The 61,047-nt window shown below is 45.2% G+C and overlaps 1 protein-coding gene across 1 annotated transcript; it reads left to right on the top strand.

Moving 5' to 3' along the window:
• The first annotated feature begins 16,529 nt into the window (after window positions 1-16,529).
• On the top strand, window positions 16,530-17,791 carry LOC137358340 (neuropeptides capa receptor-like). The gene is made up of 2 exons (XM_068024283.1): window positions 16,530-16,593; window positions 16,896-17,791. The coding sequence occupies exons 1-2, from the start codon at window positions 16,530-16,532 to the stop codon at window positions 17,789-17,791; spliced, it is 960 nt and encodes a 319-aa protein (XP_067880384.1).
• Window positions 17,792-61,047: the final 43,256 nt, after the last annotated feature.

Consider the following 61,047-nt stretch of genomic DNA (forward strand, 5'->3'; position numbering starts at 1 on the left):
TTTGAAACTTTGGAATTTTCGACCCCAGTGAGTTGTGAATACTCAGTGACTATACATATATATATATATATATATATATTAAATTCGAGAATGAGATCGAAAGATACTCAGTCGCTGACTATGTTCAACATGGAGATGGATTGTGTTTTGGGGTACTAAGGGAATTAAGGAATATGGGATAGACCGGGTCATAGTCCTAGAGTCATAGAGTGATACAGCACTGAAACAGGCCCTTTGGCTCACCAAGCCGGGAAGGTGATGTTGCGGAACAAAATCAGCTATGATTTTCCTGAATGGTAATGTAAACTCGAATGGTTGAATGGCCCAGCCCTTCTCTTATTTCTTGTCTTTGTATGTTGTTAAAGAAGGAAAAAAGAGGTAGGGAAGAGACAGTGGTGTAGTGGTAATGTCACTGAACTGGTAATGCAGAGGTCCAGGTTGATGTCCTGTGTGACAGAAACCACACCTGCCAAATGGAAACGTATTAATTTCGTCAGACGGAATACGACTTGAACCCTTTTGATAGGCTTTGCACAGAACTTGCTTTTAAAAAAGAGCACAGAGTTGGACAGCTGAAACATGGCCGCATATTTGCATTCTGAGACAGTTGTGAGAATGGTTGTGTTCATTGATTCAATTAACAAAATTCGTCCGGACAACCATATCAACCTTCTTTGTCTGTGTAAGAGACAACGTTCCACACTCCACTTTGTGTGACTGTAGAACTTTACAAATCAACAACTCTCACATACAAGCAAAGAGCTGGTCACATGACTTACTTGCTGGCCAGACTCGGAAATGTTTGCATTGTGCCTCAACTAAAGATTTAGGCAGACTGCAATTTGAAGCCAAAAGAGAAGGAAGGTCTCTCCACACCTCTCTCTCTCTGTCTCTCAAGAAAAGTCCAACGGAACCACAGAAGCAGCTTAAACCTTAAGACAGAGGATCGCTTTAGCCTTCTGATAACAGAGAAGCAAGTTTGAAAGTGTCCACTGGGCCCCAGCGAGAACTGTAAGACCTCAACTCTAACCAAGGACTTTACATGCAACCCAAAAGACAGTAACTGAATTCTATTTATTGCTCACCCCACTGGGGTGGCACAGTGGCGCAGTGGTTAGCACCACAGCCTCACAGCTTCGGCAACCCGGGTTCAATTCTGGATACTGTCAGCACGGAGTTTGCAAATTCTCCCTGTGACTGCGTGGGTTTTCGCCGGGTGCTCTGGTTTCCTCCCACAGCCAAAGACTTGTAGGTTGATAGGTAGATTGGCCATTGTAAATTGCTCCTCGTCTAGGCAGGTGGTGTGGGGATGCGGTAGAAATATGTAATTAATGTAGGATTAGTATGAAAGGGTGGTTGATGGTCGGCACAGACCTGGTGGGCCGAAGGGCCAGTTTCAGTGCTGTATTTCTAAATAAAGTAAATCTTCCCTTTAATTATTTCTCTCCCTATGCATCTATTTATGTGTGTTTATCTTGTATGCATGCCAGCGTGGTCGCGTTGCACAGTTTTGTAATTTTGAACCGAGTTAGAGTGATAAGGTTAATAAATTTATATATTTCTTATTTAAACCTGAGAAAACCTGTTTGGTTGGTTCATTCACAATTACAATTAGAGAGCAGTGAGCAAGGACTCACTGAGGTGTTATGCTAAAAACACTGTGTTTTCAGAGTTAAACTCTTTCACGGCCCAACCAGGAAAGGGGTCATTGGGGAGCCAGAGGCCCCCCTCACCTGGTCGTAATACCTGAGAATACGGGTTCAAATCTCAACATGACAACTGGTGGAATTTAAATTTAATTAATTAACAAAACTCAGAAATTGAAAGCTCCTCTCAGTATTGACCATAAAACAATCAACGGTTGTTGTAGAAACACATCTGGTTCACTGACATCCTTTAGGAACTGCAGTCTGTTGTTCTTAACTGGTCTGGCCTCTATGTGCCTCCATGCTATTAACTCCCCGCTGAAATGGCCCAGGCAGCTTCTCAGTTCAAGGGAAATTGGGAATGGGAAACAAATGTCTCATGAACAAATACAACAGAGAACGACGAATACAAAGAGAGAAAAGGTAAAAAAAGACTCATGTAGACAGCAATCAGAAGATAGCTAGAGACAGAGAGACGAAGGAGGGCACATGTAAACACAAAGGAAGGCGCAGACTGAAAGAAAAGGATGAGTATCTCGCTGCGAGAGGGATAGAAAGCTGCCAATAGAGCAAGACATAGAACGGGAGGAGGAGTAGCAAACACAATGCAAGTGAGAAATGGGGAGGAAGGGACAGGGGAATAGAGAGAAAAGGGCACAGAGCCATGAGCATGACAGCACCATAGACAGGAATCGAAACAGGTACTGAGACATGGGAATATTGAGAGAAAGAAAAACAAAGAGGGGAAAGCGTAGGGTTAGAGAGTCAGAGTGGAAAAGGGAATGGCAGAAAGCAAGACAGTCAAAGAGAGATGCAAAATAGAGGTATGCCGAGAATTGGAAGAGCAAGAGAAAAGACGGCGAGATAGTCAGTGTGAGAGCAGAAGTAAAGGTAAATGACAATGGGACAAACAGAGACATCTCAGCTCATCTGCTCTTGGAACTCTCATCCCTTTGTTACTCCAGATTGTTTTTTTTATTTTATTCGTTCGTACGATATGGACGTCGCTGGTTAGGCCAGAATTTATTTCCTATGCCTAATTGCCCTTGAGAAGGAGGTGGTGCACCACCTCCATTATCCACTGCAGTCCATGTGTTGTAGATCCACTAACAGTGCTATTAGGAAGGGAGTTCTAGGCTTTTCACCTAGTATCAGCAACAGAAAGGCGATATAGTTCATGTCAGGGGTGTATGTAGCTTAGAGGGGAACTTGCAGGTGGAGCTTCTCCCATGCATCTGCTGCCCTTATCCATCAAAGTGGTAGAGGTCAAGGTTTTGGGAGGCTCTGTCGAAGCAGCCTTGGTGATCTGCAGCAGTACATCTTGTAGATGGTACACACTGCTGCCACTGTGCGTCGGTGGTGGGGAGAGTGAATGTTGAATGTTGTGGATGGAGTGCCAACCAAGTGGGCAGCTTTGTCCTGGATCGTGTCGAGCTTCTTGAGTGTTGATGGCGCTGCACCCATACAGGCAAGTGGAGATAATTACATCACACTCCTGACTAATGCCTTGGCTATTCCAATTCACCCCTGGCTGGTCTTGCACATTCTGCTCTACATACCTATTGCGGTAATTCAAATCTCTGCTTCCCTCTTCAAATTTGCACCAAGTTCTGTTCACCCAACATCTCTGTGCTCACTAACCGACATTAAAGCTTGTTCCAGCAATGCCTAAGTTTTAACATTCTCACATGACCTCGCCCCTGTGATTATCCTTATCCCCTGTTCAGTTACTATATTACTGCAACTTGTTCAACTTGCAGCCTTTATTTTACAATTCCCCTTTCAAAGTGAATTTCTTAAAACCTACCTCTTCGACCAAGCTTTTGGTCACCTGACCTAATATCTTTGGTTGTGACCTTGTGCCGTACTTTGTTTTATCACGCTCCTGTGAAGCTTCTCGGGACGTTTGGTTACATTAAAGTCGCTTTTATAAATATAATTTGCTGTTGTTTAAGCTCTCCAGACAACAGTTGCTATTGGAAGATTTGTGCTGCTGGCACTTATTATCCCATGTTTTATCCAAGCAACAAATATTTTTCTCCTGGGTTGTGAGATCTAGACTTTTCCGCAGCAGTGACAATGGGCTAGACTTACCTTCTGGGAGAGCAGCAGAGAGGAGAGTAGACCTGCAGGAAGTACACGGAGCGAGGAGCAGATAAATGGATCCTGAGGATTGCGGTCTAGATCACTTACATTCCAGGAAAGCAGTGGAGAGGAGTGGACCAGCGGGAAGAACACAGAGCGAGGAGCAGATAAATAGATCCCGAGGATCGAGGCCTGGAGCATTTACCTACTGGGAAAGCAGCGGAGAGGAGTCCAGGCGTGCGCGGGTTTGAAAACAAAGTGAGCAGTGACGTCATAGGAAAGTTGCACCGTGATTGGTTGGTAACTAACTGCTGTTAGGGAATGACGCTAATTGGCTGAATTAGTACACCAGTGTGAGGGTGCGTGTATAAATAGATTAAAGATAAGGAAAAAGTGAGTAACCTTTTATGAGTAAGATTTATTTTAACTATTAAGCTGTATTGATTTTTAATAGGAGTTATCAGTGACTTCAAAATTAATGGAAAGGAATTTAGATTGTAGTGGGTAGTGCTTGGACTAGAACAAGACCCTTGCGTAATTTGTATGTTTTAATTAAAGGGAATAGCTAAGTAATCTAAAAGGAAGTCATGGCAGGAGAGCATGCACGTGTGATTTGCTCCTCCTGCACTATGTGGGAAATCAAGGACGCTTCCAGTGTCGCTGACGACCATCTGTGCAGGACGTGTATCCATCTGCAGCCACTGGCTACCCCAATTGCAGAGCTGGATCTGTGGCTGGATTCATTGTGGAGCATCCCTGAAGCTGAGATCATCATGGATAGCACGTTTGGCAAGGTAGTCACACCACAGACAAATACTGCAAAGGCAGAAAGGGAATGGTGACCCCCGCACCCCCCCCCCCCTTGCACAGGCAGAGTAGAGGGAGGGAGGTAGTGCAGGAGTCCCCTGTGGCCAGCCCCCGATCTAACAGATATACCGCTTTGGATATCATTGGGGGAGATGGATCAAGTAAAGCAGTAGGAGACAAGTTAATGGCACCAGGAGTGGCTCTGCTGCACAGAAGGGGTGCAAGAAGAGTGTCAGGACTATAGTGATGGGGGATTCAATCGTAAGCGGAGCAGACAAGCATTTCTACGGCCGCAAAACAGACTCCAGGTTAGAACAAAGAACAAAGAACAAAGATAATTACAGCACAGGAACAGGCCCTTCGGCCCTCCAAGCCTGCGCTGATTCAGAGCCTCTCTCTAAACATGTTGCCTATTTTCTAAGCTTCTGTATCTCTTTTCTTCCTGCCCATTCATGTATCTGTCTAGATACATCTTAAAAGACTCCATCGTGCCCGCATCTACCACCTCCGCTGGCAATGCGGTCCAGGTGCCCAACCACCCTCTGCATAAAGAACTTTCCACGCATATCCCCCCTAAACTTTTCCCCTTTCACTTTGAACTCGTGTCCTCTAGTAATTGAAACCCCCACTCTGGGAAAAAGCTTCTTGCTATCCACCCTGTCTATACCTCTCATGATTTTGTACACCTCAATCAGGTCCCCCCTCAACCTCCGTCTTTCTAATGAAAATAATCCTAATCTACTCAACCTCTCTTCATAGCTAGCGCCCTCCATACCAGGCAACATCCTGGTGAACCTCCTCTGCATCCTCTCCAAAGCATCCACATCCTTTTGATAATGTGGCGACCAGAACTGTATGCAGTATTCCAAATGTGGCCCAACCGAAGTCCTATACAACTGTAACATGACCTGTCAACTCTTGTACTCAATGCCCCGTCCGATGAAGGAAAGCATGCCGTATGCCTTCTTGACCACTCTATTGACCTGCGTTGCCACCTTCAGGGAACAATGGACCTGAACACCCAAATCTCTCTGGACATCAATTTTCCCCAGGACTTTTCCATTTACTGTATAGTTCACTCTTGAATTGGATCTTCCAAAATGCATCACCTCGCATTTGCCCTGATTGAACTCCATCTGCCATTTCTCTGCCCAACTCTCCAATCTATCTATATTCTGCTGTATTCTCTGACAGTCCCCTTCACTATCTGCTACTCCACCAATCTTAGTGTCGTCTGCAAATTTGCTAATCAGTCCACCTATACTTTCCTCCAAATCATTAATGTATATCACAAACAACAGTGGTCCCAGCACGGATCCCTGTGGAACACCACTGGTCACACGTCTCCATTTTGAGAAACTCCCTTCTACTGCTACTCTCTGTCTCCTGTTGCCCAGCCAGTTCTTTATCCATCTAGCTAGTACACCTTGGACCTCCCTGGTGCTCGGGACAAGGATATCTCTGAGCAGCTACAGGGTATTGTGAGGGGGGTGAGCAAGCAGCCAGTTGCCGTGGTACATATTGGTGCCAACAACATAGGTTAAAAAAAAAGAGATGAGGTCCTACAAGCTGAATATATGGAGTTAGGATGGTAATTAAAAAGTAGGACCTCAAAGGTATTAATCTCAGGGGTGCTACCAGTGCCACATGCTAGCGAGAGCAGAAATAGCAGGATGTATTAAATGAACACGTGGCTGGAGAATGGTGGAAGGGGGAGGGATTCAGATTCCTGGGACATTGGGTCCTGTTCTGGGGAAGGTTGGACCAGTACAACTGGACGGGTTGTATCTGGTAGGCCCAGGATCAATTTACCAATTTTCTCCGGGGGTGGGGTGGGGGGGAAGCTGTTTTCTAGTGCTGTCGGGGAGGGTTAAACTAAAATAGCAAGGGATGGGAATCTGAGCAGGGAGGCAGAAGAGGGGGAAACAAGGATAGAAATGAAAGACAGGAAGGTACGAAGCAAAAGTGGAAGTCAGAGAAAACAAGGGCGAGAAAAAAATGGGGTCACAGGGCGTAATAAAGCTAAGATGACTGACAATGTTAAAAAGACAAATCTGAAAGCATTGTGGCTTAATGCGTGGAATATTCGCAATAAGGTAGATGAATTAATAGCACACGTAGGTATAAACGGTTATGATATAGTTGCAATTACAAAGACATGGCTGCAGGGTAAGCTGGGATGGGAAGTGAACATCCAGGAGTATTCAATATTTAGGAAGGACAGACAAAAAGTGAAAGGAGGTGGGGTAGCATTGTTAGTAAAGGAGGCAATCAGTACAATACTGAGGAAGGATATTAGCTCAGAAAATCATGATGTGGAAGCTGTATAGGTGGAGCTAAGAAACACCAAGGGGCAGAACACGTTGGCGGGGGTTGTCTATAGGCCCCCAAACAGCAGTGGAGATGTAAGAGATGGCATTAAACAGGAAATTAGTGATACATGCAATAAGGGTACAATTGTAGTCTACATATAGATTGGGCAAACCATATTAGCAATATTACTGTGGAGGTGGATTTCCTGTAATGTGTACATGACGGTTTTTAGACCGATACGTTGAGGAACCAACTAGAGGACAGGCCATCCTAGACTGGGTATTGCGCAATGAGAAAGGATTACTTAACAATCCTGTTGTGAGGGGTCCCTTAGGGAGGAGCGACCATAACATGATAAAATTCTTCATTAAGATGGAGAGTGAAGTAATTGAATCCGAAACTAGAATCCAGAATCTAAATAAAGGAAAGTACGAAGGTATGAGGCACGAGGTGGCTTTGGTAGATTGGGGAACTTTACTAAAAGAATAAACGGTGGATAGGCAATGGATAACATTTAAAGAATCTGTCAATGAATTAGAACAGTTATTCATTCCTGTCTGGTGTAAAAATAAAACCGGGAAGGTGATCCAGCCGTGGCTTCCAAAATAAGTTATGGATAGTATAAAATCCAATGTCGAAGCATATAAAATTTCCAGAAAAAGCAGCAATTCTGAGGATTAGGAGCAGTTTAGAATTCAGCAAAGAAGGACAAAGAGGTCGATTTCGGGGAGGAAAATAGAGTATGAGAGTAAACTTGCGGGGAACATAAAAACTGACTGTAAAAGCTTCTATAAATTTGTGACAAGGAAAAGATTAGTGAAGGCAAATGACTTACAGTCAGAAACGGAGGTAATTATAATGGGTAACAAAAATGGCAGAACAATTAAACACATTCTTTAGTCTGTTTTCACAAAGGAGGGCATAAATAACCTTGCAGAAATTTTAGGGAACCAGGGGGTCTAATGAGAGAGAGAGGAACTGAAGGAAATAAGAATTAGAAAAAAAAGATATTGCTAGGGAAACTAATATGGTTCAAGGCTGACAAATCCCCAGGGCCTGATAATACACATCCCAGAGTACGAAAGGAAGTGGCCCTGGAAATAGTGGATGGTGGTCATCGTCCAAAATTTTATAGACTCTGGAACAGTTCCTACACATTGGGGGGGGGGGGGTGGCAAATGTAATCCCACTATTTTTTTAAAAAGGAGGGAGAGAAAAAAAGGGAATTTCTGACCAGTTAGCCTTACATCAGTAGTGGTGAAAATGCTAGAGTCTATTATAAAGGATGTGATGGCAGAACACCTGGAAAGAAGAAATGGGATTCGACAAAGTCAGCATGGGTTTACAAAAGAGAAATCATGCTTAACAAAACTACTGGAGATTTTTGAGGATGTAACTAGTAGAATAGATAAGGAAAACGAGTGCATCTGGTGTCTTTGGATTTTCAGAAGGCTTTTGATAAGGTCCCACATAAGAGGTTGCTGTGCAAAATTAAAGCACGTGGGAGTGGAGGTAATACACTAGCATGGATTGAGAATTGGTTGACAGACAGGAAACAGAGGGTAGGAACAAACGGTACTTTTTTCCAGGTGGCAGGCAGTGACTAGTGTGGTACCATGGGGATCAGTTCTTGAGCCCCAGTTATCCACAATATATATTAATTACTTGGGTGAAGGAACTAAATGTAACATTTCCAAGTTTGCAGACCGCACAAAGCTGGGGGGTGGGGCCGGGGCCGGGGCCGGTGGGTGGTCGGGGGTGGTGGGGGGGGGAGGTTATGTGAGCTGCAAGGAGGATGCAAAGAAGATCCAATGTAATTTGGACATGTTGAGTGAGTGGGCAAATGCATGGCAGATGCAGTACACCGTGGATAGATGTGAGGTTATCCACTTTGTAAAAACAGAAAGGCAGATTATTATCTGAATGGTGATAGATTGTGAAATGGGGATGTGCAACGAGACCTGGGTGTCATTATACACCAGTCACTGAAAGCAAGCATTCAGCTGCAGCAAGCAGTTAGGAAGGCAAATGGTATGTTGGCCTCCATTGCAAGAGAACTTCTGTTCAGGAGCAAGGATGTCTTAGTGCAGTTATACGGGGCCTTGGTGAGGCCACATCTGCAGTATTGTGTGCAATTTTGGTCTCTTTATCTAAGGAAGGATCTTCCTGCCATGGGGGCTGTGCAAAGATGATTTACTAGGCTGATTCCTGGGATGGCAAGGTTGACGTAGAAGGAGATTGGATTGACTTGGTCTGCATACGCTAGAGATTTGAAGACTGACAGGGGATCTCATAGAAACCCTATGAGATTCTAACAGGACTGGACAGGCTCGATGCTAAGAGGATGTTCCCGATGTCTGGGGAGTCCAGAACCAGGGGTCACAATCTCAGGATATGGGATATGCCATTTAGAACCGCGAAGAGGAGAAATTTCTTCTCTCAGGCAGTGGTAAACCTGTGGAGTTCTCTAACGCAGAACACAGTGGAGGTGAAGTTATTAAATATATTCAAGAAGGAGATAAATATATTTCTTAGTGCCAAAGAGATCAAGAGATATGGGGCGAAAGCAGGAACTGTGTACTGTATTACACTGATCTTTTTTAAATGGTGGAGTAGGCCTGAGGGGCCGAATGGCCTACCCCTACTATTTTTTGTTTCAATGTTTCCACGTTTCAATGTCTGTAGTTACCAATGTCTCATTTTGTAAACAGGGTGTGAAATTTGTATTCCTCCAGAATCACTTTGAAGGATTCAAAGAGTCTGGGCATTGCCTCCTCTATTTCCACGTTTGCTTCCTTCTGCAACGCTCAAAAATCCCATTTGGCCTGGGTAAATGTTTTATTTTATTGTGGTACAAAAAGTGCCGGATTGAAAGGGGTTAACTGCACCTCTTTGTTCAGTGACTAACTAATGTCAGTCCTCATGGACCGTAATTGTGTCACTGGAGGGTTTCTGATTTCTATTAATAAATGCCTGCTTTCAATGACATAGGTTATAGTTGTGAGTTGGCAGTAACAGTTATCAGCGGCTTCAGAGACGGGGAGAGGATAAATCACAAACTGGGGACAATAGATTGGAATATTACAACAATGGATCAGGATCAGAGAACAATAGACTGGAATGTTACAACAATGGAAAGGAGTTTCTCCTCGGAGCTTCAACAACTTTATACCCATTATCATCAAATGCAATTAGAATGGCGGATATATTACGCACTTAAGATTATTCAATACATTTACTATCCCATCCTCGCTATTGTTGGCATCCCTGGTAAGTATCACTGTCCAACATTTAATTCTATAAGCCATATTTAACAGCACTTCTGCTTCTGTCTTTTATGATACAGTTCTGGTCACCTCATTGCAGAAAAGATGTAATTGCACTAGATAAGATGCAGAGGATATTTATGAGGATGTTGTCAAGACTGGAAAAATGTAGATGTGGGAAAGGTCAGATAGGCTGGGGTTGTTCACATTGGAACAGAGAAGGCTTAGGGGAGTTGTGATTGAAATCTACAAAATTTTGAGGGGCCTGGGTAAAGTGGAGGTGAAGGGTCTATTCACCTTCGCAGAGAGGTCAGTGAGGAGGACACATAGATCTCAAGTGATTGGTAGAAAAAGTAGAGGGGAGATGAGGAAAAACCTTCTCACCCAGAGGGTGGTGATAGTCTGGAACTCACTGCCTGAAAGGGTAGTTGAGGCAGATTACCTCACCTCATTCAAACTGGGTCTGGATATGCACCTACAGCTGCCGGGCTAAGGACCAAATGCTGGAAGGAGGGATTAGAATAGGTGGATCATTTTTTGACCGGTACAAACACATTGGGCCAAGTGTCTTCTTCCTGTGCCTTAAAATTTCTATGAAACATTCTATGATTTTATATGATGCTGTTGTTGTTCCTGGTAATTCCATGTATCCAGATTTTAACTCTAGAAACCATTGCTAACTTTAGCTCTGTTCTTGTAATTTAATCTGTCATCTTTACTGCCGTTTGTGCCCTTGCAAAGTCTCTATCTCCTGCTATTACATCTGTAAAAACGGCTTCACTCTATTACCGTTCTTGTAATATACTCTCTCATCTTTGCTGCTGTTTGTTTCCCTGAAAAGACTTTATTTCGAGCTAATAGATCTGTAAAACATGTTTCACTGACAGGCAGTTATTGTCATAGAAATAGTGAGAAGATTGAAACCAGTGTCTTTGATCTCCATCACAAAGTATGTCCCCTTTTGTTGAACTACATACCCCTCACTAGCCAAGGTCTGAGGCTGAACGATTTATTCTGCATTCTATTTAACTGTCAGCTGGATTCTGAGCCCATGTTCTGTCCATCACCAATCCTGGCTACTACCACCTCCATGATATCGCCTGTCTGCACTTCTGCCTCAGCCCTTCTGCTTCACGCACTCTCATCCATGCCTTTTCTAAATCCACGTTCCAGTTCGAATTCAGTCCTGGTCACCCTCCCAGCTGCATATCATAATGAACAACAGATTAGCCAGAACTCTGCTGTCCATATCCTAACTCATAAAATATCCCGTTCACGCATCACCCCTATGTTCATTGACCTATATGGCCTCGCAGTCTGGCAACAGCACAATTTTAATATTTCCAGTCTTGTATTTGAAGACCTCCATTGCTCGCCCATTCAATTAGTACCATCATCCTAACCATTTTCCATATTTCTGCAAATCTTTTGCCTTCCTGTCCCTTTCCAGATTCCCTTTTATCTGAATTTCCTTCCCGCTGCATCCCTGCCTGGTCGTGATTTTCGGCTCTAAGCGCCACCAGTGCAGCAAACTCGGATCCAAACAGTGGTGCAAGCTGAGCTGCCGGCTACTGTCGTCATGCACAGTGCCCCCTGGTGGGCAGGGCTCTATCCCGGTCATACTGTGGCTGCTCCAGTCGCAAGAGATGGATCTGAATGCGACATCACGTCATTGAATGTCAGTATCTGCATGTCTACTCAACACCTGTGTTAGTCACTCTCAGCTGAACATGCGTTCAGCAGCATGAGGAAGTCTCATTGCATCAGGTCAAATATGGACAAGGAAACCTTCTGCTGATTACCACCTACTGCCCCCTCCCCCTTCAGCTGATGAATCAGTACTCCTCCATGTTGAGCACCACGTGAAGGAAGCACTAAGGGTGTGTTGGAGAATTTTCTGAGCTTTGCTAATTATTACTTAACTTTGTAGAAATAGAAAAACAGGATGCAGCTTGTAGCTAACCTAACCAATGGTCATAAAATGTAGACAGAGCAACTGACCACAACCCACTGTCTTTGGAAGAGACAGAGCTCATGATGGATTTTGGGGAAGTGAACGCAGATTGTTCATTGCTGACTCTTCCACTTTTATCATGTTTGTCAAACCTAGCCAGAAGTAACGGCCAAATATAGTACCTGGAGTGTGTACGTTAAATAGGGAACAATAGCTTGTTATGCTCGAACTAACGCTCGACTGACCTCGGACTCTGCATGCTGCACAGTCACGTAGTCGGTGTTGTGATCATCTTGTGGGCGTTTATCTATTGTGAAATTGTTAGCTCTGCCTCTGTTATACTATATAAATCCACGGCGATCTGTAGCTCTGGGGAGTAGCACTGGACCACCTTTAGGTAAGGTGTGCACCCCATGATATCATGCAATAAAGTGTTTGCTCTCAACGTCTGAGTCCGGAGAATTTGTTCAACAATTGGGCACAATCTGGATTTTCTCCAACAGATTGGCAAGGCGAAGAATGTACTTTTGGTGGGGGACTTCAACGTCCATCATCAGGAGTGGCTGGGTAGCACCAATGCAGACCGAGCTGGCTAAGTTCTAAAGGACATAGCTGCAAGACTGGGTCTGCGGCAGATTGTGAGGGAACCAACAAGAGGGAAAATCATACTTATTCTCACCCTCACTCTCTGCCTGCCACAGATGCATCTGTCCATGGCAGTATTGGTAGGCATGACCACCATACAGTCCTTGTGGAGACAAAGTCCCGTCTTCACATTGAGGATATCCTCGACCGTGTTGTGTGGCACTACAACCGTGCTAATAGGGATATATTTCGAACAGACATAGCTGGGCATCCACGAGGCGCAGTCGGCAATCAACAGCAGCAGAATTGCACTCAATCTGTAACCTCATGGCACGTCATATACTCCACTCTGCCATCAAACTCCGGGGATCAACCTTGGTTAAATAAAGAGGGCAGGAGCAGCAACAAGAATACCTCAAAATGAGGTGAAAACATGGTGAAGCTACAAACCAGTACTACCTGCCTGCCAAACAGCATGCGATGGACAGAGCTCAGGGATCCCACAACCAACGGATCAGTCATAAGCTCTGCAGTCCTGCCAAATCCAGTCATGCACGGTGGTGGACAATTACATAATTAAATGGAGAAGGTGGCTCCACAAATATTCCCATCCTCAGTGTTGTGGGAGACCAGTACAGCAGTGCAAAAGATAAGGCTGAAGGATTTACTACAATCTTCTTCCAAAAGTGCCGTATGCATGGTCCATCTAGGCTTCCTCCTGACATCCCCAGCATCACAGATGCCGGTCTTCAGCCAATTCGATTCACTCCGCGTGATATCAAGAAACAACTGAAGGCACTGGATACTGCAAAGGCTTTGGGCCCTGAAAGCATTCCGGAAATAGTACTTAAGACATGTGCTCCAGAACTTGCCGTGCCCCTAAACAATCTGTTCCAGTACAGCTACAACACTGGCATCTACCCGGCAGTGAGGAAAATTGCCCAGAGCTGTCCTGCACACAGAAAGCATGACAACTTCAACCTGGCCAATTACTGCCCTCTCAGTCTACTCTTGATTGTCAGTAAAGTTATGGAAGCTGTCATTGAAAGTGCTATCAAGTAGCACTTGCTGAGCAATAACCTGCTCAATGACATTCAGTTTGGGTGCCGCCACGCCCACGCAGCTCCAAATCTCATTACAGTCTTGGCTCAAACAGAAACAACATACTGAACCTTAAAAGCGAGTTACGAATGACTGCTCTTGACATCCAGATTACACTTGACCGAATATGGATCAAGGAGCCCAAGCAAAACTGGAGCCAAATGTAACCAATGGGACATCTCTCCACTGGATGGAATCATACCTAGCACAAAGGAAAATGGTTGTGGTTATTGGAGGCTAATCATATTGGTCCCAGGCCATCACTGCAGGAGTTCCTCAGGGTGGTGTCCTAGGCCCAATCATCTACAGTTGCTTCATCACTGATTTCCCTCAGTTATAAGATCATATGTAGGGATGTTTGCTGATGATTGCACAATGTTCTATATTATTTGTGACACCTCAGGTACTGAAGCAGCCAGTGTCTGGATGCAGCAAAAGTTGGCCAACATCCAAGCGTGGGCTGAAAAGTGGCAAGTATCATTCGTGGCACACAGGTGCCAGGCAATAATCACCTAAAAGAAGACAGAACCTAACGATCTGCCCTTGATATTCAATGGCATCACCATTGCTGATTTCCTTCACTATCAACATCCTGGGGGTTACCCTTGACCAGAAACTGAACTGGACCAGCCAGAAAAATGCAATGGATACAAGGGCATTTCAAAGGCGAGCAAGTCTGCGGCCAAGAACTCACCTCTTGACTCCTCAATGTCTGTCCACCATCAACAAGACACAAGTCAGGTGTGTGATGGAACACTCACCACTTGCCTGGATGGGTGCAGCTCCAAAAACATTCAAGAAGCTACCAAACATCCAGGACAGAGCAGACTGATGGATTGGCACTCCATATACCACATTCAAGATTCATTACCTTTGCCACCTATGCACAGTGGCAGCAGTGTGTCCCATCTCCAAGACTCACTGAAGCAACTCACCAACACTCCTTCGACATCACCTTCCAAACGCGCGACTTCTACCACCAAGAAAGTCAGGGACAGGCAGCAGATGCATGGGAACAACATCACGTGCATGTTCCCCTCCAAATAATACACCATTCTGACTTGTACATTTCTTACCATTCCCGCATTGATGCTTGAAAAAATCTGGGCACTCTCTTCAGAACAGCACGGTTGGTTGATATACGCAGATCCCAAGAACTGCAGCAATTCCCAAAGACGGCTCCCCGCTGCCTTCTCATAGGCAATTTGTTTAATTTATTTAAAGATACAGCACTGAAACAGGCCCTTCAGCCCACCGAGTCTGCGCCAAACAACAGCCACCCGTTTATACTAACCCTACAATAATCCCATATTCCCGACAGTTGGAGCAATTTACAACAGCCAAATTACCTGCCACATGCAATTCTTTGTCAGTGGGAGGAAATCGGAGCACCCCGCGAAAACTCACGCGGGTATAGAGGGAACTTGCAAACTCCACACAGGCAGTATCCAGAATCGAACCAGGGTCCTTGGAGCCGTGAGGTTGCAGTGTTAACCACTGCGCCACTGTGCCGCCCATCAAGTTCTGAAGCTGCCAGTGTCTAGATGCAGCAAAACGTGGCCAACATCCAGGCTGGGCTGAAAAGTGGCAAGTAACATTCGTGGCACAGAGGTGCCAGGGATGGGCAGTAATTGCTGGCCTCATCAGCAAAGGCCACATCCCATCAACAAAAAATAATCATGTCTTTCGCCAATTTTGACACGGTGCCACCACTGGAATTACTGGGAGTCCACCATTTGTGCTGCGCACCCAGTACCTCAAGGACTCACTGAGTACCCCTAGTGACCTCGCCTCTGCTGTGGGGTTGCAGCAATACCCCTGCTCCCAGGACTGGTGTAGCACCAACAGTGCATCCCTCTCACTGGCTAGCCCCAGTGACCCCACCACACGGACATGTTGTCTGGGGCTCCAGTGATAGGCCTGGTCCCAAGCCTGGTGCAGTACTGGCAGGAGTCCCCACCCCTTGAATGACACGGGCAACACCACAACACTTACCTGTAGTGTAGGTATCTAGTGATGGTCCAGGTAATAAGCCTCGTGGAGTACCAGCAGCATTCTATGCTCTCTGACTGGCGCCTGTGACCGCACTACACTTTACTGGTGCCTGGACCCCAGCGATTGCCATGGTCCAAGGCATCATGCACTACTGGCAGTTTCGTCGCTCCAGATTGTATTTCTGAGACGACTGACCGGCTGGCCCTCTGACTGTCTAACAGTTTTGGCTGGTGGGATCACTGTCCTTAAAGGCATGGGAACACAGCCCGGGCAGTTAATGGCCAGAATGCTGCTAAATTATCTCAGCAGGTACTCCGAGCAGATGAGGCACTGTTCCCCTCACCGTTCGGTCTACGGTTGGTACACAGTCCCCCGCCACAACCCCGCCCCCACCTCCCCACCCCCAACGCCCGCTCAAATAAATTTAGCGTCCTGTCTCCAGCAGAAATCCCTGCCACAAGTACAATATTTAAATCCGTCACTGAATGTGGGAACAAATGTACACATGTGTCTACATGAACGACTTCAAGCTGTTTTTCTTACTTCCAAACTGATGTAAAATTTCCCTGATCATTTCCCTTGTTTACTGTAAACTTAATGACGATTGACATAATTTGTTTAATTTATCTAACTTTTCATTTCCAGTCATTGCTTTGAAATAATTGAATTCTGTGTTACTTTTCACAGTTGAGGGAATCTCTTAGTAAGACCCACATGTAGTTTTCTGTACAAGAGCAAAATACAGTGGATGCTGGAAATTTGAAATACAAGCAGAAAATGCTGGAATTACGCAGCAGCTCTAGCAGCATCTGTGACGAGAGAAGCAGAGTTAATGCTTCAGGTCAGTGACCCTTCACCAGAATTTGGAGTGCTTAGAGATTAACAGTTTTTAAGCAGGAATAGAAGGAAGGAGGAGGAGGATTATGATCAACACTGAGTTCAACAATTTCCGCATCATCTGTTTGCCATTTATTCTCTCTGTCTTCCACCCTGTTACAGACCTTACTGTGCATGCTTTCAAGTCCAACCATTACAACACATCAGTGGATACAGTGCCACATTTGAAAATCTCATTCAGTATTCAGTCAAACATTTGCTACCAGCCTGATGTATAATTTCCCTGTTTATTTCCCTTCCTCACAGTTAACTTGGTGACGATTGTGATCCTGTCTCGGGGAAAGTGTGGTCTCTCCAAATGTGTCACTCGCTACTTGGTGGCCATGGCAGCGGCAGATCTCCTGGTAGTGATCCTTGACCTGATATTGAGGCACATTCCCATTGTTTATTACGAACAGTTTCATTTCTTGCAGTATTCCATCCCCACGTGTAATATCCATGCCGTCCTGCTGTTTGCAGCAACAGATTTTTCTGTCTGGTTCACCGTTACTTTCACATTTGATCGATTTGTCGCCATTTGTTGCCAGAAGCTGAAAAGTAAATATTGCACCGAGAAAATGGCAGCTGTCGTTCTGGGGACTTTGACTGTGCTGAGCTGTTTAAAGAACATGTTCTGGTATTTTATGTTCACAGGACAGTATGTTCTGGTGAACACCCCTTGGTTTTGTTTGGTAACAATGGAGGTTCTATATTCTCGAGTCTGGTCAACAATCGAATTCCTACATTACACTCTAACTCCGGGGTTCCCATTTTTGCTGATTCTGCTGCTTAACGTCCTCACTATCAAACACATTTTAGTGAGTAGCAGAAGTCGCCAGAGACTCCGGGCTCACAGCAGTGCGGGCAGTCGCAAAGACCAAGAAATGGAGAGCCGACGGAAATCCATCGTTTTGCTGTTAGTTATCTCAGCCAATTTCATACTGTTATGGGCAGTGTTTACGGTCGTTTCAATAGGGAACCGAATGTGGTATTTGGTGTCTCTATACCTACCAGAATTTTTACAGGATATAGGTTTCATGTTGCAGCTCCTCAGCTGCTCCACCAACACTGCGGTTTATGCCATGACCCAGACTCAGTTCAGAAAGCAGTTGAAGAATGTGCTGAAATATCCCTTTAATAGAATTATTAAATCCAATCAATGATGCCAGGAAATGAATTACTGACGATTTCCAGTAGCTCCTCATTATATTCCACATTTCCAGCAGCCGGTGGGGTGGCGTGGGGGAGTTGGGGGGGGGCGGGGTTGGTGTGAGGAGGTGTGGTGGGAGAGGGGCGTCGCTGTGCCTACAGAGGAGGGTGGGGGGGAAACATGTCGCTATGGTGACAGACTGTCGCTACAGTGATGGAGTGGGGGTGTGGCCTGACGCCAAGGAAACTGAGAGGGGGTACGAGATATGGTGATAGAGTGGAAGCGGGTTCTGCTGCAATGGTGAGAGTTTGAGGGCGGGGACTGTTCCCCTTCCTGACGGGCAAGAGGGGGTGGGGCCTGTCTCCCTTTGTGACGCTTTTGTGTGGGCAGGGAATTTTCCTCATTAAAAGGAGGCATTAGGATCGGGCCCTGGTATTCATTATGACGGTACATGAGGGCGTGGCCGTTTGCCTCCGATGACATGGAGTGGGCACGGGTCCGGCCTCCCATGGTAATAGGGAGTGGGGGAGAAACCTGTTCCCAATGGTGATGGGCGATTGGAGGTGGGACCTGCCCCCCATGATGACGGAGAAAGGAGGTAAGGCCTATTCACCATGGTGATGGGGAATGGGGCGGAGTCTGTTGTCCATGGTGACGGACGATTGTAGGTGGGGAACGTTCCCCATGGTGTTGGCAGAGTTGGGCCAAAGTCTGTTCCCCATGATAACGTGGGAGTGAGGCTGAGGCCTGTTCCATAGGGTGATGGAATACTGTGGGCGGGCTCTGTTCCTCATGATTGTGGAAAATGGGGGTGCGTCTGCACCCCATGGTGTTGGGAGAGTGGGGGTGCGCATGCTCCCTTTGGTGATGCAAGTTGTCTCAATAGCAACCAGGATAACAACAAGAAAAACAACAGTAAGAGAGTTGGTGGTGGGATACTTCACCTTGAATTCTTCATAATCAATTATAGCATATAATTATTTCTCACCTCTCTTAATCCTTCATTGCCCTTTCAGATCCTTTTTAATACTTTGGAAGCCTTGGCAACCATATCACATTCGAATACTGTATAACTGTTCCTTATTAAGGTCCCACTATTTAAGAAAGGTTGTAGAAATACGCCAGGGCACTACAGACCAGTGAGTCTTACGTCAGTGGTAGGGAAGCTATTGGAGAAAATTCTGAAGGAGAGAATCTATCACCACTTGGAGAGGCAAAATTTGATTTGGAATAGTCAGCATGGCTTTGTCAGAGGGAGATCATGCCTAACAAATTAGATTGAATTTTTTGAGCATGTGACCAGGTGTGTAGATGACGGTAGTGCAGTTGATGTAGTTTACATAGATTTCAGCAAAGCCTTTGACAAGATCCCACATGGGAGACTTATCAAACAAGGTAACTTGACAAGTTGGATTCAAAATTGGCTTAGCTTTAGGAGACAGAGAGTGATGACAGATCGCTGTTTTAGTGACTGGAAGCCAGTGTCCAGTGGCGTACCACAGGGATCTGTGCTGGGTCCCCTATTGTTTGTCATTTATATAAACTACATAGATGACTATGTGGGGGGGGGGGGGGGTAGGATCATTAAGTTAGCGGATGACACAAAGATGGCCGAGCGGTTAACAGTGAGGTGGAGTGTCTTAGGTTACAGGAAGATATAGACGGGATGGTCAAATGGGCAGAAAAGTGGCAGATGGAATTTAACGCTGAAAAGTGTGAGGTGATACACTTTGGAAGGAGTAATGTGACACGGAAGTATTCAATGAATGACCTGACACTGGGAAGTTCTGAGGAACAAAGGGACCTTGGTGTGTTTGTCCATAAATCTCCGACGGCAGAAGGGCAGGTTAATAGGGTGGTGAAAAAGGCATATGGGACACTTGCCTTTATCAATCGAGGCATAGATTACAAAAGGAGGGAGGTCATGTTGGAGTTGTACAGAACTGTGGTAAGGCCACATCTGGAGATCTGTGTGCAATTCTGGTCGCCACATTATAGGAATGATGTGATTGCATTGGAGGGGGTGCAGAGGCGTTTCACCAGGATGTTGCTTGGGATGGAACATTTAAGGTTTTAAGAGAGGTTGGATAGGCTTGGGTTGTTTTCACTGGAGCAGAGAAGACTGAGGGGTGACCTGATCGAAGTGTACAAGATTATGAGGGGCATGGACAGGGTGGATAGGGAGCAGTTGTTCCCCTTAGTTGAAGGGTGAGTTACGAGGGTCACAAGTTTAAGGTGAGGGGCGGGAGGTTTAAGGGCGATTTGAGGCAGAACATTTTTACCCAGAGTGTGGTGACGGTCTGGAATGCCCTGCCTGGGAGGGTGGTAGAGGCAGGTTGCCTCACATCCTTTAAAAAGTAGCTTTCAAAGCTATAGGCCAAGTGCTGGCAAATGAGATTAGGTAGACAGACCAGGTGTTTTAATGCATCAGTGCAGACTCGATGGGCCGAAGGGCCTGTACTGCGCTGTGATTCTGAGATTACTTTCCAACATATAGCATATTTTATAATTTTATCAGGCTTTATATCGCTTCATAACTCTATGTAATCCGTTGTAGATCGTTATAGTAATTTAAAATCCTTTATAACTTGTTATAATTATATATAACACTGTGTAATCCTTGATAAAAGAACTGAATACATTGTAACGCTTAATAACCATTCATAATCCTATATATACCTTTACAATGCATCATAACCTTTTATGATCCTATACAATTTTTTTTTAAAACTCGTCAGAATCATTGAATTAATGAGTGATTAACAGCACTGAAGAAGCCCATTCGGGTCATCGATACCAGGCCGTCTCTCCAAGGAGCTATGCAGCCAGTCCCATTGCCAAGCTCTAGCCGTGTAGCCTTCCAAATCTATTTCTCTCAGGTGGCCATTCAACTTCCTGTTGAATTCATTGATTGTCTCTGCTTCCACAACACTTGGGGCAGCGAGTTCCAAGTCATTGCCACCAGCTGCCTAAATGTACTTCCTCATATTGCCCCTACACATGCCAACAACTTTAAAAATATGCTCCCTAGTCCTTGTACCATTTGTTAAGGGCGTCTGTTTTTCCTTGTCAAAATTAACTAAGCCCGTTCTAACCTTGTGCACTACTATTAAATCACGCCTCAATCTCCTCAGTTGTAAAGAGAACATTTATCAACCTAACCTTGTAACTGAAATTACCCAACCCTGAACTCATTCTGGTAAATCTATGCTGCACTCTTTCAAGGGCCCTCATATCCTTCCTAAAGTGTGGTAACCTGGGCTGGGCGCAGTTCTCCAGTTGGGGCCTAACCAGAGCTTTATAAAGGTTCAACATAACTTCAAAGCTTTTGCAGTTAATGCCTCTATTCATGAAACCCAATATCCCATATTATGTTCGAACCACCCTGTCAATATATCCTGCCACCATCAAAGATCGATGCACATGCACCATCAGGTCCCTCTTTTCCTGCACACGCTTTAGAACTGTGCCAGTAAGGCTATATTACCTGTCCCTTTTCCTTCTGACAAAATGCACCACCTCACACTCATCAGTATTAAATTCCAGCAGCCACCTCACTCTGCTGGTCCACGTATATCCTGTTGCAGGCAGTTCATATCTCGCCAAGTTCTGAAGAAGGATCTCTGACCTGAAACGTGAACTCTGATTTTCTCTGCACAGATGCTGCCAGACCTGCTGAGTATTTCCAACATTTCTTGTTTTTGTTTCATATCTCGACACTGTTTGCCTCAGCTCTTATGTTGGTGTCGTCAGCAAATATTGAGATCCTGCTCTGTATTCCAAGATGCAAGTCATTTACAGATGGCAAGAAAGCAATGCTTCTATCATTGACCTTTGGGGAATTCCACTGCCTACCACCCTCTAGTCTGAGAAGCAACCATTTATTACAAGTCGCTGTTTTATGTCCTTGGACCAATATGTTATCCAATTGGACACTGAGCCTCCTATTCCATGAGCCTCAATGTTGTTAACCAGCCATTTATGAGGTGCCTTATCAAATGAATTCTTCAAGTCCAAAAACAACATCCACCGTATTCCCTTCATCAACATTCTTTCTTAGCTCTCCAAAGGAAAACCAATTAGATTTGTCAAGAACGATCGGCCATTCACGAATTCATACTGGCTATAGATAATTAACTCCAACCTCTCTAAGTTGCCAAATATATTTTTCCTGATTATTATTTATAAACTTTACCCACCATTAATGTTAAACTGCATGGCATATGGATGCTAGGAGTGCCCTTACACCCTGTCTTGAGTAAGGGTATGCCATTTGCCAGTCTCCAATCCTCTGACACTAACCCCTACCCCCCACATGCCCCCCACCTCCCCTTTCTCCAGAGAAAGTTGGAAGGGTCTGGCAATCCCTTCCACCATTTCAATCTTCACTTCCTTTCGAAACCTGGCATGCAAGCCCTCCCGACCAGGTGACTTATCAACCCTCAGCATAACAACATTTTTAATACCTCACACTCACAATTTTTATCCTGTTCATTGCCTCTCCTCTCTCTGCTTCGACCAATAATTTGCCAGCTTCCATTTCCTCAGTGAACACTGATAAGAAGTAGGCTTGTCCTGCGCCTCTAACCATATTTAATCCCCATGTCCCTAATAATCCCCACTTCTGCTCTTACTATTCGCTAACCATCTACATGCCTGTAGAAGATCTTTTTGTTCCTATTTTTATTGACTGCTATTATATTTGCATATTCTCTATTTGCAAGATTTATTTTCCTCTTTACCTCCCTTCATACAAAGCATTCTTGTTTCATCATCGTCTCTATTTGCCTCGTCAACCAAGGAGCCCTGTTCTTGGTTTCCCCTATTTTTACCCTGTCTAGAGTTTTCCTAGCCTGTCCCTGAAGCATTTCTTCTTGCTACTTGTTGATTCCATTCTACCCCGGCTAGACCCCTTCTCATTGCTTTGAAACTCGCTCTCTTCCAATCTATACATTCAGTCCTGTTTTGTTCCTTGCTTTCCTGCCTTCTGATTCTATGATATGATGATCATGCTTACCCAAATACTCCCCCAGAGATACTTGCTCAACTTGGCCCACCTCATTTCCCAGCACCAGATCTAGCAATGACTCTTTTCCAGTTTGATTGAGAATATACTGATCAAGGAAGTTCTCCCAAAGACATTTGTGGAATTATTCCTCCACTATAACCTCAACAGTAAAATTATCCCTATCGAAATTTGGATGATTAACGTTCCCCAATATTAGCACTGTATAGTGCTTGCACATCTTTATGATATCCCTGCATTTTGCTCCACTCTCTGTTCCTCGAACACGATTTGGAGGCCTATAGTACAACCCCCACCCGGGCAGAGAGTTCATTTTGTTTTACTCCAAAACTCCAATCAAATGGATTTTGCCCTTGCCACTGCAATGACATTCTTCCTTTCCTTCTCGATGTTTTCAAAGAATAAAGAACAAAGAAAAATACAGCACAGGAACAGGCCATTCGGCCCTCCAAGCCTGCGCCGATCTTGAATCCTGCAGAAACTAAAACCTTCTGCACTTCCAGGGTCCGTATCCCTCTTTTCCCATCCTATTCATGTATTTGTCCAGATGCCTCTTAAACGTCTCTATGGTACCTGCTTCCACCACCTCGCCTGGCAACAGGTTCCAGGCACTCACCACCATCTGTGTAAAGAACTTCCCTTGTACATCCCCTCTAAACGTTGCCCCTCTCACCTTAAACATATGTCCCCTAGTAACTGACTCTTCCACCCTGGGAAAAAGCTTCTGACTATCCACTTTGTCCATGCCGCTTATAACTTTGTAAACCTCTATCATGTCGCCCCTCCACCTCCGTCGTTCCAGTGAAAACAGTCCGGGTATATCCAACCTCTCCTCATAGCTAGTGCCCTCCAGACCAGGCAACATCCTGGTAAACTTCTTCTGTACCCTATCCAAAGCCTCCACATCTTTCTGGTAGTGTGGCGACCAGCATTTCACGCAATATTCCAAGTGTGGTCTAACTAACGTTCTGTACAGCTGCAGCATGACTTGCCTATTTTTATACTCTATGCCCCGACCAATGAAGGCAAGCATGCCGTATGCCTTCTTGACTACCTTATCCACCTGCATTGCCACTTTCAGTGATCTGTGGACCTGTACGTCCAGATCTCTCTGCCTGTCAATACTCCCAAGGGTTCTGCCATTTACTGTATTCTTCCCACCTGCATTAGACCTTCCATAATGCATTACCTCACATTTGTCCGGATTAAACTCCATCTGCCATTTCTCTGCTCAAGTCTCCAACCGATCTATATCCTGCTGTATCCTTTGACAATCATCATCATTACCTGCAACTCCATCAACCTTTGAGTTGTCCGCTACATTTGTGTTGTCAGACCAGCTACATTTTCCTCCAAATCATTTATATATACTACAAACAGCAAAGGTCCCAGCACTGATCCCTGCGGAACACCACTAGTCACATCCCTCCATTCAGAAAAGCACACTTCCACTGCTACCCTTTGTCTTCTGTGATCGAGCCAGTTCTGTATCCATCTTGCCAGCTCCCCTCTGATCCCATGTGATACCTTTTGTATCAGTCTGACATGAGGGACCTTGTCAAAGGCTTTACTGAAGTCCATATAGATAACATCCACTGCACTTCCTTCATCAATCATCTTCGTAACTTACTCAAACCGCTCAATCAAATTAGCGAAACATGACCTCCCCTTCACAAAACCATGCTGCCTCTCGCTAATAATTCAATTTGTTTCCAAATGGCAGTAAATCCTGTCCCGAAGAATCCTGTCTAATAATTTCCCTACCACTGACGTAAGGCGCACCGGCCGAAATTTTCCTGGATTATCCTTGCTATCCTTCTTAAACAAAGGAACAACATTGGCTATTCTCCAGTCCTCTGGCACCTCACCTGTAGCCAATGAGGATGCAAAGATTTCTGGCAAGGCCCCAGCAATTTCTTCCCTTGCCTCCCTCAGTATTCTGGGGTAGATCCCATCAGGCTCTGGGGTCTTATCTACTTTAATGCTTTGCAAGACGCCAAACACCTCCTCCTTTTTGATAATTAGATGACTGAGACTATCTACACTCCCTTCCCTCGGTTCATTACCCACCAAGTCATTCTCCTTGGTGAATACTGATGCAAAGCACTCATTTAGTACCTCGCCCATTTCCTCTGGCTCCACACATAGATTCTCTTCTCTGTCCTTGTGTGGGCCCTGGTTACCCTCTTGCTCTTTATATACGTATAAAAAGCTTTGAGATTTTCCTTAATCCTGTTTGCCAATGACTTCTCATAACCCCATTTTAGCCCTCCTGACTCCTTGCTTAAGTTCCTTCCTACTGTCTTTATATTCCTCAATGGATTCATCTGTTCCAGCCCTTACGAATGCTTCTTTTTTCTTTTTGACGAGGCTCACAATATCCCGCGTTCTCCAAGGTTCCCGAAACTTGCCAAACTTATCCTTCTTCCTCACAGGAACATGCTGGTCCTGGATTCTAATCAACTGACGCTTGAAAGACTCCCACATGTCAGATGTTGATTTACCCTCAAACAGACGGCCCCAATCTAAATTCTTCAGCTCCTGCATAATATTGTTATAATTAACCTTCTCCTAATTTAGCACCTTCACCCGAGGACTACTCTTGTCCTCATCCACAAGTACCTTAAAACTTATGGAATTATGGTCACTGTTCCCGAAATGCTTCCCTGCTGAAATTTCGACCACCTGGCTGGGCTCATTCCCCAATACCAGGTCCAGAATGGCCCCATCCCAAGTTGGACTGTCTACACATTGTTTCAAGAATCCCTCCTGGATGCTCCTTACAAATTCTGCCCCATCCAAGCCCTTAGGACTAAGTGACTAAGGGAAAGTTATAATCACCCACCACTACAACCCTGTTACCTTTACATCTTTCCAAAATCTGTCTACATATCTGCTCCTCTACCTCCCGCTGGCTGTTGGGAGGCCTGTAGTAAACCCCCAACATCGTGACTGCACCCTTCCTATTCCTGAGCTCCTCTCGAAGATCATGACCACCCCCACCGCCCCCCGAGGTGTCCTCCCGCAGTATAGCTGTGATATTCTCCCTAACTAGTAATGCAACTCTCCCACCCCTTTTACATCCCCCTCTATCCGGCCTGAAGCTTCTAAATCCTGGAACATTTAGATGCCAATCCTGTCCTTCCCTCAACCAAGTCTCTGTAATAGCAACAACATTATAGTTCCAAGTACTAATCCAAGCTGTAAGTTCATCTGCCTTACCTGTTATACTTCTTGCATTGAACCAAATGCACTTCAGACCACCAGTCCCGCTGTGCTCCGCAACATCTCCCTACCTGCTCTTCCTCTTAGTCTTACTGGCCTTATTTACTCATTCCCCCTCATTTATTTCCCTTGCTGTCCTCCTGCTCTGGTTCTCACCCACCTGCCACACTGGTTTAAACCCTCCCGAGTGACGCTCACAAACCTCGCAGCCAGGATATTTGTGCCACTCCAGTTTAGATGCAACCCGTCCTTCTTGTACAGGTCCCATCTGTCCCTGAAGAGATCCCAATGGTCCAGATATCTGAAACCCTCCCTTCTACACCAGCTGTTCAGCCACGTGTTTAGCTGCACTATCTTCCTATTTCTTGCCTCACTGGCACGTGAACACTTTCTGAACACTTTATATCCTTATATAGTAAGTGCACATTCCTCACCATTTGAAGCCACTTTTCCGTTTATTGCCACTACATCACATTCCCATACTGCTATTTGGGCTTGTAGCTCACCAACCTTATTGACCACACTTTGTTGTACACCTGTATTGTAATTCCGTATCTGCATTCCTCGTTTTCCTTCTTAGTCCACTCACTTCTAATACAGAACTGCTCACTTCTCCAGTCCTGCCTAACACTCTCGAACTGATTGCAAATAACAGATTGCTATTTACGACTCTAGTGCTGTCTGTCTCTTCCAATTCTCTGTGCACCTTGGTATTTCTCTCTTGTATTATCTCCTCGTTCCCACTCCCCTGCCAGCTTAGTTTAAATCCTGCCCAACAGCATTGGCAGATTGCCCCAGAAAGAGATTTGTCCCAGCTCTGTTTAGGTGCAACCCGTCCGGCCTGTAAATGTCCCAACTTCTCCAGAACTGCTTCCAGTGCCTCAGGATTACAAAGCCCTCCCAGCCACGCATTCATCGGCACTGTCCTCCTATTTCTATCATCACTTGCACAAAATACTGGGAGTAATTCGCAGAGTAGTACTTTGGAGGTCCTGCTTGCTGATTTCTTATCTAAATCACTAAACTCTTTTGCAAGAGCACGTTCCTCTTCCTTACTATGTCGTTGCTACCAATGTGACCATGACTGTGGACTGTTCACTCTCCTCCCCTCCGGGTGTTCTTCATTCATCCAGTGGATCCCTGACCCTGGAACCAGGGAGGCAAGACAGCATCCTGGATTAATGTCTGTGGACACATAAATGCTTGCCTGTTCCACTTTCGCTCTTTCAGTCTTCCCTGTAGCCACTTGTACGGCTGAGCCACCCGTGGTTCCCTGGTCTTTGCTTTGGCTGCACGATGCAGATGTCCCATCACTTTACTCAGTATTCAGAACTGAATACTGGTTGGAGAGTGAAATGCACTACCTGCCTGTTCCACCTTGAAAGCCTGCCAGTAACCCATTCACTGTCTTTATGCATACTCTTCAGCTGTGGGATGACCATATCTGTAAACGGCTTATCGTCACAGCTGTCAACCTCACAGATGTACCACAATGGCGCCAGTTGTTTATCAGTTACAAAACCTGGAGCTCACGCTGCTGCAACTGAAGACACTCCTGCATATACTGTTATCCAGGACAAGAGGGGAATCCTAGAGTTCCCACTTTATGCCAAATGTGCACTCAAGAGGTTGGAGCAGCCCTTCCATTCCTCAATCACAGGGTTGTCCGCCATATTTCCCAGGGGAACACATTACATTTTCTGTCTTACATGTGCTGGGGCGGGGGTGGGGGGGGGGGGGGGGGGGCGGACATTTTCGGAACGATAAAGACATTAAAAATGTAACTTACTATTCATGAAAACAACAACAAATATACATTTCTGTGAAGAAAATTTAAATGAGAAGAATAATTAATTGACTTACTTTCTCAACACTATGTTGAACACTGATGTATTGAGATACCTGGCATTTTCATTTATCTATTTTTTGCTTTCACATGTACACAATGTTTGCCCACACACTTGCTGTAGCGATGTGCAGTATTCCACATAGTTGTCATTATGCCAGGAATGATCTTGATCCCACTCTCTCCCTCTTGCCCTGTCTCTTTCTTTTCCTGTGCCCCACCCTGCCTGTGTTGTTCCTCCCCATTGTGTCGTCCTCGCTCTGTGTGCCCCCCACATCTGTCGCGACGCTATCTCCCACTGCCCCATTTTTCTTCAGTCCTCTCTACCTGACACCCCTGCTCTCTCTCTCTCTGTTCTGCCCCTCTTTCTTTCTGCCCCGTCTCTCTCTGTCCCGCTTTTCTTACTCTCTTTCTCCCCCTTGTCTATTTCTCTCTCTGTTCCCCTCTCCATGTATTCCTCTCTCTCTCTGTCAGCCTCCCGCTATCTCTCTTTTTGTCTCCCCCCTCTCTCACTCTTCCCTCCATCTCTCTCTCTGTGTCCACTCCCTCACTCTCTTTTGCCCAAATATTGTCTCTCCCCCACCTATCTTTCTCTCTCTCTATCTGTCCTCTCTCTCTCCTTTCCTCACTCTCTCTCTCTTGCACCCCCCCCCCCACCCCCCACTCCACCCCGCCTCTCTAACTCTCTCTTCCAGCCTTTCTCTCGATGACTACTGCAGATCACTGGAACGCTCAGCAGATGGTTGGTCAGTTTTTTTTTCAAAGATTGAAAATCTTTTTCACAGATGCTGACCGGTCTGACATCAGGAACAGCCAACTCTGGGCAGATGTGGGGTTATGACGTATGAGGCGAGATTGAGTCGGTTAGGATTATATTCACTGGAGTTCAGAAGAGTGGGGGGGGGGATCTCATAGAAACCTACAAAATTCTAACAGAACTTGAAAGGTTAGATGCAGGAAGAATGTTCCCGATGGTGTGGGAGGCAAGAACCAGGGTTCATCTTCCAAGGATACGGGATAAATCTTTCAGGACTGAGATGAGGAGAAATTTCTTCACCCAGAGCGTGGTGAGCCTATGGAATTCCCTACCACGGAAAGCAGTTGAGGTCAAAACATTGCATGTTTTAAGAAGGTGTTAGATACAGCTCTTGGTGCGGAAGAGATCAAAGGATATGGGGGGAAAGTGGGAACAGGTTACTGAATTGGTTGATCTGCCATGATCATACTGAATGGTGCAGCAGGCTCGAAGGGGCGAATGGCCTACTCCTGCCACTATTTTCTTTGTTTCTATGACAGGCAGAGGGGAAAGGGAGCTACAGTAGCGCTGTTAACAAGGAAGTAGATCAGTGCACTAGCGAGAGAGGATCTTATTTCGAAGGATCAAGATGCAGAATGAGTTTGTGCGGAGCAAGGAAGCAGCAATGTGCAGCGAACATTATTGTGAGTTGTTTATGGGCCACCAAACTGTATTGGTAATGCTGGGCACCATATAAATCTGGAAATTAGCGCTGCATGTAACATGGGCAATAAAGAATTAAAGGACATGTTCAATTTAAATATCGATTGGGTAAACCTAATTAGCACTAATGCTGTGCAGGATGAATTCCAAGAGTGTGTGCAATTTGGTTTCCTGGAGCAGGATGTTGACAAACCAATTAGTGATCAGTCTATTTTAAATCCAGTATTATGCAGTGATAAAGGGCTAACTATTAACCTTGCTGTAAAGGAGACATTAGGAAATAGGGACCTTAATGTGACTGAATTTTGCATTCAGCTTGAAAGTCATACAATTCATTGCGAAATTAGGGTGTTATATCTGAACAAAGGAACCTATGACTGTATGAGGGGCAAGGTGGTTATGATGGCTCAGGAACATAACTTAAAAGATTTGATGTTAGACAGGCAATGGCTAGCATGTAAAGGAGTATTCTACACTTTACAACTTATATGTATATATACCTCTGAGACATAAAAAAATGCATCAGAAAAGGTGAATCAACAGTGGCCAACAAAAGAAGTTAAAAATTGCTTTGGGTCAAAGGAAGTGGCTTATAATGTCGCCAGAAAAAGTGGTAAGCCCGAAGATTGGGTGTAATTTAGAGTCCAAAAAAGGAATCAGGCAACTCCCTTCCGAACAACAATGTGGGTGTACCTGCACCCCGAAGACTGTAGCGGTTCAAGAAAGCAGCTCACCACCACCTTCTCATGTGCAATTAGGGATGCACAATAAATTCCGGCAGAGCCAGCGAGGCCCACATCCCATAAATGAATAAAAATAAAATTTACTGAAATAGTGATATAGCACCGCAGACTAGTGCCCCGGGAGCACGAGTTCAAATCCCACCATTAATAAAAATATGGATTTGAAAGCCAGTCTACGTAAAAGTACCCTGAAACTATCGCCATTTGCAGAAAAAGCCCATCTGGTTCACTAATGCGCTTCAGAGGAACACAGTCTGATATGATTTATTGCTGGATGCAAACACTATAAGAGAGAGGGACGGACTGAGGCCACTTATGCAGTTATTATTTCACATGCGTTCCAAAATGCATTCGCCGTGGTTCAATTGGTTGCCATATTGGCTCCGAGTCAAAAATTTGTCAATTCAACCTCTACTCCAGACACGAGCACAAATTCTGAGCTTACACTTTAGTTTGGCACCGAGGGAGTCCTGCACTGTTGGAGCTATCGTCTTTTGGATGAGACATTAAATTCAACAAATTATCTCGAATAGTCGGACGTGTCCCTTCCCAAATGCATGAGGTCCCTATGAACATAACAGTCTTGTCCAATTTCTCAGCCACTCTGTTTCTAATGCTATTGGCAGGGAGTCAACTGGAATCGGGTTTTCTCTCAATTCGTAAATGATAAATCATGGGATTGGCCTTTCCTATTTTACAATCCAACCAAACAGTTCCAAAATCTAGAGACTGTTGGAAATTATATCCAACACGCCTACAATTTCTTGGCTCATTGCTGTTAATTCGCTGAAGTGAAACCATCCAGTCCTGAAGATTTGTCTAACAAAATGTTTGTTCTTTTCTCCATCATCATTTTACTACTTATATTAAATCCGAGGTCCCTCCCTTTGATTTATGTTTACGTTGTTCTCTCCTGGTGACATTTTATCATCATCTTATACTATGAAAACGGATAAAACACGCCTTTAACAAGTCTGGCACTTTCTAAATACTGCACACAGTTGTCAGCATAGATTATATGCAGAAATCTCTAGAACCCATAAACATTTGACTCCGAGTTGAGACTTCCCTCACCACAAACACCCGCCACAATCTCACCACGGGTGATAGGACTTAATTCTGTCCAACGAGTACAATATTTTTTTTTTATTAGAACATTACAGCGCAGTACAGGCCCTTCGGCCCTCGATGTTGCGCCGACCTGTGAAACCATCTGACCTACACAATTCCATTTTCATCCATATGTCTATCCAATGACCACTTAAATGCCCTTAAAGTTGGCGAATCCACTACTGCTGCAGGCAGGGCGTTCCACGCCCTTACTACTCTCTGAGTAAAGAAACTACCTCTCACATCTGTCCTATATCTATCACCTCTCAACTTGAAGCTATGTCCCCTCGTGTTTGCCATCACCATCCGAGGAAAAAGACACTCACTATCCACCCTATCTAACCCTCTGATTATCTTATATTTCTCTATTAAGTCACCTCTCCTCCTCCTTCTCTCCAACGAAAACAACCTCAAGTCCCTCAGCCTTTCCTCGTAAGACCTTCCCTCCATACCAGGCAACATCCTAGTAAATCTCCTCTGCACCCTTTCCAAAGCTTCCACATCCTTCCTATAATGCGGTGACCAGAACTGCACGCAATACTCCAGGTGCGGTCTCACCAGAGTTTTGTACAGCTGCAGCATGACCTCGTGGCTCCGAAACTCGATCCCCCTACTAATAAAAGCTAACACACCATATGCCTTCTTAACAGCCCTATTAACCTGGGTAGCAACCTTCAGGGATATATGCACCTGGACACCAAGATTTCTCTGTTCATCGACACTACCAAGAATCTTCCCATTAGCCCAGTACTCTGCATTGCTGTTACTCCTTCCAAAGTGAATCACCTGACACTTCTCCGCATGAAACTCCATTTGCCATCTCTCAGCCCAGCTCTGCAGCCTATCTATGTCCCTCTGTACCCTACAACATCCTTCGGCACTATCCACAACTCCACCGACCTTAGTGTCATCTGCAAATTTACTAACCCACCCTTCTACAGCCTCATCCAGGTCATTTATAAAAATGACAAACAGCAGTGGCCCCAAAACAGATCCTCGCGGTACACCACTAGTAACTAAACTCCAGGATGAACATTTGCCATCAACCACCACCCTCTGTCTTCTTTCAGCTAGCCAATTTCTGATCCAAAGCTCTAAATCACCTTCAACCCCATACTTACGTATTTTCTGCAATAGCCTACCGTGGGGAACCTTATCAAACGCCTTACTGAAATCCATATACACCACATCCACTGCTTTACCCTCATCCACCTGTTTGGTCACCTTCTCGAAAAACTCAATAAGGTTTGTGAGGCACGACCTACCCGTCACAAAACCGTGCTGACTATCTCTAATGAACTTATTCTTTTCAAGATGATTATAAATCCTATCTCTTATAACCTTTTCCAACATTTTACCCACAACCGAAGTAAGGCTCACAGGTCTATAATTACCAGGGCTGTCTCTACTCCCCTTCTTGAACAAGGGGACAACATTTGCTATCCTCCAGTCTTCCGGCACTATTCCTGTCGACAATGACGACATAAAGATCAAGGACAAAGGCTCTGCAATCTCCTCCCTAGCTTCCCAGAGAATCCTAGGATAAATCCCATCTGGCCCAGGGGACTTATCTATTTTCACACTTTCCAAAATTGATAACACCTCCTCCTTGTGAACCTCAATCCCATCTAGCCTAGTAGCCTGAATCTCAGTATTCTCAACAACATTTTCTTTCTCTACTGCAAATGCTGACGCAAAATATTCATTTAACACTTCCCCTTTCTCCTCTGATTCCACACACAACTTCCCACTACTATCCTTGATTGGCCCTAATCTAACTCTAGTCATTCGTTTATTCCTGATATACCTATAGAAAGCCTTAGGGTTTTCCCTGATCCTATCCACCAATGACTTCTCGTGTCCTCTCCTTGCTCTTCTTAGCTCTCCCTTTAGATCCTTCCTGGCTAGCTTGTCGCTCTCAAGCGCCCTAACTGAGCCTTCACGTCTCATCCGAACATAAGCCTTCTTCTTCCTCTTGACAAGCGCTTCAACTTCTTTAGTAAACCACGGCTCCCTCGCTCGACAACTTCCTCCCTGCCTCACAGGTACATACTTATCAAGGACACACAGTAGCTGCTCCTTGAATAAGCTCCACATTTCGATTGTTCCCATCCCCTGCAGTTTCCTTCCCCATCCTACGCATCCTAAATCTTGCCTAATCGCATCATAATTTCCTTTCCCCCAGCTATAATTCTTGCCCTGCGGTATATACCTGCCCCTGCCCATCGCGAAGGTAAACCTAACCGAATTGTGATCACTATCACCAAAGTGCTCACCTACATCTAAATCTAACACCTGGCCGGGTTCATTTCCCAGTACCAAATCCAATGTGGCATCGCCCCTGGTTGGCCTGTCTACAGACTGTGTCAGAAAACCCTCCTGCACACACTGGACAAAAACTGACCCATCTAAAGTACTCGAACTGTAGTATTTCCAGTCGATATTTGGAAAGTTAAAGTCCCTCATAACAACTACCCTGTTACTCTCGCCCCTGTCGAGAATCATCTTCGCTATCCTTTCCTCTACATCTCTGGAACTATTCGGAGGTCTATAAAAGACTCCCAACAGGGTAACCTCACCTCTCCTGTTTCTAACCTCGGCCCATACTACCTCAGTGGACGAGTCCTCAAACGTCCTTTCTGTCGCTGTAATACACTCCTTGATTAACAATGCCACACACCCCCCTCTTTAACCATCTTCTCTGTTCTTACTGAAACATCTAAATCCCGGAATCTGCAACATCCATTCCTGCCCCTGCTCTACCCATGTCTCCGAAATGGCCACTACATCGAGATCCCAGGTACCAACCCATGCTGCAAGCTCAACCACCTTATTCCGGATGCTCCTGGCGTTGAAGTAGACACACTTTAAACCAGGTTCTTGCTTGCCAGTGCCCTCTTGCGTCCTTGTAACCATATCCCTGACCTCACGACTCTCAACATCCTGTGCACTGGCACTACAATTTAGGTTCCCATTCCCCTGCTGAATTAGTTTAAACCCCCCCGAAGAGCACTAGCAAATCTCCCCCCCAGGATATTGGTACCCCTCTGGTTCAGGTGAAGACCATCCTGTTTGTAGAGGTCCCACCTACCCCAGAAAGAGCCCCAATTATCCAGGAAACCAAAACCCTCCATCCTGCACCATCCCTGCAGCCACGTGTTCAACTCCTCTCTCTCCCTATTCCTCGCTTCGCTATCACGTGGCACGGGCAACAACCCAGAGATAACAACTCTGTTTGTTCTCGCTCTAAGCTTCCACCCTAGCTCCCTGAATTTCTGTCTTAAATCCCCATCTCTCTTCCTACCTATGTCGTTGGTGCCTATGTGGACCACGACTTGGGGGTGCTCCCCCTCCCCCTTAAGGATCCCAAAAACACGATCCGAGACATCACGAACCCTGGCACCTGGGAGGCAACATACCAACCGTGAGTCTCTCTCGTTCCCACAGAACCTCCTAACTGTTCCCCTAACTATGGAGTCCCCAATGACTAATGTTCTGCTCCTCTTCCCCCTTCCCTTCTGAGCAACAGGGACAGACTCTGTGCCAGATACCTGTACCCCATTGCTTACCCCTGGTAAGTCGTCCCCCGCAACAGTATCCAAAACGGTATACCTGTTGTTGAGGGAAACGGCCACAGGGGATCCCTGCACTGCCTGCTGGTTCCCTCTCCTTCCCCTGACGGTAACCCATCTACCTACTTCTTTTACCTGAGGTGTGACTACCTCCCCATAACTCCTCTCAATAACCTCCTCCGCCTCCCGAATGATCCGAAGTTCATCCAGCTCCAGCTCCAGTTCCCTAATGCGGTTCTCGAGGAGCTGGAGTTGGGTGCACTTCCCACAGATGCAGTCAGCAGGGACACTCTTGGCGACCCTTACCTCCCACATTCTGCAGGAGGAACATACAACTGCCTTAACCTCCATTCCCACTATTCCAAATTCCCAACAAATCTATACTTTTTACTTACCCAGCAGTCCCCTGGTCCTCTGAAAACAAAAGGGAATTCACTTTTAAACTTACACTGAAATTGACTTCACAGCAGTAAGCCCGCTCCCGCACCTCCGTTACTATCAAAGCTGCAGTCACCGAAACTAAAAGAAAGAGATTTTAAACCACACAAATATATACTTTTTACTTACCCAGCAGTCCCCTGGTCCTCCGACAACAAAAGGGAATTCACTTTTAAACTTACACTGAAATTGACTTCACAGCAGTAAGCCCGCTCCCGCACCTCCGTTACTATCAAAGCTGCAGTCACCGAAACTAAAAGAAAGAGATTTTAAACCACACAAATATATACTTTTTACTTACCCAGCAGTCCCCTGGTCCTCCGAAAACAAAAGGGAATTCACTTTTAAACTTACACTGAAATTGACTTCACAGCAGTAAAACCGCTCCCGCACCTCCGTTACTATCAAAGCTGCAGTCACTGAAACGAAAAGAAAGAGATTTTAAACCACCCAAATATATACTTTTTACTGACCCAGCAGTCCCCTGGTCCTCCGAAAACAAAAGGGAATTCACTTTTAAACTTACACTGAAATTGACTTCACAGCAGTAAACCCGCTCCCGCAAATCCGTTACTATCAAAGCTGCAGTCACTGAAACTAAAAGAAAGAGATTTTAAACCACCCAAATATATACTTTTTACTGACCCAGCAGTCCCCTGGTCCTCCGAAAACAAAAGGGAATTCACTTTTAAACTTACACTGAAATTGACTTCACAGCTGTAAGTCCGCTCCCGCACCTCCGTTACTATCAAAGCTGCAGTCACCGAAACTAACTACTTTGATGGGACAGTGTAGATGGAGCTTTACTCTGTATCCCTGGAATTTAGAAGGTTAAGGGGTGATATGATCAAAGTTTAAAGTGGTGGATGGGGTGCCAATCATGTGGGCTGCTTTGTCCTGGATGGTGTCGAGATTCTGGAGTGTTGTAGGTGCTGCACTCATCCAGGCAAGTGGAGAGATACCATCACACACCTGACTTGTGTCTTGTCGGTGGTGGAAAGTCTTTGGGGAGTCAGGGGGTGAGTCACTTGTAACCACAGTATTGATGTGATTTCTTCAGCTCAGTTTCTGGTCAATGTTTCCCCAGGATGTTGATGCTGGGGGATTCAGCGATGGGATAATGCTTTGAATGCCAAGGGGAGGTGGTTGGATTCTCTCTTGTTGCAGATGCTCATTTCCTGTCTGTGTGTGTTTTTCTGTGTGTGTGTTTTTCTGTGCTCTGGGACCAATTTCCTCATGGGGAGGTCATAATGTGCCTCATAATTGACTAGTTAGCAAAATGAATGTTCATGGAATGAACAGGACAGGGACAGAGTGGATACGACATTGGCTAAGAGACAGAACACAGAGAGTAGTGGTGAATGGTTGGTTCAGACTGGAGGACGGTATCTGTGGCTGACATAATCTTATACACTTCTATTCAATCTCCCCTCAATCTCCTTTGTTCTAAGGAGACCAAACCCAGCTTTTCCAACCTAACTTTGTAGCTAAAATCCCTCATCCCTGGAACCATTCTGGTAAATCTCCTCTGCACCCTCTCAAGGATCCTCACCTCCTTCCTAAAGTGTGGTGACCAGAACTGGACACAATTCTCCAGTTGGGGCCTAACCAGAGCTTTATAAATGTTCAGCATAACCTCCCTGCTTTTGTACTCACTGTATACAGTGTACATTGTGGTACAGGGGTATTCCCCAGGGGTTTGGATTAGGACCACTGATCTTTTTGATATATATTAATGACTTGGACTTGGGTTTACAGGGCATAACTTCAACATTGTGCCAACTGCAATGTAATAAACAGGGAAGGGAATAGTAGTAGACTTCAGGAGGATAGAGGCAGTCTGGTGAAATGGTCAGACACATGGCAGGTTAATTTAAATGCTGAGAAATGTCAAATGATGCATTTTGGAAGGAAGGCTGAGGAGAAGCGATATAAACTAAATAGTACAATGTTAAAATGGGTGCAGGGACAGAGAGATCTGTGATTTCATTTGTGTCACTTTTTACACCTAAAAGATTCAATTTGGGGCTTGCAATCTCTAAATTGAATTTAGATTCATCCTGAAAAGTGTTAGCAAACGTGTTGGGAAATGTGTCAAAAGCTGTTTCCATTCAGACATTCCTGCATTGTGGAAGTGTGAGCTTTCTTTGCAGAGACAGGAAATAGGGGTGTTTGAATGGACCTGCAGCTTTTGGTTGATGCAATAAGGTGAGAATTTGAATTGTGTCCCTTGCAGATACACAGAATTGAAGGTATTTGCACAACACCACATGAAGTAGTTTACTAATGTCTGACAAACTTCAAAGACTTCAGACACATGGAAGAAGAGGCGAAGGGAACAATATACAAAACCTGAGACAGTCAGACAACAGCAGTAGGAAAATGAATCTCTTTTTACGGGTTTTAATTTGAAGGCCTGATCTGATGATTGAAAAAGCAGGAGTTCAAATCCCACGCTGGGCTGTTGTGAATTTGAATTCTATTTTTTCGTTGAAAAAACATAAATCTGGAGTTAAAAAGCCTCTAGGTTGGAATGATTCACTCCTGTCGACCAGTGCAAAGCCTGTGTGTGTCTCAGTTTTGCTGTATTTATTAACGATTTAAGATGATGTGGTAGAATGCCACTTACCCAAGTTTACCAATGACACAAAAATAGGCAGCATTGTAAGCAGTGTAACTGGAAGCATCAAATTACAAAGAGATATTAATATCTTAAATAAATGGGCAAAACTGTGGTAGTTCGATTTCAATGTCAGCAAAAAAAGACTAGAACAGAGTACTTTATAAATGGTGTCAAGTTAGAAACACTGGAGGTCCAAAGAGACTTTGGGGGGTCCATGTCCATTTGAGTGCAGTGTAGATTTACCAGAATGATAACTGGACTCCAAGGGTTAAATTACGAGGTGATATTACACAAACTAGGGATGTATTCCCTGGAATTTAGGAGGATCAAAGTGATTTGATCAAATATGTTGAGATATTAAGGGGAACTGATGGGGTAGTTTGGGAGAAACTATTTCAGCAGCTTGGGAACAGAGGAACAGGAGAAGGCCATTCAGCCCATCGAGCCTGGTTCGCCATTCAATACGATCATGGCTGATCATCCACTTCAATGCCTTTTTCCCAGACTGAGCTTCCACAGCCTACTGGGGTAGAGAATTCCAAATATTCACCACCCATGGAGCAAAGAAATTTCTCCCCATCTCTGACCTAAGTGGCTTCCCCCTTATTTTGAAATTGTGTCCCCTGGTTCAAGACTCCCGAACCAAAGGAGACATCTTCCCTGCATCTAACCTGTCTATCCCTTTAAGTATTTAGTATGTTTCAATGACTTCACCTCTCATTCTTCTAAACTCCAATGAGTATAGTCCCAACCCGTTCAACCATTCCTCATAAGACAACCCCTTCATCCCAGGAATCAGCCGAGTGAACCTTCTCTGAACTGATTCCAATGCATCCAGGCCTGACCATTTATCCACTTTCAAAGATGCCAAACACCTTAATATTTCCCCTCTCACTCTGTTTATCCCATCCAATATTTCACACTCCTCCTCTTTAACTACAATATTTGCATCGTTCCCACTCTTTTATAAAGACAGACACAAAGTATTCATTATGAACCATGCCCACATCTCCCACCTCCATACACACATTCCCTTTTTGGTCCCTAATACTCTATCCTTACTTATCCTCTTGCTCTTCTTGTATTTATAAAACATCTCTGTGATATCTTTGATTTAATGGTAATATTATTTTCCAGCCATTTCTTTGCTCTCCTAATTTGCTTTTTAATTTCACCCTTGAACTTTCTCCATCCTCTCAGCTTTCTGTGGTGTTGAGCTCTCAGTATTTGACATTAGCTTTCCTCTTGTGCCTTATCATACCCGGTTTGATCCTTGACATCCAAGGGGCTCTAGATTTCGGAGTACCACCCTGTTTGTCTTTGTGTGAACATATTTGAGATATACCCACAATACAGGACTGGGCAGATTGTTACTGAGGTTGTGTTTGGGGATTTTTACTGACATCAGTGTGGATTTTGAAGTGTGTCTCCCCTTCCCTCACATCTAAAGTCTCTCAGTGTTTTTATTGTGTGTTGACAGCTTTTCCAGTGTCCAGTCCCTTTCAACTTTTAATAAAATCTGTGGAACACAAATAAATGTAAAGTTTCTCCGACAAGCTGTTTTGTCCTCCCTCTTTCACTGTCTTTCTCTGTCACTGCCCTATCTCTCTCTCTGTCTCTCTCAGGACTGGGCAGACACTGGGGATTGTTACTGAGGTTCTGTTGGTCATTTTTACTGACATCAGTGTGGATTGTAAAATCTGTCTGTGTGTGTGTGTGTCTGTGTGCGTGTGTCTGTGTGTGTGTCTCTGTGTGTGTCTCTGTGTGTGTGTGTGTCTGTGTGTGTCTGTCTGTGTGTGTGTGTGTGTGTGTGTGTGTGTCTGTGTGTCTGTGTGTGTGTGTCTGTGTGTCCCTTTATGTATGTGTCTGTGTGTGTCTGGATGTGTGTGTGAGAGAGAGAGAGAGAGAATATCAGGGTCAACTCGCTCCATCTCTATCTCTCCTTCTCTCTCTGTTTCTCCTTCTCTCTCCCTCTCTCAATCCGCCTCTCTCAGAGAAACATAGAAAATAGGAGCAGGAGCAGGCCATTCGGCCCTTTGGGCCTGCTCCGTCATTCAATAAAGATCATGACCGATGGTCTAACTCAGTACCCTGTTCCCACTATCTCCCCATACCCCTTGATCCCTTTGACATTTAGAAATATATCTCTCTCCTCCATGAATATATTTAATGACTTGGCCTCCACTGCCTTCTGCGGTAGAGAATTCCACAGGTTCACCACCCTCTACCCCATCCATCTCTCCCCCTCTATCTCTGTCTCCACCCTCTATCTCCGTCTCCACCCTCTATCTCCATCTCCACCCTCTATCTCCGTCTCCACCCTCTAGCTCCCTCTCCCCCTCTATCTCCCAATCCGCCTCTATCTCCCTCTCCCGCTCTCTCTCCCTCACCCCCCTCTATCTCCCTCTCCCCCTCTATCTCCCTCTCCCCCTCTGCCCCTCTATCTCCCTCTCCCTCTCTATCTCACACATCCCCTCGATCTCACACATCCCCTCGATCTCAGTCTCGCCCTCTATCTCACTCTCCACCTCTATCTCACTCTCTCCCTCTATCTCACTTTCTCCCTCTATCTGTCTCTCCCCCCTCTATCTCCCTCTCCCCTCTATCTCCCTCTCCCCCTCTATCTCCCTCTCCCACTCTATCTCCCTCTCCCCCTCTATCTCCCTCTCCCCCTCTATCTCACACACCCCCTCTATCTCACACACCCCCTCTATCTCACACACCCCCTCGATCTCACACATCCCCTCTATCTCACACACCGCCTCTATCTCACACACCCCCTCTATCTCACACTCCCCCTCTATCTCACACTCCCCCTCTATCTCACTCTCCCCCTCTATCTCACTCGTCCCCTCGATCTGTCTCTCCCCCCACTATCTCACACACCCGCACTATCTCACTCTCCCCCTCTATCTCACTCTCCCCCTCTATCTCACTCTCCCCCTCTATCTGTCTCTCGCCCTCTATCTCACTCTCTCCCTCTATCTGTCTCTCCCCCTCTATCTCCCTCTCTCCCTCTCCCGCTCTCTCTCCCTCTCCCGCACTCTCTCCCTCTCCCCCCTCTATCTCCCTCTCCCCCCTCTATCTCCCTCTCCCCCTCTATCTCCCTCTCCCCCTCGATCTGTCTCTCGCCCTCTATTGCTCTCTCTCCCTCTCCCGCTCTCTCTCCCTCTCCCCCCTATATCTCCCTCTCCCCCCCACTATCTCCCTCTGCCCTCTCTCTCCCTCTGCCCCTCTCTCTCCCTCACCCCCTCTATCTCCCTCACCCCCTCTATCTCCCTCACCCCCTCTATCTCACTCTCCCCCTCTATCTCACTCTCCCCCTCTATCTGTCTGTCTCTCCATCTATCTGTCTCTCTCCCTCTATCTGTCTCTCTCCCTCTATCTGTCTCTCCCCCCTTTATCTCCCTCTCCCACTCCTCCTGACACTCACTCTCTCTCCTTCTATATCTGTCTCTGCCACTCTCTCTGTCTCTCTCTCTGTCCCTCCTTCTGTCTTTCCCTCTCTGTCTCTATGTCTTTCTCCTTCTATCTCTCTCTCTGTCTCTCTCTGTCTGTCTCTCTCTCTTAATCTCTCTCTCTCTGCCCCTCCATCTGCCTTTTCCTCTCTGTCTCTCCCTCTCTCTCCTTCTATCTGTGTGTGTCTCTCTCTCTGTCTCTCCATCTGTCTTTCCCTTTCTGTCTCTCCCTCTCTCTCCTCTCTCTGTCTCTGCCTCTCTCTCTGTTCCTCCAACTGTCTTTCCCTCTCTGCCAATCCCTCTCTCCTTCTCTCTCTCTCGGTCCCTCCATCTGTATCCCCGCCCACCACCTGTCACTCCCTCTCTCTTCTTCTATCTATGTCTCTTGCTCTCTATCCCTTCATCTATCCTTCCCTCTCTGTCGCTCCATCTCTCTCCGTCTCTCCCTTTCTCTCTCTCTCTGTCTTTCCATCTGTCTTTCTCTCCCTGTCACTCCCTCTCTCTCCGTCCATCTCTGCCTCTCTCTATCTCTGTCTCTCCATCTGTCTTTCCCTCTCTCTGTCTGTCCATCGCTCTCCTCTCTCTCTGTCCCTCCATTTGTCTTTCCCTCTTTGTCACTCCCTCTCTCTCCTTCTATCTCTGCCTCTCACTCTCTATCCCTCCATCTGTCCTTCCCTCCCTGTCACTCCATCTCTCTCCTTCTATCTCTGTCTCTCTCTCTGTCCCTCCATCTGTCTTTCCCTCTCTGTCTCTCCATCTCTCTCCTTCTATCTCTGTCTCTCTCTCGCTCTCTCTCCATCTGTCTTTCCCTTTCTCTCACTCCCTCTCTCTCCTTCCATCTCTGCCTCTCTCTGTCGCTCCATCTGTCTTTCCCTCTCTGTCACTCCCTCTATGTCCTTCTATCTCTCTCTCTCTCTCTCTCTATCCCTCCATCTGTCCTTCCCTCCCTGTCACTCCATCTCTCTCTGTCTCTCAGTCTGTCCCTCTATCTGTCTTTGCCTCCCTGACACTCCCTCTCTCTCCTTCTATATCTGTATCTCTCTCTGTCTCTCCATCTGTTTTTCCCTCTGTCAACCCCTCTCTCCTTCTCTGTCTCTCCCTCTCTCTTTCCATCTGTATTTGCCTCCCTATCACTCCCTCTCACTCGTTCCATCTCTGCCTCTCTCCATGTCCCTCCATCTGTCTTCCCACCCCCCACCCATCACTCCATCTCTCTCCTTCTATCTCTGTCTCCATCTCACTATCCCTCCATCTGTCCTTCCCTCCCTGTCACTCCATTTCTCTCCCTGTCTCTCTCTCTCTGTCCCTCCATCTGTCTTTCCCTCCCTGACACTCCCTCTCTCTCCTTCTCTCTCTGTCTCTCTCTCTCTGTCCCTCCATCTGTCTTTCCCTCTCTGTCTCTCCCGCTCTCTCCTTCCATCTCTGCCTCTCTCTCTCTCTGTCTCTCCATCTGTCTTTACCTCTCTGTCTCTCCCTCTCTCTCCATCTATCCCTGTCTTTCTCTCTCTGTCTTTCCATATGTCTTTCCCTCTCTGTCTCACCCACACTCTCCTTCTCTCTCTGTCTCTGCCTCTCTCTCTGTCCCTCTGTCTCTCTCTCTCTGTCCCTCCATCTGCCTTTCCCTCTCTGTTGCTCCCTCTCTTTCCTTCTATCTCTGTCTCTCTCTCTGTTCCACCATTTGTCTTTCCCTCTCTGTCACTCCCACTCTCCTTCTCTCTGTCTCTCCCTCTCCCTCCTTCTCTCTCTCTCTGTCCCTCAATCTGTCTTTCCCCCATGTCACTCCCTCTCTCTCCTTCTATCTCTGTCTGTGCCTCTTCTTCTGTCTCTCTCTCTCTCTGTCCCTCCATCTGTCTTTCCCTTACTATCACTCCCTCTCTCTCCATCTCTCTCCTTCTCTCTCTGTCTCTCAGACTGTCCCTCCATCTGTCCTTCCCTCCCTGTCTCTCCATCACTCTCCTTCTCTCTCTGTCTCTCAGTCTGTCCCTCTATCTGTCTTTGCCTCCCTGAAATTTCACTTTGTCTCCATCTCTCCATTTCCCCATTTGTTTTCGTTTCCCTCTTCTCCTCCTTCCTTCATCGCCCCCAACTTTATAAATAGAGAGTACACTCCCTCCACTTTATACGTAGAGGCGGAGCTCCCTATACGTAGAAAGGGAGCTCCCTCTGTTTTATATAGCTGCCGTGGTGGGATTTGAACCCCTGTCCCCAGGCCATCAGGTTGGGCCTCTTGATTACGTGACCATTGATATTATCATGACCCAACTGCCTCCCAAATGGATGCGTACAGTGTCTGTCCCGTAATATCAATCACAGTAGTTTCTGGGCTGTAACCCTGAACATGGTCCTGAATCAGAAACTCAAAGTTCAAATTTTATCTGGAAAAAGGCAGGAACAGAGTGAAACGGGATTGCTTTTGTCCCTGGGTTCAGTGTCCACTGCAGACAGATCAGTTACACAACAGAGAAAAGCCAGGAGTGAACAAGGTCAATACAATAATATGGAAAATGTAAATGACGCCTCTCACAATTGAAGCATCCGTCCAGTATGAGTACAGATTTCAGGTTTATTCCCGAGAGAGGTCTTACTCAGAAAATATCATTGACATTGAAATGATTGTGTTTTATCCACCACATTATTTACATCAGAGTCAAAGCTGCTGATGTAATGTGTTTGTTCAGGAGAGTGTAACTAATAGCAATGATCAGGGGTATAACCGTGTCAGTGGAGACTTTTCCCCTGTATAAATCAGGACCCATTGGAATGGATCAGCTCAGAGTGCCTACTGGAGCTGTGGATTCCAGGCTAATAGAAATCTCTGCTTCTCACAGAAATGGGATATCCAGTAATACATCAGATACAAGACATTTACTATCCTGTACTTGCAGCAATTGGAGTTGCTGGTAAGCCAATATCTCAGCTGTTAATGGTGTAAATCAATGTTAACTGTGCTGCTGTACTGGGTATTATTTCCCTCTGTGTGAGTTACACAGCCGCCTGTTCTTTTCCAGCAATTTACTGATGGAATCTCCTTATTGTCTACTGTTTCATTCTTGCAGGAACTGCATTATGTATTTAATGGTTTTGTTTTAAGTAACTGTGGCATTATTACTAGATTATTCTGTGTATTGAATGTATTGGAATGAGATGTTTCAGTTAGGATCAATAATCAGACCATTAGGAGTTTTTAACATTTTCATGATGTGGATCTAACCAATCCTGGAATATTTTTATGTTTGTTTTTTCAGTGATTGATAATGAGACATCTCACGGTCTCAGTGTCACAAGCAGACAGAACAATGCCCTCCCTCCCCAATTACATGGCCCAGTTTAACTGTGATTTCAATGTATTTATTGATTATCAATGTTATCAAATATTATTTCACTCTGTGTGTGTCTGACGCTGCTTCAGAGGTCTGGCTACTGAACTGAGTTTGCTGCTAACACTTTCACTTCTCCTTCTCTGTTTCACTGTGAAACTTCACTGTCACTGGACTACATTGTAAAATAGAAATAATTGATGTGATGATTTATTAGTTTTCACTTTATCAGTTGGTATCAAGAGTCTTTCCATTTATCTGTAGACTATCAGCTGCAGCGCTGGTTTTGCTGTTTTATTAATGAAACAATCCCACCTTCTAAGAGATTACTTTATAATTCCAGGAGAAGGAATTTCAATGATTGTGAGGTTTGTCTGGAAGTAGCTTTCGATCCTGTTTACTCCATGCATTGTAGATGAAGTGAAGAGTGTAGGTGAACAGGTGGAGACTTCAGTGTTCTGTAGATACATTAAATTATTCACAGAGGTTTCACCATTGAACAAACTGACTCTGAGAATAGAATCATTGAACCTGGGGCTGGTGAACAGAACACAGACGCAGAATGTTAGGAATAAATCATATGTGAAAAGCAGCATTAAGTAACAATTTACAGGGTGTGAGCACTCCAGAGAGATAGGGAAGGAGAAAAGGAGCAGGGAGAATGAAACCGAGGGAAAGAGATCAGCAGAAGTAAAGAGAAAGAGAAAGAAGCAGCAGTGTAAATAATTCACTATCATAAAGTGCTGGAATGTCCAGAACAATTAGTGAGAGAAACTGGGAGTTGAAGTTGTCTGTTGTCAGATTGTGTTCATTTTCCTGTTGGACTTGATCCTCTGTGTTGATTTCTGTCAGGTCCTCATTTTGTTTTGTGGAATGTTCCTATTCCTTACTTAGTGACTGAATAAACAGAACAGAATCAGTTCTTCACTGATGGTAATTCATTATTTAAATACTGCACTTTTAAATCTCTGTGACTGCTGAATTCAATAAAGAGCGAGGCTAATATCAGAAATATATTTAAATTTATATTTAATTGCCTGTACAAACTAAATATATTGACTATATTGTATAAACAATGAACTGTTCTCCAACACCAATAACCACAGGGATTATTGTTTGAATGTATTAATTGAGTTGTATTCCTGGGATCGATAGATTAGATTTCCTCTAACACTCTGCTGCAGTCTCTCCCTGTGAATCTCAGCCTCTCCTCTCACTGTATTGAATCCTCAGTCTCCTCATCCATTGCTTCAGTTTATCCACTTTGCCAAACCATCTGCTCCAGTCTCCCCTCCTGCTTCAACATGTCCTTTTACTTCTCTCCCTCCCAATCTCACTCACTGGCTCCACCTCCAGCTGCCTTGTCCAACCTGATAGGAATACAAGAACATAGGAGCAGAAGGTGGCCATTCAGCCCTTCTCGCCTGCTCCACCATTCTAGATCATGGCTGTTAATCAGATTCAGCGCTGCAGTTTTCAGCCTTTTCCCATGTGCGAATAGTCCCTGTCTGTTCCCTGAACCCAGAGCAACAAAACAGCTACACATCCCGCTCTCCCCAACCCTTCCCAACTAACAGTCTGGAGACACATTCCCAATTAACCCATTGGATTCCATCTCTGTAAATCTCCTTCTCATTCCTCCACTGACACTGCATCCTCACTCAGTACTTCCAGTAGATCCAGTGCTGACTTTATTCACTTTCTGTATCAATTTCCCAATTCATTATTAATAACTGTGTTTTCAAACATTTCACTGTGACAAAACACTGCCCAGGTCAATGAATCAGTTTTCACTGCTCGATGCAGCAACAAAGCTGGAAATTTCAGCCCAGATCCTGTCAAACTGCTGCTTTGTCTCCAGGTCTGATCAGTAATTTCTCTGCTTCCTTTTCTCTCTCTCTTCCAGTTAACTTGGTGGCGATTGTGATCCTGTCCCGAGGAAAGTGCGGTCTCTCCAAATGTATCAGTGTCTTCCTGGTGGGAATGGCAGTGTCTGATCTCCTGGTCGTTATCACTGATCCCATATTGAACTGGATTGTTTTAATTTATTTCCCATACTCATTCCGGAGAATTACTCCTGTGTGTTCTCTCATTATCGTTCTGCTTTGTGAATCCACAGTTGTTTCTGTCTGGCTCACAGTCACTTTCACCTTTGATCGATTTGTGGCCATTTGTTGTGAGAAGCTGAAAACAAAATATTGCAGCGAGAAAAGGGCGGCTGTGCTTGTGGGAACAGTGAGTGTGCTGGGCTGTTTAGAGTCTCTCCCCTGGTTCTTTACACAGGAACAACAATACATTATTGATAATGTCCCCATGGGTTGTGTTACTAAACTGAGCTTCTTTACTTCCCCCAAATGGGGGGCATTTGAATTGTTTAACCACATTTTAACCCCTTGCGTCCCGGTCTTTCTGATTTTGCTGTTCAATGTTCTGACTGTCAGGCGGATTTTATTCTCCAGTAAAGTCCGCAGGGGATTCCGGCGCCACAGCAATGCAGAGAATCACAAGGACCCAGAGATGGAGAATTGGAGGAAATCAATTATTTTACTCTTCAGTATATCCGGCAGTTTTATCCTGTTATGGGTGACCCAGGTTGTGTTTATCATTTACAGGAGAATTACAGATAATTATTATTATGCCTCCCTCACTGACCCTCTCTATATCACACAACAAACATCAAAGATGCTGCAGATTCTCAGTTCCTGCACCAACACATGTATTTACATTGTGACCCAGACTAAATTCAGACAGGAGCTGAAGAAGGGGGTGAAATACCCTCTCAATCTCATTGTTAAATTAGTGAAATCATAGAAAGAGCTGAAGGGTTTCAAACACTGGAACTAAATCCCATTCCCCCTCCTCCCCCCCCAGACCCCCAGCTCCACCTCCCACCCTCCACACACCTCTGTGATTATTTGACCGGCGCCATCTTTAGTCCTGGCAGCTGCCTGAGCGTGGGCAGACCCTGACTTTAACTGGAACAGGATACGTTTGCGCATGTGCCAGTGCAGCGCCACCTCGTGTTTGCTATGTCAACAAACGCCGCCAGTGGACAAAGCTGCAAATCGCAGTGATGGTGAGGTGGTGAGAGGGACAGTAAGTGCAGTGAGACGAGGACACCAGCAGATGGAGATGGTGAGAGAGGGACATTAACTGCAGTAAGACAGGGACACCAGCAGATGGGGATGGTGAGAGGGGAGACAGTAACTGCAGTGAGACAGGGACACCAGCAGGTGGAGATGGTGAGAGAGGGACATTAACTGCAGTGAGACGGGGACACCAGTAGATGGAGATGCTGAGCCATTACAGATGGGAGATTCTCTTGCTGAGTTTGAAAGTTTCCACAAGTCTAAAGAATTTACTTTTTTGTGAACTTGAGATGCTGAATAAAATAATTTAATGCAACTGTTGTAAAATGGCTATTTTTCTACTATGTGAACACTTGTAACATGAAACTCGTTCCTGTTTGGAAAGTTATATTGAGTGATTAAAGGTAATGTATAAATAAAACAACAGGATCAAATAAAACTCAGTCATTTATAAATAAAAACTCTCAATATAAGTTGTGTTGAGTTCTTGATCACCTACGTTATGACATCTCTCTCTCTCTCACACACTTCTCTTTCTATGCTGGTATCTTCTCTACTATAACTAAGAGTAGTTGAAATTTTACTCCAATTGTTTTATGATAATTAATATTTAATCTGCTTTCAGAAACCTGTCAGACATTGAATTCCAGACCAGAACAACTCCCTGCCTATTTGTTTCACCCCTCTGCTAGTGTAAACAGTCTCTCCTCATGTCTCCAAAACGAGGGAAAGATTTTATATGCAATTAATTTCTGCAGGACAGCAGCTGCAGAGGAGCTGAACCTCCTGAATGTGGACAAGCGATGACCAAAAATCTCTCTGAATCCCCCAGGAGAACCGTGGATAGAAACAGTCTGGAAGCAAATGGAAACAAGTTACACTTTATTGCAGCAGTAAAAACTCTTTGTCAGAATGTAGAGGTCTTTATTGCTGAACTTTACATAAACTGGAGGTGAAAATTGGAAGATCTTTAACACCATTTGTGATAAATGGCCATTTCCCAGCTTTGTCAACCCTTGTAACATTAAACTGGTAAATGCTAAGAAGGTTTATTTCGATTGATTACAGGCTAATACATAAATACAGCAGCATCAAATACAGTGCAAAGAATCATTGACTAATATAACTGTAAATATGGGTAAGAATTGTTGTGTGAAATGTCACTGGTTATTAAAGTTCTCTTGGCTGCCTCATTAACCTGGCTCTAGTTTCAGTCTTTGTCACACAGTGGAATTGAAAAACCGAGTAAAAGCTGCCTGTTTATACTGCAGTCAAACCGGCCTCTCCAGCAAAAACTCTTTGTCACAATTACAAGGTAATTGCAGTGAGTCATTTTCTCAACTTTCTGTAAACTGGAGATGAATAGTGAAAGACATTTAATACAATGAGTATTAAATGGTCATTATCCAAACCGACCCCTCCAGGTTTTCACTTACAGCAGCTTTTCTGCTCTGTTAATGAGGATTTTGTGGGAGGGAGTGAGAGAGACAGACAGACAGGTTTCTGTCTGGAATGGTCCATTTGGGATATGGCTGGAATATCCTCTTCCCCCATTCCCTGTTTACACAGAGACTCACCTTGGACTGTCCCATACCTGGGAGGAAGTGTCCAGATGGAGGAAGCTGAGAGCTGGTTGGATTAGCTGCATTTGGGGTGGACTGTCTGTTTTGAGTGACAGGTTCTGGGATATATTAGGACAACATCAGCCTCTATTCATTCTTTCCTTGCGACTGGTTTGTGAAGGTGAGTTTCTGTGTCTCAGTTTCTGTGTCTCTGTGCCCAGGTGAATTGGAACTGATTACATTGTGTGTGAGAGAGAGAGTCCAGTCTGAATCCCCCACTCTCTCTGTCCCAGTCCTGACGCTTATCTCCAAATCCCACTCCAGTGTCCCTGTCCAGGAACTTTTCCCCATGGATGAGCTGATGGAGGGAAGATGTTAGAGTACAACGATGGAACGCAGACAGTGTGGGATGATGAGTATTGCATATTTACTGTCACACTCTGCCTTTCTCCCTCCTTCTGACTCAGTCTCTCTCACTGAATCTCTCTCTCACTGAATCTCTCTCTCACTGAATCTCTCTCACTGAATCTCTCACTGAATCTCTCTCTCACTGAATCTCTCTCTCACTCAATCTCTCTCTCACTGAATCTCTCTCTCACTGAATCTCTCTCTCAATCAATCTCTCTCTCAATCAATCTCTCTCTCACTGAATCTCTCTCTCACTGAATTTCTCTCGCACTCAATCTCTCTCTCACTCAATCTCTCTCTCACTCAATCTCTCTCTCACTGAATCTCTCTCTCACTCAATCTCTCTCTCACTCAATCTCTCTCTCACTGAATCTCTCTCTCAATCAATCTCTCTCTCAATCAATCTCTCTCTCACTGAATCTCTCTCTCACTGAATCTCTCTCTCACTCAATCTCTCTCTCACTCCATCTCTCTCTCACTGAATCTCTCTCTCACTGAATCTCTCACTGAATCTCTCTCACACTGAATCTCTCTCTCACTCAATCTCTCTCTCACTCAGTCTCTCTCACTCCATCTCTCTCGCGCTGAATCTCTCTCTCACTGAATCTCTCTCTCACTGAATCTCTCTCTCACTCAATCTCTCTCTCACTGAATCTCTCTCTCACTGAATCTCTCTCTCAATCAATCTCTCTCTCACTGAATCTCTCTCGCACTGAATCTCTCTCTCACTCAATCTCTCTCTCACTCAATCTCTCTCTCACTGAATCTCTCTCTCAATCAATCTCTCTCTCAATCAATCTCTCTCTCACTGAATCTCTCTCTCACTGAATCTCTCACTGAATCTCTCTCACACTGAATCTCTCTCTCACTCAATCTCTCTCTCACTCAGTCTCTCTCACTCCATCTCTCTCGCGCTGAATCTCTCTCTCACTGAATCTCTCTCTCAATCAATCTCTCTCACTGAATCTCTCTCTCACTCAATCTCTCTCTCACTCAATCTCTCTCTCACTGAATCTCTCTCTCACTGAATCTCTCTCTCTCACTGAATCTCTCTCACTGAATCTCTCACTGAATCTCTCTCTCACTCAATCTCTCTCTCACTGAATCTCTCTCTCACTCAGTCTCTCTCACTCCATCTCTCTCGCGCTGAATCTCTCTCTCACTGAATCTCTCTCTCAATCAATCTCTCTCTCACTGAATCTCTCTCTCACTGAATCTCTCCATTTCTGAATCTGGTCCATTTGGGATATGAACAAAGAAACAAAGAACAAAGAAAATTACAGCACAGGAACAGGCCCTTCGGCCCTCCAAGCCAGCGCCGATCCAGATCCTCTATCTAAACATGTCGCCTATTTTCTAAGGGTCTATATCTCTTTTCTTCCTGCCCATTCATGTATCTGTCTCGATACATCTTAAAAGACGCCATCGTGCCCGCATCTACCACCTCCGCTGGCAACGTGTTCCAGGCACCCACCACCCTCTGCGTAAAGAACTTTCCACGCATATCCCCCCTAAACTTTTCCCCTTTCACTTTGAACTCGTGTCCTCTAGTATTTGTATCCCCCACTCTGGGAAAAAGCCTCTTGCTATCCACCCTGTCCATACCTCTCATGATTTTGTACACCTCAATCAGGTCCCCCCTCAACCTCCGTCTTTCTAATGAAAATAATCCTAATCTACTCAACCTCTCTTCATAGCTAGCGCCCTCCATACCAGGTAACATCCTGGTGAACCTCCTCTGCACCCTCTCCAAAGCATCCACATCCTTTTGGTAATGTGGCGACCAGAACTGCACGCAGTATTCCAAATGTGGCCGAACCAAAGTCCCATACAACTGTAACATGACCTGCCAACTCTTGTACTCAATACCCCGTCCGATGAAGGAAAGCATGCCGTATGCCTTCTTGACCACTCTATTGACCTGCGTTGCCACCTTCAGGGAACAGTGGACCTGAACACCCAAATCTCTCTGGACATAAATTTTCCCCAGGACTTTTCCATTTACTGTTTAGTTCACTCTTGAATTGGATCTTCCAAAATGCATCACCTCGCATTTGCCCTGATTGAACTCCATCTGCCATTTCTCTGCCCAACTCTCCAGTCTATCTATATTCTGCTGTATTCTCTGACAGTCCCCTTCACTATCTGCTACTCCACCAATCTTAGTGTCGTCTGCAAACTTGCTAATCAGTCCACTATGGCTAATATGGCTGGAATATCCCTCTCTCCCCCACTCCCTGTTTACACAGAGACTCACCTTGGACTGTCCCATACCTGGGAGGCAGTGTCCAGATAGAGGAAGCTGAGAGCTGATTGGGTGAGCTGTATTTTGGGTGGACTGTCTGTTTTGAGTGACAGGTTCTGGGATATATTAGGACAACATCAGCCTCCATTCTTTCTTTCCATGCGGCAGGTTTGTGAAGGTGAGTCTCTGTGTCCAGGTGAATTGCAAGCTGATTACAGTGTGTGTGTGTGAGAGAGAGAGAGTCCAGTCTGAATCCCCCACTCTCTGTCCCAGTCCTGACCCTTTCTCCAATTCCCACCCCAATCTCCCTCTCCAGGATCTTTTGCCCATGGATGAGCTGATGGAGGGAACGTGTTGGAGTCCAACGATGGAGGCAGACCGTGTGGGATGGTGAGTATCACATCTTTATTGTCTCTCTCTGCCTTTCTCCCTCCTGCTGACTCATTCTCAATCCCTCTGTGTGTTTTCTCTCTCTCTCTCTGTTTTTTTTCTCTCTTTTTCTCTTTTTTTTCTCCCTCTTTTTCTCTGTTTTTTTTCTCTGTTTTTTCTCTCTCTTTTTCTCTGTTTTTCTTTTTCTCTGTTTTTTCTCTCTCCCTTTTTCTCTGTTTCTCTCTCTCTCTCTTTGTGTGATTTTCTCTCTCTCTCTCTCTTTGTGTGTTTTTCTCTCACTCTCTTTTTCTTTGTTTTTTTCTCTCTCCCTTTTTCTCTGTTTCTCTCTCGCTCTCTTTGTGTGATTTTCTCTCTCTCTCTCTTTGTGTGTTTTTCTCTCACTCTCTCTTTTTCTTTGTTTTTTTCTCTCTCTTTTTCTTTGTTTTTTTCTCTCTCTTTTTCTTTGCTTTTTCTCTCTCTCTCTCTGTGTTTTTTTCTCTCTCTTTTTCTGTTTTTTTCTTTTTCTTTGTTTTTCTCTCACTCTCTTTTTCTCTGTTTTTCTCTCACTCTCTCTTTGTGTGTTTCTCTCTCTCTCTCTCTCTTTGTGTTTTTTTCTCTCTCTCTCTCTTTGTGTTTTTCACTCTCTCTCTCTCTTTGTGTGTTTTTCTCTCTTTTTGTGTGTTTTTCTCTCTTTTTCTTTGTTTTTTCTCTCTCTTTTTCTTTGTTTTTTTCTCTCTTTTTCTTTGTTTTTTTCTCCCTTTTTCTCTTTTTTCTTCTCTCTCTCTTTTTCTCTTTTTTCTTCTCTCTCTGTTTTTCTCTCTCTCTCTGTTTTCTCTCTCTCTCTCTGTTTTTTTTTCTCTCTCTCTCTCTCTCTGTTTTTTCCTCTCTCTCTCTCTGTTTTTTCCTCTCTCTCTCTCTCTGCTTTTTCCTCTCTCTCTCTCTCTGTTTTTTTCCTCTCTCTCTCTCTCTCTCTCTGTTTTTTCCTCTCTCTCTCTCTCTGTTTTTTCCTCTTTCTCTCTCTGTTTTTTCCTCTCTCTCTTTTTCTGTTTTTTTCTTTTTCTCTGTTTTTCTCTCTCTTCCTTTTTCTCTGTTTCTCTCTCTCTTTTTCTCTGTTTTTCTCTCTCTCCCTCTTTTTCTCTGTTTTTCTCTCTCTCTCTCTTTGTGTGTTTCTCTCTCTTTTTCTCTGTTTCCCCCCCCGGGAACAGACTCCCCATCTAAATAACCCCCGGGGAACAGACCTCCCACCTCTAAATACACCCCAGGAACAGACCCCCTCTAAATAACCCCCGGGGAACAGACCTCCCCCCTCTAAATACCCCCCGGGAACAGACCCCCCCTCTAAATAACCCCCGGGGAACAGACCTCCCCCCTCTAAATACCTCCCGGGAACAAACTCCCCCCACCCACCGCTCTAAATACCACCCCCCCAGGAACAGACCCCATTTAAAAATACCCCCGGAACAGACCCCCCTCTAATTACCCCCCGGGAAAAGACTCCCCCTCTAAATACCCCACGGGAACAGACCCCCCCTCTAAAAATACCCCTCGGGAACAGACTCCCCCTCTAAATGCCCCCCGGGAACAGACCCCCCCCTAAATTCTCCCTCTGGAACAGACCCCCCCTCTAAATACCCCCCCCCCTTGCGAACAGTCTCCCATCGAAATACCCCACCCCATTCAGCCCTTTGATCCTGTCCCACCCCATGTTAGATCATGACTGATCTGTCCCTTCCCCCATCGGGCCACAAGGAGACAGGCAGAGACAGTCGGGGAGCAGATACACACAGAGGCAAAGAAACACTGGGCTGGACTCGGACTTGGTGCCAATGGTGCAAACCAGGGTGGAGGGGAGGAGAGTGGTTGTGAATCGGCTGTCCGTTCAGCATCTCTCCCCTGTTTTTATCTCAATGAGAGCAAAACTGGGCAGAGATGGAAAGCAGGATCCCGGTTCACAATCACCCTGTAGGGCGGCACAGTGGCGCAGTGGTTAGCACCGCAGCCTCATAGCTCCAGGGACCCGGGTTCGATTCCGGGTACTGCCTGTGTGGAGTTTGCAAGTTCTCCATGTGTCTGCGTGGGTTTTCTCTGGGTGCTCCGGTTTCCTCCCACAAGCCAAAAGACTTGCAGGTTGATAGGTAAATTGGCCATTATAAATTGTCACTAGTATAGGTAGGTGGTAGGGAAATATAGGGACAGGTGGGGATGTTTGGTAGGAATATGGGATTAGTGTAGGATTAGTATAAATGGGTGGTTGATGTTCGGCACAGACTCGGTGGGCCGAAGGGCCTGTTTCAGTGCTGTATCTCTAATCTAACACCAAGGCAGTGAGTTCAAATCCACCCCCAGACAGAGGGACAGAGACACAGAAAACAAATTAGGACAGAACAGAGAGAGAGAGAGAAATAAATGGAAAGGGAGATGGAGAATGAGATGCAGGGAGTCCAAAACCAGTGAGAGAGAAACTGAGAACAGAGGGTCAGAAATACCGAGAAGGGCAGAGAGAGAGAGAGAGAGAGATACAAAGAGAGATGTAGACATTGAGAAAGATCCCAGACAAAGAGAGATGCAGAGACAGAAAGAAGTGGAGGGGCAGAGATACAAAGTAAGATGCGTTTACAGAATAGAGAGGGGTGTCCCGGGACAGCGGGGGAGAAAATGCAGTGATAATCTTGCAGGAAATGAGGAGCAGAGATGGAAAGATTCAGGGATTTGGAAGTGAGTGAGTGAGAGAAGAAATGGACTGAGAGAGAGACAGATAAAGATGCAATGAATCGCAGAAAGAGAGTGACAATGGAAACCTGTGTGACTCTAGAGAGAGGCAGAGATAGAAAGGATGTTGAGAGATACAGAGATAGGGATTTAAAGATGTGAAGAAACAGAACTAGGAACAAGGAGGAAGGTGCAGGGAACAAGTTGCAACAAGAGATGGAGAGAGGGAAATCTACAGGATTACATTGACTGTTCTGGAGCAGCGCTTCCCAAACTATTCCCTTCGGAGCACCCTCCAGCCCCCTCCCTTGTGGTAAAAAATCCACAGACCCCCGAAAACACAAAATCAAAATACTGCAGATGCTGGAAATCTGAAATAAAAACCGTGTTGGAAATACTGAGCATTTCCAGCACTTTGTTTTTCTATCAGCCCCGAAAACACACAGTTTTCTTTTCTGGATCTAGAAATGAATTTGACAATGACACATATATATTTATTATTTTACTCGCTGGTTATAGCTCTTGTCTGAGAATTCCACGTGGCCAAAAGATTCTCCCTCTGCATCATCACAGCTGCAGCTTCTGAAAAGATTCTCCTTGGGAATAAGAGAAATAAAATCGATTCAAACAAAGCAAAGCATTTTTGAACAGAAATCAAACACAGCAAGAGCCCAGGACTCTTTCTCTCACTCACTGACATAAAACAATCTCTCAGTGACTCCCCGTCTTACAAATACATCCCCCGACACAGAGCCAGAGACTGGGAAGTGTGGATGTGTTTACCCTGTCATTTCCTGCTCTCTCTCTCTCTCTGTTTAACCTGCCAACTACAGCACAGCAAGAGCCCAGGAATTGCCCTCGGTTACACAAACACTCGTGTGTGGTTGTGTCTGTGTATATCTCATATGTAATCTTGACTGAAAATAGCTATGAAATATTTCTGTCTCACCATTTAAAACAACAACAAATCACACTGCAGTGTGTGTTTTTAACTATTAAAGGTTTAAATAGAGGGACAGAATGCTGGAGAGAGACAGAGAGAGAAATCGAAACACAGAACTTCAGTAAAATGAATTGAAATAAATCGGGAACATTTGACACTCAATGAGTTAATTTTTAAAGTGGTCGTCACTGTTGCAATGTTGGAAAAGCTGCAGGCCATTGGTGCACAGCAAGATCCCACAAGCAGCAGTGTGATAACAGCTGGCTACCCCTCCTCTCCCCCCTCTGATTCCCTCCATGTTTCCCTCACTCTCCTGCGTCTCTCTCCCTCCCATTACTCTCATTCAGAGAGACAGATGGAGAGAGAGAGAGAGAGAATCACAGAATATTACAGTGCAGAAGAGGCCCTTCGGCCCATCGAGTCTGCACCGATGCATTACAGGCCCCTCACCTGTTTACCTAATCCCATTTGCCTGCACTTGGCCCATACCTTTGAATGTTATGACGTGCCAAGTGCTCATCCAGGTACTTTTTAAAGGATGTGAGGCAACCTGCCTCTACCACCCTCCCAGGCAGGGCATTCCAGACCGTCACCACCCTCTGGGTAAAAAAACTCTTCCTCAAATCCCCCTTAAACCTCCCGCCCCTCACCTTAAACCTGTGACCCCTCGTACCTGACCATTCAACTAAGGGGAACAGCTGCTCCCTATCCACCCTGTCCATGCCCCTCATAATCTTGTACACCTCCATCAGGTCACCCCTCAGTCTTCTCTACTCCAGTGAAAACAACCCAAGCCTATCCAACCTCTCTTCATAGCTTAAATGTTCCATCCCAGGCAACATCCTGGTGAATCGCCTCTGCACCCCCTCCAGTGCAGTCACATCCTTCCTATAATGTGGTGACCAGAATTGCACACAGTACTCCAGCTGTGGCCTTACCAAAGTTCTATACAACTCCAACATGACCTCCCTGCTTTTGTAATCTATGCCTCGATTGATAAAGGCAAGTGTCCCATATGCCTTTTTCACCACCCTATTAACCAGCCCTATCTTCCTGTAACCCAAGACACTCAACCTCACGGTTAACCACTCGGTCAATCTTTGTGTCATCCGCGAACTTACTCATCCTACCCCCCACATAGTCATCTATGTCATTTATATAAATGACAAACAATAGGGGACCCAGCACAGATCCCTGTGTTTCGCCACTGGACACTGGCATCCAGTCACTAAAACAGCCGTCTGTCATCACTCTCTGTCTCCTACAGCGAAGCCAATTTTGAATCCACCTTATCAAGTTACCTTGTATCCCATGTGCATTTGCTTTCTTGATAAGTCTCCCATGTGGGACCTTGTCAAAGGCTTTGCTGAGATCCATGTAAACTACATCAACTGCACTCCCCTCATCTACACACCTGGTCACATGCTCAAAAAATTCAATCCAATTTGTTAGGCATGACCTCCCTCTGACAAAGCCATGCTGAATATTCCTAATCAAATTTTGCCTCTCCAAGTAGAGATAGATTCTCTCCTTCAGAGTTTTCTCCAATAGTTTCCCTACCACTGACGTGAGACTCACTGGTCTGTAGTTCCCTGGCTTATCTCTACAACCTTTCTTAAATAGTGGGACCACATTAGCTGTTCTCCAGTCCTCTGGCACCTCCCCCGTGGCCAGAGAGGAATTAAAAATTTGGGTCAGAGCCCCTGCAATCTCCACCCTCGCCTCCCACAGCATCCTGGGACACAAATGGTCCGGACCTGGAGATTTCTCCACTTTTAAGCCTTCCAAAACCTCCAATACCTTCTCACTCCCGATGACAATTTGCTCAAAAACCTCACAGTCAGATCCCAGCAATGGTGACATTTCAACATTCAGTTTTCCAAGGTTTTGAGTGTGGATTTCTCTCTCTCTCTCTCTCTCTCTCTCTCAGTCTTTCTCCATCTTTCTCTGCCTTCCATCCCTCACCCACATGCCGCCTCTCTCTCTCTCTCTCTCTGCATTTAACCTGCCACCTCCAGCTGTTTCTCTCTCTCTCCCTCTTTTTCTCTCCATCTGTTTCTGCCTCAGTGTTGTAATGTAGGAATTGATGCAGGGAATGTATGCACAGCAGGATCCCATAATGTGATATCAGCCAGATATCCCATCACAGTCCTCAGAAAATGCTAAACTCCATCTTTAAACTTCTAACAAGTCTTTCTACAGCTTCACGTTCAGCGCTTGTAACTGTTGTAAAATTCTTGTAAAAACAGAGAAATCCACACTCAGACCCTCAGGAAACTGAATTTTAAAGTGTCCTCATTGTTGTCATGTAGGAAATGCTGCAGGGCACTAGATACACAGCAAGATCCCACAAGCTGCTATGTGATAATAGCCAGATTTCAGTCCCCAGAAAAGGGTGAAAGTCATCTTTAAACTGGGAACAAGTGGCTGATTCTGTCTCACCATTTCAAATAACGATAAATCACATTGCTGTGTGTGGTATGTTTTTTATTATTTATTAAAGGTTTAATTGGAGAAGGAGAGTGTGAAACAGAGACAGAGAAGAGAAAGCATGGGGTGGGTGGGGGGAGGGGGAGATAGAGACACTGGGAAAGAATGTGGAGACAGAGAGAAAGCTAACCTCAGAACTACAGTAAAATGAATTAAAATGGGCACTGTGCATCTTATTTAACTGTTAGCTTCACAGCATTGCCCAAAACAGCAGCAAACCTCACAGACAGGGCTGGAAGGAGCAAGTGGCAAATGGGACTCCCTCCTGGGGCTGCTCCTTTAACCCCAGCCTTTCAACCTGTTTAAAAACTCCAGGGCCCCAATCCGACAGGAACTAGTTAACCCAGGACCCCAGGGAGGAAATTAAACCTCGGGCTAATAAACAGACACAACTCACGTGGGCCCTTTGGGTGCAGCCTGTGGACAAGGCCTCGGTCCGTCCCCTCGGGAGGAAGCTCCTGTCCAAGGATTCCTCGTCCCAAACTTTCCCTCTTTTCACCTTCACCATGCAGTTTTCAGAATGAAAATTCCTAAGGCAAGAGGGAGAGATAGAAAATTGATTAAAAGGCTTTGTTAAACAAAATAGCACAGCAAGAGCCCAGCAATTGCCCTCGGTTACACAGAATCTCTCAGCAACACCCAAATACAAACAAATCACAGTTAATAAAGCAGAGGCTAAAAGGGTTCAGAGAGTTCCCTCCACCAGTGTGTCTGTGTGTCTGTCTCTTTATCTCTGTGTCTCTGTATCTCTCTCTTTCTCTTCCTCTCTCAGTCGCCCCTGTGTCCCTCTCTCTTGCTCTCTCTCTCTGTCCATATCGGGCTTTTTCCCCTCAAATTCGTATCTAATCTTAGTTGAAATAAGCAATGAAATATTTCTGTCTCACCATTTAAAACAACAACAAATCATATTGCAGTGTGTGGTATGGTTTTAACGATTAAAGGTTTAAATAGAGAGATAGAGGGAAAGAAAGCTGGAGAGAGACAGAGAGAGAAATCTCAACTCAGAACTTCAGTAAAATGAATTGAAATGGGCTCCGGACATCTTATGAAACAGTAAAGCTTCAGAACATTGTCCAAAGCACACAGATTATTCTAGAATTATTACAAGCCTTTAGAAACTATAACATTTGTGACTTAATTCCTCGCTTTTGAAGCTCAATGAGTTAATTTTTAAAGTGGTCGTCACTGTTGCAATGTTGGAAATGCTGCAGGCCATTGGTGCACAGCAAGATCCCACAAGCAGCAGTGTGATAACAGCCAGCTACCCCTCCTCCCTCCCTCTGATTCCCCCCATGTTTCCCTCACTCTTCTGCATCTCTCTCCCTCCTGTTACACTCATTCAGAGAGACAGATGGAGAGAGAGAGAGAGAGAGAGAAATTCACGGCACTGCCCAAAACACCAGCATTATTGGGGAATTATAACAAGCCTTTAGACAGCTTCACCTTTCGGATATTCAAGTTAGCCTTGCGAGGTGGGCCCCAGAGAGGAAATTAAACCTCGGGCTAATAAACAGACACAACTCACGTGGGCCCTTTGGGTGCAGCCTGTGAGCAAGGCCTCAGTCCATCCCCTCTGCAGGAAGCTCCTGTCCAAGGATTCCTCGTCCCAAACATTCCCTCTTTTCACCTTCACCATGCAGTTTTCAGAATGAAAATTCCTCAGGGGAAAGAAGGAGAATAAATGGCATTAAAATACAAAGTGAGGTCATTTTTAAACAAAATAGCACAGCAAGAGCCCGGGGTTTCCTCTCTCAGTTACACAGACAATCAGCAATATTCAAATATAATCAAATCACAGTTATAAACCAGATTGAGACAGAGAGAGCACACAGACACACACACACAAACTGAACCAGACTGGGGAATGTGTCCACTCTCTGGAGAGAGAGAGTGAAAGGTGGGTTTTGTGATTGGAACTGGGATCTTGCTACCCAGTTATATCCTGAGTGAACTGTTTGCAAACTCCACCCCTTGAGTCTCTGACATGTTGGGCTGTCTCTCAATCTCCTGCCTCGGGGGCCTGTCCATTGATATGTTAATCTCAGGACAGGACCTTCCTGACTCTTCCAGTCCATTGATATGTTAATCCCAGCACAGCTATGCTTTCCGCCATTTCTTGCATAATTTTAACCCTTGAATTCTTTCCCTGCAGTTTGAAAATATCAAACACTGATCCAACACTCCCCCCTAAAACCTTCACACTAAACCCACAATACAGGAGTGAGCAGATAATGGGGATTGTTACTGAGGTTGTGTTTGGGGATTTTTACTGACATCAGTGTGGATTGGAAAGTCTCTCCCCTTCCCCCACTTCTAAAGTCTCTCAGGGTTGTTGTGCACTGACAGCTTTTTCAGTGTGTAGTCCCTTTCAACTTTTAATAAAATCTTTTCAACACAAATAAATGTCAAATTTCTCCTCCAAGCTGTTTTGTCTTCCCTCTGCCACTATCTCTCTCTGTCACTCCCTATCTCTCTCTCTGTCTCTCTCAGGACTGGGCAGACACTGGAGATTGTTACTGAGGTTCTGTTGGCCAGTTTTACTGACATCAGTTTGGATTGTAAAATCTGTGTGTGTGTGTCACTGTTACAATGCAGGGAATTCTGCAGGCAAGCTGTGCACAGCAAGATCCCAGCAAT

The sequence above is a fragment of the Heterodontus francisci genome, chromosome 49 (assembly GCF_036365525.1).
Source record: "Heterodontus francisci isolate sHetFra1 chromosome 49, sHetFra1.hap1, whole genome shotgun sequence".
In the NCBI taxonomy this organism is placed as follows: domain Eukaryota; kingdom Metazoa; phylum Chordata; class Chondrichthyes; order Heterodontiformes; family Heterodontidae; genus Heterodontus; species Heterodontus francisci.

What these genes read in the sequence shown, in the direction of transcription:
- LOC137358340 (XM_068024283.1), top strand. Translation starts at nt 16,530, where the DNA reads ATGCTGGAATTACGCAGCAGCTCTAGCAGCATCTGTGACGAGAGAAGC. An exon ending in AAGCAGAGTTAATGCTTCAG is followed by an intron (nt 16,594 to 16,895) that starts GTCAGTGACCCT and finishes CCTTCCTCACAG; the next exon opens with TTAACTTGGTGACGATTGTG.